Here is a 71,857-nt window from a genome sequence, read left to right on the forward strand (position 1 = left end):
ATTTTGCTGTTGATTTTTTTTTTAAGATTTTATTTTTCCTTTTTTTCTCCAAAGCCCCCCAGTACAGAGTTGTGTATTTTAGTTGTGGGTCCTTCTGGTTGTTGCATGTGGGACCCCACCTCAGCATGGCTTGATGAGCAGTGCCACGTCTGTGCCCAGGATCCGAACTGGCGAAGCCCTGGGCTGCCGAAGCAGAGCGCACAAACTTAACCACTCGGCCACGGGGCCGGCCCCTGCTGTTGATTTTTAATTGTTTGTCTCACTGCGGGGTTATTGGTGGCACCTTGCCAAGGTCATCTACCCACATGCCACAAGCAGCTCTCCTGTGTACTTTCCCTAGCTGGCCAATAGACAGTCCAAAGCCAATTGGTCATCAGGACCACAGCTGCCAGGAAGTTTTCCTTCCTAGAAACATTATGAAATACCAGCTGTCAAGTACATGGGTTTTGAGTGTTTTAAACATTTCTTGATTGGCATTAATGATGTGAGTTTGTTGAATTACATCATATGTGCCCAGGTCAGTGCATGTGACCAACCACAATGAGAATGTGAGTACAACTGATAGGAAAATAGCACATGTGTGTTGAGATGGGCCAGAAGGGGTTTTGAAGGTGGATGCCCCAAAATGAAATATTGACATCTGGGGTACAGAGCACAGGTGATGTTAGGAGGAAGACCCAGGAGTTGGATATAATAGTGGTGGGCAGTGGGCACGATTACAATAAACGAATGACCTGTGAGAGTGACCATTTTGACAGGAATGTCTGGTATAGAAAGGCCTCTACTTATAAGGTGCCAGCAAACCTCATGATCAGAACAAAGAAATGGGCCCTAAATGCTGGGGATTGAATCAAACTATGTCTTGAACAGCAGGAAGACCCATCGAGAAGGTGGCAAGTTTTGTCTAAGTAGGCCATTCTGGCTTCTATGAGGGCTGTAGCCTGGGGCTCTGAAAGTGGTAAAAGTTCCACTGAATGCCTTTTTTTTTTAAATTTTTTTAAAATTTTTTTTCCTTTTTCTCCCCAAAGCCCCCCAGTACATAGTTGTATATTCTTCGTTGTGGGTCCTTCTAGTTGTGGCATGCGGGACGCTGCCTCAGCGTGGTTTGATGAGCAGTGCCATGTCCGCGCCCAGGATTCGAACTAACGAAACACTGGGTTGCCTGCAGCAGAGCGCGCGAACTTAACCACTCGGCCACGGGGCCAGCCCCCCACTGAATGCCTTTTTGAAGAGCCCAGTGTTGTATATTTGGAGAAATGAGTTGATCACATCATAATATCGTGGGAAGTCCTGCATTTTGGCTTCAGCAGAGACATGACTGATAGGATAAGTAAGTAATTTGTCTATATGAGTATCTAACATGGTCCAATCATAGCTAGAAACCCAGCAGAGAGGGTGAGGGGCCTTATAAATTCTATTTGCCATCAGCTGTAGGGACCCCTTCCCCATCCTGGAAATGAATTGCATTGCCTGTATTACCAGAGGCATGTGTTTTCATATCAGGTGCATTGGTCAGTCACTAAATTAGCCATGACAGAGGAGGAAGGAATTCTTTTGCATTCTGCCTTGACATTTGGGACAGAGGCCCCTCAGTGAGTTCATATTACACGGGCTCACAGGGCCACGGTTAATACCATAAGATTTGAGGTGTCAGTATGAGTCTCAGAAATTTGACTCAATTTATCGCCCTCAACATTGAAATGAGCCTTTGCAGATTGAGGTTTAATATGCAAAAAATTAAGAGTAACAATGATTTATACTTGGGTAATCGTGAGGCAAGATATTCCTAAAAGTGTTTACCCCAAAGGGGGCCACCTTGGATAAGGAGTTCTTGTAGCTATTGGGGCGACCAGATTGTAAGATCATTGGCAATGGCCACAGGATCTATATAGATGTGACTGTTGGCCAGGGCATCCTGTAGCTCTGGCATGATGGCAGAATCTGACTCACTGAGCTGATGCGTGGGTGCTGTCTTCTTTCATGGGTGGCCTGTTGGATCTGGAGACAGAACACAGCATCTCTCCAGTGGACTCCGTTGGTGGCACACGGTCCATAAAGTATATGAACTCTCCTGGTCACTCATGTGATCCCAAGGAACTCCCCAAGTGTCCAATGTGTCTAGAAAAGGGGTGATTCCTCCAAGACGATCGCATCACTCAGAGGACAGGGGAACACACTTCCTCCTGCAGGTGGGGGACACCGGAGGTCCCATTTTTTGCCTCTATCCTGTGGGTACAAATATCTTTGCAATGAGGAGGCCTGTGTGGTGAAGCAAGACCGATGGGTGCTCCTTTCACAACCCAAGGGAAAGCGGAAAGCTGTCTGCACTGGGTCATCAGCTCGGGGTCCGTGAGAGCTTCCATTTCCAGAAAGTCTGCGTCTGTCGCCAGCAGTGGCTGCTCTAAATGTGTTTAGCACCAGACTGAGAAAACTTTCATGCACCAGAATGTCCCGGGAAATTTATGGCCATCAGGGGTGACTGAGAGCCTCTGGGAGGCAAGAGAGGAGGCTGCTGAAGCCTCTGTGCTGTCGGAGTCTGGGGAGGGAGACACCATGGAGTGCCTGTGATTTGGTCAGATGCTAGAGCCATTGTTTCCCCAAAATTGGTCAATTTCTAGGTCTTTTGTAAGTAAGCAAGTAGAGAAAATAATTAAGGGATTGTTGGAGCTCAGGGGCACGTGCTCGTGACATGATTTCTGCCACTGCTTCTTCCACCCTCTCACCTCACAGCCCCCTGCTGTGCTGCAGAGAAATTTTCAGAAGGGACAGTCGTGGATTTCCAAAGATGTTGCCGGGAGGCAGGCACAGGGTTGCCTTGAGCTGGGAAACATACGGCTGGAAGTGGACTCAGGACTGCAATGGAAAGACATGATGCTGATGCCTATGGATTACATCCCACTTGGGGAGAAGTGTGGGAGATGCCTGCATGTTTCAGAACCACAGTATTTCCAAAGATCTGTCCACGAACCTGATTTAAACTCAAAGACAGATTCCGGGAGCCCTCACTTCACTCCTAGTTATGAGTCTGAGCTGAGGGCAGGTGCAGCCATAGGGGGAGTTTGCTCAATTAAGATGAGGTTGCAACAAAGGCCTGTTGGGGACTGAATCCTCCTTCCCAGTCCTTCATTCTTCCCAAGAGGGATCCCAAGGTGGAGGAAAGAGGTGTTGCACATGTAAAATTCAAGGTTCAGGAGAAGTTAACATTTTCCCAGCAGGGGGAAGCATTTTTGTTTTCTATTAATTGTTTTGAATATATATATATGTATATATATATATATACATATATATATATACTATGTTAAATGTAGTTGTGAATTTTCACAAATGTATAGTAACACCACCACTAAAAGATGGAGAACACTCCATCACCCCAAAGGAACACTCTTGGGGTACCCTTTCTACTAAACCTCTCCAATACACAACTCAGCACTAAAAAATGGAAAAGACTGCATTTCTTTTGCTCTTTAATAAACTCACAGCTGTTACTTTCCTTGCTCCTCTTCCACAACATGTGCTGGAAGTCCAGGCATATGGAAATGAGATCTGTGAACAGGAAATGGGCTCCTGGGCTTTGCAGGTTGTTGAACAAAAAGCTTCCAGCTCCTCCTGCTATAAAAAGACATTAAAATTTCCCATATCTCCTTTCATACTAAAATAGGAAATTACTCCAAATGATACAATCTGTCAACTCAATTATTCCTTGCATGACTACCTTCTAAACATCCACAGTTCTCTTTGGGGTTTCCACTGAGAGATCACATTGAACATGCAGAGTTATCACTGTACTTACAGAATAAACTCAAGGTGGTTACCACAGTGCAGATGAACAGACCTCTTGCTTTAATTGGGAGGATCTCCATGGTTTAATGGTGGTATATATTGTCTCAGTTTGAATAGCAGCAAAAAGAAAATGCCAAATACTGTACTTTGATTTTTAGTGAGGGTGACTAAGGCAAGACATTCCTGGAATTCTTTTACCACAAAGGGCAACCCTTTGAGAATCACCCAAGAGTGGTGAACATGTGCAGATGGGGACGAGTGTTGGTCGGTGCTAAGATGACTGCTTGATGTATGGTCAGTGTGATGACCCTTGGGTCCAGTCCTTCATCAGAGATGTCCCAGGGGCCGGCCCGGTGGCGCAGCGGTTAAGTTCGCACATTCCGCTTCTCTGTGGCCCGGGGTTTGCCAGTTCAGATCCTGGGTGTGGACATGGAACCGTTTGGCAAATGCCATGCTGTGGTAGGTGTCCCATGTATAAAGTAGAGGAAGATGGGCATGGATTTTAGCTCAGGGCCAGTCTTCCTCAGCAAAAAGAGGAGGACTGGCGGTAGTTAGCTCAGGGCTAATCTTCCTCAAAAACAAACAAACAAACAAACAAAACAGAGATGTTCCAATTAAGACATGAAAGGCAGCAACTCTGCCTGAGCTCCATCATTTATGAGTGCGGTGATGTCATCCCCAAAGTCTATGGACTCCCATTGCTTTTCACTGAGGGAGTCCTAAGGAGCTCTCCAGGGAGCCTGGGGGTCTGGGAAAGGGGTGACCTCCTCCAACACCATGGCACCTGGCAGGAGACCGAGGACAGGGAAGACCACCCCCTCCTGCAGGTAGGATATCCCAGAGGGCCCACGTTTGGCTCCATCATGTCTCAAGGGGGTCTCTGTAGCCATGCTGAGCTCTTGGAGTGCTGCTTCCAGGTCCCAAGGCAAAATGGACTGCTGGATAGATGGTCCCATGCTCAGGGCCATCTACTTTCAGGATGGCCTCATAAGTAGAGGTCATTGCAGCTCTAATGGCATGCAGCATGGGGCTTAGGGCAGATTCTTGCATCAGAAGCCCATGGACAACTTAAGGCCATCATGGGTACCCCAGGAGGCATGCCAGATGGTCACTGAGGCCTCTGTAGTGAAGGAGTCTCTGAGGGCAATAACTGGAGTGTTGGTTGTATGACAATTTGAAGAATCTCCAGCATTTTGTGCTGGGGGCACCCTTTCAAGTGGGCAGATTTGCACGTAACAGCACAAAAGGGCTCAATTAAAATTTGTATACAAGAAATATGTTACCTCTGGAACAACAAAAGAACCTAGCAGGTGTTGTGGCTATGAGGGGAACAACAGCTATTTCTTCATAGTGTCAGGAGGGAGCAGGTCTCAGATTATCAAATAATCTCCAGAAATTTAACAGTTGTCAGAACCTCACATCATATGAGCAGCAATGTCCCATCCAGTTTTTGTGAGCTCCTTTTTTCAATATTTGTAATTCCTGAATGTCCTCAGAGGACATGCCATTAATGTAACATTGTACCTGTGTTCTTGGAGACACCAGGATGCAGTTCAGACCCCGCCTGCAATGACTGTGGGAGGGCACAGCTGTGGAAGATCCACGAGGATAACCCAGTAAAGGGGCATCATGTCCCTTCAGAGGGGAAGGCCAAGTGCAGCTGAGAGGCTGAAAGGCTGAGAGACCTAGCCAAATCTGTGACAGCAGAATGTTTACCAGTCGCTGACTGGATGGAGTTAGTGATTTCTATTATGTTGGGGACAGGGTATAAATGTCTGTTTGTTGCAACCACAGCCTGAAGTTTGCAGTAAACCAATGTGAAGTGTCATTCATCCTTTCCAGGTTAAGAAGAAACCAAATTCAACCATTCAAAGGAGAAGCACTGGGAATAATGAACCCTTTACTAAACAGGTTTTGCATATGGTAATTTTTCAAGGCTTTGTGTATTTACATTGGGCCATATTAGCTACTTTATTTGTGGGGTAAGGTCATGGGGTTCCATTTTATCAAGCCAATTTGTAAGTGGCAAAGACTTGATTTAATTTCAATTCTTTTTGTGCGTGTGAGGAAGATTGGCAGGCTCTGAGCTAACATCCGTGGCCAATCGTCTTCTATTTTATGTGGGATGCCACCACAGCATGGCTGGATGAGCAGTGCTAGGTCTGTGCCTGGGATCCAAACCAGCAAATTCTGGGCCGCTGAAGTGGAGTCTGTGAACCTAACCACTGCCACCGAGCTGGCCCATTAATTTTAATTCTTGATCATTGGTTTGAGCTTTCTAGCTCATCATTGGATACTTTAGGACCACAGATGCTATGACTATGGAGAATTTAGGTTAAGACCATAGTTCTGAAGGTTAAGGAGAAACATTTGTCCTATTTGTCTCCTATATTATATTCATTAATGCCCTGAAGATCATCAGGGACACCTTGCTTAAATTTAGTGGGACCCCAGGTATAACTGTAATTTCAGACCTAGTGTTGATTAACTGCCTGAAGATTTCTGAATTCGTGCATTACATCAGAGAGCAAAATTAATTCAGACCCTGTGTTGTAGAGGCCCAGAAGCCAAGCAGTGTACCTCTATCTGTTCTGCTACATAAATTTTTAGTATATTTGGATTTCTAATTGGGTCAAACTGTGGACCTTTCTTTCAGTATTTTTTTCTTTTGTTCCCTCTATCTTGTCCTTCCCTGTTTTGTTTTTTTGGTCAGTGGATATACTTCAGGGGAAAGGGTGTCCTTTCTACCCTGGTATTTATATGTTTTTCTTCCCAAGAGCCTCAAAACAGTGCCACCAGGGTTAGGAGCCTCCCTGATGACAACTAGGTGCTTTAGTGAGTTTAAGGTCCCTGGACTCAAGTCAGGTTTGAACTAATCCCTTTGCTGTGCCACAGGGGTGCCATGGGTGTTGTCCCCTAAAACCCCAGGGTCAGGATCTTTGTGGCAGTAGAGGCAGAAGCAGCAGCCGAGGTACTTAAGGGTCCTGGGAAGTCCTCTGGTATTAGGGCATGGACTCCACCGGCCATCTACTGGCTGCCCTTTCCCTCTCGTCTCTTTGTCTTTTTAAATGACAGCTGTTTCAGGAGTGACCAGTGATGGACTCACCTCTTACACAGGGTATAGTCCTCTTGTGTCATCCCAATCCCTGGGGTATGTCAGGGCCAATCCAGCCTCTGTCACAGCTTCACTCTAACACACAGATAAATCCTGACAAAGACATTGACCCAGGACTCATGTAAGGAGGCCCCAGTCCTGTAGCCCTGCTCTGAAATGCCTATAAAGTCTCAAGATTGCCAGCTCTGCTCAGCTGAACCTAGAACTGAGGTTGGTGGGTCAACAATGCAACACGGGGCAGCACAGCTCCCAGCACGAGCTCCCCAGCAAACAGGAGCCCACAGCACATGCCGCCACCAGGCAGCAGAGCAGGGGAGCAAGTCAGAGCAAGAGAAGACAGACCCACGGGTGGGGTTACGTCTGGACATGCTGCTCAGGGCGCCAACTGTTATGGTCCCTGCAGAGGGGTGGTTCCCTTGTTGAGACTGATGCCAGGGTGGCACGCGCGCACACACACACACAGAGGGGAGGAAAAGGCTTAGGACTCACATCATAGAGGTCTGAGGGGAGGGCAGGGCCAGCCTCTCAAGCAGCTCTGACTGGGCTCAGAAAGCAAGGAATGGAGCCTGGCCTGGGGCTTCACTGGGCCTGGGGGTGGGGCCGGGGCAAGAGCTCTGCACACAGGCAGGGGCTGGGGTGGCGGGAATCTCCTGCCTGCTCTAGAGGAGAGAGCACCCAGGCTTCTCCTCAGCTTGTCCAGGTGGGGGCACAAGGGGAAGAGGATGAGTGAGGCTTAAGCTGTGAGCCGTCACCCAAAAATGTGGAGTCTGACTGCTCCTTACAAGGACAGATGTGGGTAGGAAAATATGCCCTTGCGATTACTTGTTTTTATACAAAGAAACACTAACAGCAGGCTCAGAACATAATCAAAACTGCATTTGGCGGTGGCTGGAGTAACAGTGCTGGAGGGGACCAGGATATGTTGGCCGTGAGTCTTCTTAGGTTAGACTTGACTACCTTACAGATTTATTTTAAAAAATAGAAATTTACATAAACTATATTTTACTATTTAATAGTCTTTCACTTAATTTTAAATTTTGTACATAGGAAACCATTCTAAGATTTAATTCCCTTAAATACTGTTACAAAAGTGCAAACCACAAAGTGAAAATTTTGAAATCTCTTTCTAACTACAAGGACATGGGACATCCTAGTTTGTCCTTCCCCTGTATCTCACACTGGGGTGTTCTCAGGAATAAGCAGCATGTTATAATGCAAGAGGGACTTGACTTTAGCCCCTTAAATGTATTGGATTTTCAAAGATTTACATAAGCTTTCAGTATTCTCCCTCACATTAATTAAAACAGGAATTCAACTGCTTTAGCCTTTTAAATTTCTATGTTCTCAAGGGACAAGCACACACAAAAACAGGTCTAAAAATGAAAAATGTGCTCAAAAACTTAATACATTTATCTCATATCTTGAGTTTCTCTTGCCTAAAAGGAACAAAAATTCTATTTGATTTCACAATTTTCTTGCTTTGCTCACCTCCTATCTCTCCATCAACTTACAGTCTCAGGGCCCAAGTGCTAAGGGAAACTAGAGCCAAAGGGCCGCACTAGTCCATCGATAAAGGAATCCAAAGGAAAGAAACACAAATACTGGAATCAGCTCAGAGGAGCAGCCTGCTTCCCACAGGACAGAAAGAAAGCCACGGTCAGAAGGTCCCGTGTTCTTGACTCTCCTGGTGGAGATAAAGCCCTGGAGGGGGTCAGTCCCTGGAGAAGGAGGGGAGGGCACCTGAGCAGCCACAGGAAGGAGCTCTGGGAGCCCCACACACCCTCCTCTTCCCAGGGAACAGTGCACATGCTCCCTCTCTCAGGCTCCCTTCTCACAGTGAGGAAACTCAGCTGGATCCAGTTTAAGGTTCTGACCCAAATGGACCCCAGATGAATGGGCCCTAATCCAGGACACAGAGCTCCTGACTCTCACAGACTTTCTCAGTGTAAACGAGTTACTCTCTGAGTGCACCTACACTGTGGATGCAAAACTCCAATTATGTCTAGAAACAGGCCCAAGGGAACCACAGGGATAACCTCAGAAAGGGTGTCACTTCCCACCCCAGGAGCACGTGCACCCCCAGCTTTCCAGGGCTCTGCAGCTCCTCTCAGGAGAGAGGCTCCTTCCATGGGGGTGTGAGCAGTAGGACACCTGCACGGGGAGGCTCCCCAGGAAGGACAACTGGGCCTGCAAGGCCTTCCCTCTGCAGGCCCGGGGGGCCTTAGCTTGGGTCACTGCTCTTAGGTTCTCCTCCCAATAGAGTTTTTTTGGACCACCACTCATATTTTAAATACACAAACCCAGTGTTTGAACAATCCAGCTAAAATAGTCAAACCAGTCTTTATATGAAAATGAGGGAAGAAAACTGTATGGCAATTTGCAGGCTCAACAAGAAACCCCACAAGAATGTATTGCATTCTGGAAAACAAGATGTTAATTAATTATTATTTCTGTGACGAGCAATTTTTTTAATCCTACTTGAACACACATCAGGTCTACATGTCTAAGTGTCCAGATTAGTTACCCCGAGGAACTCAAGAGTGGGTTTGGGTATTTTAACTGTTGTTCCAAATTGTTCTTTTTCCTTTTGTTAAGTTAAGGAGATGCCATCACCAACCACCCTGGACCAGACCAAGCCTCACCATGAGAGCTACACCTATGACCTTTGCCTTATTTTTAATAATAAGATCTCTCCAGGAGGACCTTAGGCCTTATTACCATCGCCTGCAGTGTACAGGGAAGCACTTTTCCAGCTGAGCCTGCGCAATGGAATACCTACCTCTCCCTTTTGAATATTCATTCCCCATCCCAAATAAATGTCCCTGCTTCCCTTTGCTCAGGGAAGCCATGACTTTGGAAGTGATTCCACATGGTCTCCTATTTGCCCCAAACTTACCTTACTTTGTGAAACAAGTACCTCTGGTGGAGAGCCGGAATTAACTTGCCCGGAGGTGAACCCACTCGTTCGGTAACATAAGCTCTGGAAATCCATTTGAACTCACCCAAAATAAAAGAACAGACCTCAGAATGTTACTATGACGCTCAGGGGAGAAAAAAAAGCTTTTAAATCATGCAATGAAAAACTGAAATATTTTATTTTTTCCAAAATTTACCTTTTTCTCCCTCTTTGGAGCTATTTTATATTGTTTTTCAAGCTGTATTGATTAAGTAAATTTTTATTCATTGGAAAACTGAGACGAAATTTAAGTGACCATATATTTTCATTTGACAAACCCCAGGGAGGGGCAGTGCTCACAGGACAGATCGGCCGGAAGTTTCTCAAGAGGAACCTGCAGCAAAGGACTGCCAGCTGCGCGTCCGCGCCCAGGACGCAGCCTGGAGGAGAGGCGGGAAGAGCTCGCACCACGCGCCTCCAGGGGGATGCGCTACTTTCTCTCAAGAAAAACATCCACGAACGAGGAATAAACCCTCTTAAAAGAGCCGCCCACTGACTACGGAAAAGTGATAAACAACTAAAATATCAGGTCTGTTTGTGGTTGATAACGATGCTGGGAATCGGAGACGGGAAGTTGGCGTTCGGGAACGTGAGGAGGGATCTGGAAATTTAGGGATTTATTGTCGGTCCTGGAAGAGCTGGGGGGACAGGGTCGTGGATTGGAGACCCTGCTCCCCAAACCTTTAGGAAACTCAGGAGAAAACGGGTCCCCTCCGAGGAGAAAGGAGGCCCTGGGGACCCACAGACCGCAGCCCCTCCGCGCACGGACCCCGGAGACCGAGGCCCGACTGTCCTGCGGGCCCTCCCGCGGGCCCCGCACCGTCTGGGACACGCGGGGCTGCGGGCGCACAGCGGCCCAGAGACGCTCCGGCCCAAGTCGCCGCGCGCAGGGACCACAGGACGCCCGGGGCCCGGCTGCCGGCCCCGCCCCCACGCTGCGGCCGGAGGGGCCTGAGGGGCCTGAGGGCCGAACGGCGCCACCGCGGACTCGGGGCCGCAGACCCCGGAGGGGACCGCGGGAGGCCGGGCCCGCCCCGCCGCTTCCCACCAGCCCCTCCTCCCGCGTCCTCACCCCGGGGCCGCACACTCACCATTCCTAGGGCTCCTGTGTCCCCTGAGTCTTTCCTACGACCCCCACGGCCAGTGCAGGTCACAGGGTGACAGGGGCTGCGGCAGAGCCCCAGGACCGTTAACGGCAGGAGCGGGAAGGGAAGTCCACGTTGGGCCAGACACGCCTCCCCCAAACCCTGACTCCGCCAGAACTCTGAGCATTTCTAGGTTTCCTGGGTTGTCGGCCACCCCTCTCCCCCTACGACTCCCGTGGTCGCTACCGGTCACAGCGGGACAGAGTGGGCAGCAGAGTAACCTGGGGAACTTAAGGGGAGGCGCCCCTGATCCCAAGGTGGCTTGAACGAGTGGCTGCCTCTGGGGGTTGCGGAGAACTGCCCCACCCACCTGCCCAGCGCTGCCCGATTGCCAGATCCCAGACCTTGCCCCTTCGTCCCTGAGTCACAGCTACCTGAAATTAGTGTCTGAGCCCAGTGCCAGCCAGAACTCCTCCTCTACAGGGACGTTAGCATTGAAAGGTAGTGCTGGGAGGGGACTCCCGGATCCGTCTTTATAAACACACACAACTGAAACTCACCTCACCATATGCATTAATTAGTCTCTCTCCATGTTGATCTTTGCTGACAACTTGGGTCTGACATAGTTTTACCTAATAGTTACACAGGCACAGACGCCAGGAGGGCATTAGGTGAGCATCTACTAGAACTTCAATCAGGTTCAGAAAAAGAGCATAGGAAGCAAAAACAAGCCATCACTTCAGAAGAAAAATGACTTCTGGGTATACAGAATGGTTAGCTTTAGAAAACATTTCTGACATGAAACTATTTGTATCCCATGGAAAATATAAGCAGGGACTCTTTCTCACCCATAGTTAAATCACTCTCTGTGGTCGTGATCCACTCCTTTCTTGTGGCTACACTATTTAATCCATCTATAATGAGACATCAGAAAACTGGGCTGCATCTAATAATCATATCACTTGTTGAGTCTATGATACTAGACGGTCACATTCATTGACAGGCATCCTCTCCGTATAGTCTGCACAGATACCATATCTGAACATTTCCTCTCCCAATTCCCTGAGGACATGCTCACCTTTGATATCATCGCAAAGAGCCCCACCCAAGTCCCCTGGAACTTCAGCAGTAATTCCACCATGCCCAGGGACAGAAGGATCCCTGGAGGCCGTCGGACAGATGGAAACTGAGGGGCAGGGACAAAGAACCGCAAGTGATCTCAATGAAGAGAGAAAGGAAGGCCCAGTTTGCAACTAGTGTTCATCTAGTATGTTCAACTAGTATGAGGGGGACACTGCTGGGCAGTGGAATCATCCCTCAGTCACCCATCCAATGCAGGAAGAAAAGTTCTGTGGGTATTCAGCATCAAGCACTGAGAGATGGAGAAGGTATTTCCATTTCATTATCTGTTTTTCATCTTCCCTTTAAGAACTATTTGGGAAATAATAGTGTAGAAGCTGGTTTCCTGGAAATCACTCTGATTTTGAATTGTGTGTAGGTTACATCATGTTCACTACCCCAAAATTAATTATAATCCATCACCACACATGTGCCTAATCACCCCTTTTACCCTCCCCGCTCCCCACTTCTCCTATGGTAACCACCAATCCAATCTCTGTTCTATGTGTTTGTCGTTTTTATCTTCTACTTATGAGTGAGACCATATGGTATTTAACTTTCTCCCTCTGACTTATTTCATTTAGCATAAGCCCCTCAAGGTCCATCCATGTTGTCACAAATAGCCAGATTTCATCATTTCTTATGGCTGAGTAGTATTCCACTGTGTATATATGCCACAGCTTCTTTATCCATTTGTCCCTTGATGGGCACCTAGGTTGCTTCCAAGTCTTGGCTATTGTGAATGAAGCTACAATGAACATAGGGGTGCATGTATCTTTATGCATTTGTGTTTTCAAGTTCTTTGGATAAATACCCAGCAGTGGGATAGCTGGATCATATGGTAGATCTATTCTTAATTTTTTGAGGATTCTCCATACTCCTTTCCATAGTGGCTGCACCAGTTTGCACTCCCACCAGCAGTGAACAAGGGTTCCCTTCTCTCCACATCCTCTCCAACAGTTGTTGTTTCCTGTCTTGTTAATTACAGCCATTCTGACTGGAGTGAGGTGATACCTCATTGTAGTTTTTTTCTTTCCTGCTTTTTCTCCCCAAGTCCCCCCAGTACATAGTTGTATATTTTAGTTGTGTCCTTCGAATTGTGGCATGTGGGACGCCACCTCAGCATTGTCTGACAAGTGGTGCCATGTCCTTGCCCAGGATTGGAACCAGCGAAACCCCAGGGCGCTGAAGCGGAGCATGGGAATTTAACCACTTGGCCACGGGACCAGCCCCTCACTGTAGTTTTGATTTGCATTTCCCTGATAGCTAATGATGTTGAGCATCTTTTCATATGCCTGTTGGCCATCCGTATATCTTCTTTGGAGAAATCTCTGTTCAGATCTTTTTCCCATTTTTTAATTGGGTTGTTGGTTTTTTGTTGTTGAGATGTACGAGTTCTTTGTATATTTTGGATATTAACCCCTTATCTGATATATGGTTTGCAAATATCTTCTCCCAATTGTTAGGTTGTCTGTTCGTTTTGTTGATGGTTTCCTTTGCTGTGCAGAAGCTTTTTAGTTTGATGTAGTCCCATTTTTTCATTTTTTCTTTTGTTTCCTTTGTCTGGTCAGACATGGTACTTGAAAATATGCTGCTAAGAGCAATGTCAAAGAGTGTACTGCCTATGTTTTCTTCTAGAAGTGTCATGGTTTCAGGTCTTACATTCAAATCTTTAATCCATTTTGAGTTGATTTTTGTGCATGGTGTAAGACAATGGTCTACTTCATACTTTTGCATGTGGCTGTCCAGTTTTCCCAAAACCATTTATTGAAGAGACTCTCCTTTCTCCATTGTATGCTGTTGGCTCCCTTGTTGAATATTAGCTGTCCATAGATGTGTGGGTTTATCTCTGAGCTCTCCATTCTGATCCATTGGTCTGTGTGTCTGTTTTTGTATCAGTACCATGCTGTTTTGGTTACTATGGCTTTGTAGTATGTTTTGAAATCAGGGAGTGTCATACCTCCAGCTTTGTTCCTTTTCTTCAGGATTCCTTTGGTTATTAGGGGTCAGAGCTAATGCTTCTAATAGAGTCCTGTAATGACTATTTTGATTTCTTTTATGGGTGCTTACTTTCCCTTACTTTGAAATCTTCACTGAATAAACACTGTGATAATTAGTTTCCGGCAATTCATGCCTTCCCCACTAGACAGAACAATTTGGTTGATTCTCTCTCCCTCTACCTCAAACACAATGTCAATATTTCAGTCAGACGATGAAAAAAATATTTTTTAAAATACAAACATATATCTTGTCAATGAAAATAATCCATAACCAACCTATAAATCAAAATTGGGATGAGTTTATTATGAGCCAGATCTGAAAGCTAGCCTGGGGCCTGCCTTCCCTAAGGAAGGAAGGGCACCCAAGAAGTGGGTGCACAGAGTGGTTCTATACCATCTTGGAGCAAAGAGGATACATCAGGTATGACAGGAATGCTGACACTGATAATAAAGGCACTTTGGGGAGGCTTACTAAGTGTGAGGCACGGCACTCAGCACCACAGGTGGACTGGCTCATTCCTTTTCACCTGCACAGACTTCTAACAGGGAAGCAGCAGCATGATCCTATTTGATAAGAGAGGAAACTGAGACTTAGGGGAGCTGAGTGACGTGTCTGACTTTACACAGGCAGTCAGGAGGGGGCTCGATTCATTACCAGGCTGCCTGACTCAGACCAAGCTTTGCCACTGAGCACACTTCACCTCCTATTATGAAATTAGGACAAATGGTTCATTGATAAGGATGGACTCCTTTGTGTGAATCATAAACAACTTTGTTCTTCCCCACTAGTCTTATAAAAATCCCCACTGTGGAATAGATTGTCCTTGCCCTTGGTTGAAATCTGGAGATGGTGCCACAGTAATTTAAATCACTTTTTCGTGCCAAAATCCCTTGGTCACTCTCAGGCACAATGACTGTCAGGCCAGCTTGGTACTCAAGGCTTGATAAGTGGTGCATAGGTCCGTACCTGGGATCTGAACCAGAGAACCCCAGGCCTCCCAACATTCAGGCCGCCAAAGCAGAATGTGTGAACTTAACCTCTGTGCCACTGGGCCAGCCCCAGGCTGGATGCTTTCTCCCAAACATGAGGAAAAGACAAGAATATCTGCTCTTGCCACTTCTATCTGACAATGTACTGGAGATTTTAGCTAGAACACGTTTGCAAGGAAAGGAAATACAATGCATTCAGATTGGATAGGAAGATGTAAAACTATCTTCACTTGCGTATGACTTATCTTTTTTTTTTTTAAAGATTTAAATTTTTCCTTTTGCTCCCCAAGGCCTCCCGGTACATAGTTGTGTATTTTCAGTTGTGGGTCCCTCTAGTTGTGGCATGTGGGATGCCACCTCAGCATGGCTTGATGAGCAGGGGGCATGTCCGTGCCCAGCATCTGAACTGGTGAAACTCTGGGCTGCCGAAGCAGAGCCGGCAAACTTAACCACTTGGTCACGGGGCTGGCCCCATATATGACTTATCTTGTATATAAAAATCTCTAAGGAATCCACTTAAAAATCTGTTAAAACTGATAATTGAGTACAGCACATTTGTATGATACAAGATCAGTATATAAAAATAAATTGTATTTTACATACTGTAATAAACAATCTGATAATGAAGTTAACCAAAGAAATCTATTTACAATAGCATCAAAAAGAATAAAATATGAATAAATTTAATAAAAGAAGTAGAAAATAAATACTCTGAAAACAGCAAAACAGCATCAAAAATTAATAAAGATCTATAAGGATGAAATAACTAATGTTGGCAAGGATGTGGAGAAAAGGGAACCCTTGTGTACTGTCAGTGGGAATGTAAATTGGTGCAGCCACTATGGAAAAGAATATGAAGGCTCATCAAAAAATTAAAATAGACCTACCATGTGATTCAGCAATTCTACTTCTGTGTATTTATCCAAAGAAAGCAAAAATGCTAACCCAAAAAGACATATGTTCACTGCATGTACCCCATGTTCACTGCTCCTTTAGTTACAATAGCCAAGATATGGAAACAACCTAAGTGTCCCTTGATGGATAAATGAACAAAGAAATTGTGGTATACATGTACAACGGAATATTATTCAGCCAAAAAAGGAAGGAAATCTTGCCATTTGTGACAACATGAATGCACCTCAATGGCATTACACTAACTGAAATGTCAGCCAGAGAAAGACAAACATTGTATGATCTCTTTTATATGTGGAGTCTAAAATAACCCAAAAACCAAACAAACAAAAAAGCCACCAAACTCAGGGATACAGAGAACAGACTTGTAGTTGCCAGAGGTGGTGAGAGGGTTGGAGAAATAGTTGAAGGGGGTCAAAAGGTAAAATGACAGAAGAAAAAAAAGAAAAGAAGTTGTACCGAAAAAAAAATGCATGCTTATGATAATCGCATAGTGACACAGAAAAATGATTACATACTTTCATATATTTAAAATTTACAAACTATGCCTCACCGCTATTGGATGGTCATTACTGAATGTGGATACATGCAAAGGGATGTCAGTTACAGAACTGCAAACATTCTGAGGTGTGTGGAGAAACATCCTCTTCTAGCTACATTTTCCCTGAAATTAATTTCTAGTAGTAATAACCATTAAACTTTTTTTTATTGCCCAAAATTTGATTTGCATCTTTGGAGATTAAAATTAACGGGGCCAGCCCCGTGGCCGAGAGGTTAAGTTCGCGCGCTCCACTTCGGTGGCCCAGGGTTTCGCCAGTTCAGATCCTGGTCATGAACATGGCACCAGTTCTCGGGCCATGCTGAGGCGGCGTCCCACATAGCACAACCAGAGGCACTCACAACTAGAATATATAACTATGTATTGGAGGACTTTGGGGAGAAAAAGCACAGAAAAAAAAAAATTGGCAACAGTTGTTAGCTCAGGTGCCAATCTTTAGAAAAAAGTAAAGGGATGAGGTTGGGAGGGGATTTGGCTATTTGGACACTGGCGATCTTTAATAAAGATGAGTGAAGGCCTTGGAGTGATGCCATCCCTTTTCTTGCTCTTTATTTCTCCCTAACCAATCGAGGCAAGAAAAAAAAGAGTGAACCCTAAAAAAAACTACTGAAGATCTAAATAATAGGAAGAATATCTCATGTCCATGGATCAGAGAATATAACACTGTTGAGATGGCAATACTTCTCCGAATGATCTAGATTTTCAACACAATCCCTATCAGAATCTTAGTTGACTTCTTTATAGAAATTGGCAATAATTTCTTGATAAAGGCAAAAGAACTTGGATAATATGAACTTCATTGAAATTAATCACTTTTGTGCTTCAAAAGACACCATCAAGAAAGTGAACCCACCCATGGGAACCCCTGTGCACTTCTGGTGGGAATGCAAAATCATGCTGCCATTGTGGAAAACTGTATGACAGTTTTTCAAAAATCACAGAGCGGGTTCATGTGACCCAACAATTCCACTTTTGAGTATATACCCCAAAGATTCAAAACATGGACTCAAACAGATACTTGTACACCTGTATTTATCGGAGCATTAGTCATAGTAGCTAAAAAGTGGAAGCAACCCAAGTGTCCATCACGGATGAATGAGTAAACAGAGGGTGGTATACACATAGAACTGAATCTTATTCAGCTTTAAAAAGAAATGAAATTCTGACACATGCTATAACATGGGTGAACCTTGAGGACGTTATGCTAGATGTAACAAGCCAGTCAAAGAAAGACAAAAACTGTATGATCCTACTAATATGAGATACCTAGAGTAGTTGAATTCATACAGACAGCAGAATGGTGGTTGGGGGCTCCGGGGCAAGAGAGCTGTTCTTTAACATGTACAGAGTTGCAGTTTTGCAGGACGAAGAGTTCTGGAGATTGTTTCCACAATGTCAGTGTACTTCACGCTATGAACTATGTACTTAAATATGGACAAGATGTAACTTATATGGAATAAATATAGTAGGTGGTCAAACGTTACACACTTCCTCTTATAAAATAAATACATCATGGGGATGTAATATACAGGATGGTGACTAGAGTTAACTACTACTAAATTGTATATTAAAATTTGCTGAGAGTAGGTCTTAAAAGTTCTCAAAAAAAACTATAGCAATGTGTGGTGACGGATGCTAACCAGACTTATTGTGGTACGCCTATATTAAACGAATATAATGTTGCATGTCAATTATATCTCAATTTAAAAAAAAATGAATGCAGTATTGATACATGCTACAACATGGAATTTCTTGAAAAAGTTATACCATGAATGAAGTCAAACACAAAGACCACATGTTAGATAATTCCATTCATATGAAAGTCAACAAGTACGGAAATGTATACGGACAGACAATAGATTAGTGGTTGTCCGGGGCTGGCACTTGGAGGAGCTAGATGGGAAGATAGGGCAATAGTAGGTTAAGGGTAGAGGGGTTTCTTTTTAGGTGATCGAAATGTTCTGAAATTCACTGTGATAATTGCACGTATCTGTGAATATACTGAAGACCAGTGAGTTGTAGACGTTAAAGGGCTCCACTGTATGGTATGTGTATTGCATCTTTAAAAAAATTGTTTAAAGTGGATAATTCATTAAGAGTATTGCAATGCAAATGAGTTTTGCAATCCAATCTCTTAAGCATATGACTACCTTCCAGGTACATCCCACATTTACATACCCTTTTCTTGTTTTTTGTTGTATCAGTCCAAATAGGAATTGAATCACCTTAGGGATATTATAGCTTTTACATTTCATAGTTCTTTCAGGATACATTAAAAAAAGGGTCTAAAATAAATTTCCCTCCAGGGTAAAATGTACACCTGAGAATTGAACGAACACACCTCAGATCTTGTGGTTAGACTGAGAAAAGTCCTTGAGCGCAGCTAGGGCTGCGGGCTCCAACTTGCCAGCAGAGCTAAGGGTTTGGGAGGTCGCAGGACTCCTTAAAGTCTGATATGAGGGGGTGGGGAAGCGCTGGGTGGAAGACTCAAGACTGTCAACCGTCAGAGATCAAAGTAGAACCAGACTAATTGTTGATATGGTGAAGTGACTTTTTAGTATCTGTGTTTGCAAAGGGTCACAGGTCCTGGAGTGGTCTCGCAACATTGCATTTCAATGGAAAAGTCCCCAGAGAGAACAAGGTCCAGCTCCCAGTCAGCTCTGACACAGGATCTCCGTCCCGCTGTCACTCAGGAGCGACCGGGCGGTGCCTTTTGAATTGTCCAATCAGGGTCGGTTCCCGGGCAGGTGGGCGGGCCAACGCCCCACATCGCTTCCGACTTCCTGTCGCTCCACAGTCCTTCCGATGGCGGCTCGCCTGTTTTTAAAGGCCCCATCTTGCCCCGCTGCGGACTCCGTCGTGCCGTGACCTGTACCGAGTCGTAGGAAGGACTCGGGGGACTCAGGAAACTCAGCAATGGTGAGAGTTCAGCCACGGGCGGAGGACACGGAGGAGTGGCTGGTGGGAAGCGGCGGGGCGGGCCCGGCCTCCCGCGGTCCCCTCCGGAGTCAGCAGCCCAAGTCCGCGGCGGCGCCGCTCGGCCCTCAGGCCCCTCCAGCCGTAGCGTGGGGGCGGGGCCGGCAGCTGGGCCCCGGGCGTCCTGTGGTCCCTGCGCGCGGCGACTTGGGCCGGAGCGTCTCTGGGCCGCTGTGCGGGGCCCGCGGGAGGGCCCGCAGGACAGTCGGGCCTCGGGCTCCGGGGTCCGTGCGCGGAGGGGCTGTGGTCTGTGGGTCCCCAGGGCCTCCTTTCTCCTCAGGGGGGACCTATTTTCTCCTGAGTTTTCTAAGTGTTTGGGGAGCAGGGTCTCCAATCCGCGACCCTGTCCCCCCAGCTCTTCCAGGACCGACAATAAATCCCTCAATTTCCAGATCCCTCCTCACGTTCCCGAACGCCAGTTTCCGGTCCCCGGTTCACGGCATCGTCATCAAGCACAAACAGACCCAATATTTTAGTTGTTTATCACTTTTCCGTAGTCAGTGGGCGACTCTTTTAAGAGGGTTTATTCCTCGTTGGTGGACGTTTTTGTTGAGAGAAAGTAGCGCATCCCCCTGGAGGCGCGTGGTGCGAGCTCTTCCCGCCTCTCCTCCAGGCTGCGTCCTGGGGGCGGACGCGCAGCTGGCAGTCCTTTGCTGCAGGTTCCTCTTGAGAAACTTTTCCGGGCGATCTGTCCCGTCAGCATCGCCCCTCCCTGGGGTTGTCATCCTGAAAAGATGGGTTCACTTAAATTTGGTCTTAGTTTTTCAATGAATAAAAGTTTACTTAATACAGCTTGAAAAACAATATAAAATAGCTCCAAAGAGGGAGAAAAAGGTAAATTTTGGAAAAAATAAAATATTTCAGTTTTTCATTGCATGATTTAAAAACTTCTTTTCTCCCCTGAGCATGAGAGTAACATTCTGAGGTCTGTTCTTTTATTTTGGGTGAGTTCAAATGGATTTCCACGGTTTAGACTTGCGGACCTGAAGTGTTCAAGTAGAATTGATAGTTGAAAAAAGAATTTTTTGTCATGGACAAAATAGTTATTTAACATCTTTTTTTCTCCAGAATGCAATACATTCTAGTGGGGTTTCCTGTTGAGCCAGCAAAGTGCCATACAATTTTCTTCCCTCATTTCCACATTAAGACTGGTGTGAGTGTTTTAGCTGGACTGTTCAAACACTGGGTTTGTGTATTTAAAATATCAGTGATGGTCCAGAAAAACTCCAGTGGGGGCAGAGCCTGAGGACAGTGAGTCTAAGCTAAGGCCCCCTTGAGCCTGCAGAGGGAAGGCCTTGAAGGCCCAGCTGTTCTTCCTGGGGAGCCTCCCCTGCAGGTGTCCTACTGCTCACACCCCATGGAAGGAGCCTTCATCCTGAGAGGAGCTGCAGAGCCCTGGAAAGCTGGGGGTGCACATGCTCCTGGGGTGGGGAGTGACACCCTTTCTGAGGTTATCCCTGTGGTTCCCTTGGGCCTGTTTCTAGACATAATTGGAGTTTTGCATCCACAGTGTAGGTGCACTCAGAGAGTAACTCGTTTACACTGAGAAAGTCTATGAGAGTCAGGAGCTCTGTGTCCTGGATTAGGGCCCATTCATCTGGGGTCCATTTGGGTCAGAACCTTAAACTGGATCCAGCTGAGTTTCCTCACTGTGAGAATGGAGCCTGAGAGAGGGAGCATGTGCACTGTTCCCTGGGGAGGGGAGGGTGTGTGGGGCTCCCAGAGCTCCTTCCTGTGGCTGCTCAGGTGCCCTCCCCTCCTTCTCCAGGGACTGACCCTCTCCAGGGCTCTGTCTCCACCAGGAGAGTCAGGAACACGGGACCTTCTGACTGTGGCTTTCTGTCCTGTGGGAAGCAGGCTGCTCCTCTGAGCTGATTCCAGTATTTGTGTTTCTTTCCTTTGGATTCCTTTATCGATGGACTAGTGCAGCCCTTTGGCTCTAGTTTCCCTTAGCACTTGGGCCCTGAGACTGTAAGTTGATGGAGAGATAGGAGGTGAGCAAAGCAAGAAAATTTTGGAAACAAATAGAATTTTTGTTCCATTTAGGCAAGAGAAACTCAAGATGTGAGTGAATGTTTTGAAGTTCTCAGGTGCATATTTCATTTTTAGACCAATTTTTGTGTGTGCTTGTCCCTTGAGAAGATAGAAATTTAAAAAGCTAAAGCAGTTGAATTCCTGTTTTAATTAATGTGAGGGAGAATACTGAAAGCTTATGTAAATCTTTGAAAATCCAATACATTTAAGAGGCTAAAGTCAAATCCCTATTGCATTATAATATGCTGCTTATTCTAAAAACACCCCAGTGTGAGATAGAGGGGAAGGACATACTGGGATGCCACATGTCCTTGTAGTTAGAGATTGGAAAATTTTCATTTTGAATGCTTTATACTTTGTCCTTGTAGTGAGCAGTCAGACTCCACATTTTTGGTGACTGCTCACAGCTTAAACCTCACCCACCCTCTTCCCTTGTGCCCCCACCTGGACAAGCTGAGGAGGAAGCCTGGGTTCTCTCTCCTCTAGAGCAGGCAGGAGATTCCCACCACCCCAGCCCCTGCCTGTGTGCAGAGCTCTTGCCCCGGCCCCACCCCCAGGCCCAGTGAAGCCCCAGGCCAGGCTCCATTCCTTGCTTTCTGAGCCCTGTCAGAGCTGCTTGAGAGCCCGGCCCTGCCCTCCCCTCAGACCTCTATGATGTGAGTCCTAAGCCTTTTCCTCTGTGTGTGTGTTAGTGTGTGTGTATGTGCACGCGCGCACACACAGTCTCAGCATCAGTGTCAACAAGGAGCCACCCCTCTGCAGGTGACCACGACAGTTGGTGCCCTGAGCAGCATGTCCAGATGTGACCCCACCCCCGTGGGTCTGTCTTCTCTTGCTCTGACTTGCTCCCCTGCTCTGCCGCCTGGTGGTGACATGCACTGTGGGCTGCTGCTTGCTGGGAGCTCGTGCTGTGAGCTGTGCTGCCCTGTGTTGCATTGTTGACCCACCAACCTCAGTTCTAGGTTCAGCTGAGCAGAGTTGGCAGTTTCGAGAATTTATGTGCCTTTGTGAGCAGGACTATGGGATTGGGGCCTCCTTGAATGAGTCCTGTTCCAGTGTCTTTGCTGGAATTCCTCTGTGTGTTAGGGTGAAGTTGTGACAGAGGCTGGGTTGGCCCCAACATACCCCAGGGATGGAAGTGACACAGGGTGACCATACCCTGTGCAAGAAGAGGGCCCATCACTGGTCACTCCTGAAACAGCTGTCATTTAAAAAGAGAAAGAGAAGAGAGGGGAAGGGAAGCCGGTAGATGGAGGCTGGAGTCCACACTCCTAATGCCAGAGGGCCCACCAGGACTCTCAACTACCTCGGCTGCTGCTCCTGTCCCTGCCTCTACTGTGACAAAGATCCTTCCCCTAGGGTTCTAGGGGACAACACCTATGGCACCCCTGTGGCACAGCAAAGGGATTAGTTCAAACTTGACTTAAGTCCAGGGACCTTAAACTCACTAAAGGACCCAGTTGTCATGAGGGAAGCTCCTAAGCCTGATGGCACTGTTTTGAGGCTCTTGGGTAGAAAAAATATGTAAATACCAGGGTAGACAGGACACTCCTTCCCCCAGTGACCAAGAAAACAAAACAGGGAAGGAACAAAAGAAAAAAGTACTGAAGGAAAGGTCCACAGTTTGCCCCAATTGGAAATCCAGATATACTGCAAGAATTTACATAACAAAACAGATAGAGGTACACTGCTTGAGTTTTGGGCCTCTGCAACATAGTTCTGAATTAATTTTGCGCTCTGATGTAATGCACTAATTCAGAAACCTTCATGCAGATAATCAATACTAGATGTCAAATTGCATTTACACCTGGGATCCGACTAAATTTAAGGAAGGTGCCCCTGATGATCTTAGGGGTGTTAATGAATATACTACAGAGGACAAATGGGACAAATGTTTGATCTTTAGCCATTAGAACTATGGTCTTGCCTAAATTCTCCATGGTCATAACACCCGTTGTCCTAAAATATCCCATAGTGAGCTGGGAAGCCCTGATCCAATGAGCAAGAATTAAAATTAAACGAAGTCTCTGCCACTTACAAATTGACTTGACAAATTGGGACCCAGGGACCTTACCTGCCAAATAAAGTAGTTAACATGGCCGAATGTAAGTTACACAGGGCCTTGAAAGATTGAAAACTGTATAGAAAACCTAGTTAGTGAGGGGTTGATTATTCCCAGTGTTGCTTTTAACAGCCTAATTTGTCCTGTTATTAAACCTGGAAGGAATGACTGACACCTCGGAGTGGTTTACCTCAACTCGAAGCTGTGTTTGCACCACACAGACCTCTATACCCAGTCCCCACAGTGTGGAAATTACTGACCAGAACCAATCAGCAATTGATAAATAGCCTGCTCTCACAGGTTTGGCTAAGTCTGTTCTGTCCAGTCCTGTGTCCACAGCCTCTCAGCTGCACTTGGCCTTCCCCTCTGAAGGGACGTGATGCCCCTTTACTGGGTTGTCCTCATGGATCTTCCACAGCTGTGCCCTCCCACAGTCATTGCAGGCAGGGTCTGAATTGCATCCTGGTGTGTCCAAGAACACAGGTATGATGTTACATTATTGACATCTCCTCTGAGGGCATTCAGGACAAATATTGAAAAAAGGAGTTCACAAAAACTGGATGGGACATTGCCACACATATAATGTGAGGCCCTGACAACTTTGTTAAACTTCTGGAAATTATTTGATAAGCTGAGACCTGCTCCTTCTCTGACACCATGAAGAAATAGTTATTGTTCCTTTCAACACACACAACATCTAGTTGGTTCTTTTGATGTTTGGGAGGGAATATATTCATTGTTTACAAGTTGTACTGGAGCCCATTTGTGTTGTTACTTGTAAATTTGCCACCTTGAATGGGCACCCCCAGTACCAAAGGCTGGAGACTCAAATTGTCTTACAGCCAACACTCCTGTTAGTGCCCTCAGAGACTCCTTCACTATAGAGGCCTCAGTGACCATCTGTCATGCCTCCTGGGGTACCCATGATGGCTTTAAGTTGTCCATGGGCTTCTGATGCAAGAACCAGCCCTAGGCCCCACACTATATGCCGTTAGAGCTGCAATGACCTCTACTTACGGGGCTCTCCTGACAGTAGATGGCTCTGAGCGTGGGACCCTCTATCCAGCAACCCATTCTGACTTGGGACCTGGAAACAGCCCTCCAAGGGCTCAGCATGGCTACTGAGACACCCTGGAGACATGATGGAGCCAAACCTGGGCCCTCTGGGATATCTCCTGCCTGCAGGAGGGGGTAGTCTTCCCTGTCCTCGGTCCTATGCTAGGTGCCATGGTGTTGGAGGAGGTCACCCCTTTCCCACACCCCCAGGCTCCCTGGGGACATCTTTAGGATTCCCTGAGTGAAAAGCAGTGGGAGTTCATCAACTTGAGGATGACATCACCACATTTCTACAGATGGAGCTCAGGCACATTTGCTTCTTTTCATGTCTTAATTGGGGCATCTCTAATGAAGGACTAGACCCAAGGGTCATCACAACTGACCATACATCAAGCAGTCATCTTAGCACTGACCAGCAGTTGGCTACAGCTGCAGACATTACAGACTCTGGACGATTCCCTGAGAGTTGCCCCTTTGTGGTAAAAGGACTCAGGGAATCTCTTGCCTCACAGTTACCTGAAATATAAATCAAAGTTAATCTTGTTTAAACACTAATGAAGGCCACACACAAAGCCTTTCCAGGACATTCTTCCACATGGGAGTTCCACACACTCCTGATAGTAACAAAGGCACGCATTTCGCGTCTCAGAATATACAGTGCTGGGCTCTTAACAAGGTATTCAGTGGAAGTTTCTTCTCTCTTCCAAGTCTCGGGGTGCAGGCATCATAGAGCAACATTATGGCTTATTGAAATAAGTTCAAGTTAGTTGAATGAAAGATGGTCTGTTTCTGTCATCAGTCAGTCATCGGGGTGAATGTTAATGTGTCTGTCTTAGTCTTTTTTTTTTCTAGTAGACTTCACTTTTTTTTAAGAGCAGTTTTAGCTTTACAGAAAACTTGATTGGAAAGTACAGAGATTTCCCCCATAACCCCTCTGCCTCCACACAGTTTGCCCTATATTTTGTATCTTGTGTTCCTGTCATACTTTTGTTGCATTTGAGGAGCCAGTTTGATGCATGAAAGCTCATAGTTTACGTTAGTGTTGACTGTGTTGTACAATCTCTGGGCTTTGGCTAATGTCAAATGATATGTCTCCATCATTTCTGTGTCATATGGAACACTTGCACTGTCCTAAAAATCTCCTGTGCTCCATCTATTCATTCTTCCTCCCTCCCACCCCAAATCCCTGGCAACATATGACCTTTCAGTGTCTTATATTTGATATTTTCCAGAATGTCACATGCTTGGAATCATACAGTGTGTAGCCTTGTCATATTGGCTTCTTTCACTTAGCAATATGGTTTTAAGGTTTCTCCATGTCTTTTTGGCTTGATAACCTCATTTCTGTTCATCAGTGAAGAATGTTTTACCCTATCGATGCACCAGTGATTGTTTATCCACTCGTCTATTGAGGTTATCTTGGTTGCATCTAGGTCTTGACAGTTTTTTATAAAGCTCCTATAAACGTTAGTATGCAGGGTTTTTGTGAACATCAGTTTTCAACTCATTTGGATAAGTTTGAACAACATGGTTGCTTCATCGTAGAGTAAGTGTAGGCTTACTTTGAAGAAACTGCCTTTCTTTCAGAGTAGACATTCCATTCTCCATTCTCACCAGCAATGAATGAGGGTTCCTGGTGCTCCCCATCTTCACTATTGTTCAGTGTTCTTGGTGTTTTTAATTTTAGCCATCGTAATAAGTGTCTGGTGATACCTCATTCTTCTTCTATTTGCAATTTCCTAGTGACACATAATTTTGAGCATGTTTTCATGTGGTCTTTCCCATCTGTATATCATTACTGAAGTGTGTGTTCAGGTCTTTTGCCCATTTTTAACTGGGTTGTTTGTCTTCTTTTTGTTGACTTTTAGGAGTTCTTTGGATATTTAGGTATCAGTGCTTTATCGGATAAGTGATTTCCAGGGATTATCTGTCAGTGTGTGACTTGTGTTCTCTTTCTCTTACACTGTGTTTCACAAGCTTTTCATTTTAATGAGGTCAAACGTATTTTTTTCTATCTTGGATCTTGCTTTTGGTATTGTATCTAAAAATTAGTCCCCAAATCCAAGGTCACCTAGATTTTCTCCTGTGTTATCTTTTAGGAGAATTGTGGTTTTACATTTTATCCTAAGATCTATAATTCATTTTCAGTTAATTTTTGTGAAAAGTGTAAAATCTGTGTCTAGGTTCTTTTTTTTAGCATGTGAATTTGGTCTGTGGTTTTCTGGCATTGTTTGTTGAAAAGACTGTGTTTTCCCATGGACTTGCCTTTGGTCCTTTGTCAAAGATGAGTTCATTATATGTATGTGGATCTGTAGGAGACAATTGACTTTTGTATATTAACATTTTATCTTTCATCCTTCCTCTGCTCTCATCTTAGTTCAAGCCGTCTTTGTTATTGGAGATTCTTTAAGATTTTCTCCATGGACAATCTTGTGCCACAAGGACAGTTTTATCTCTTCCCAATCTGTGTACCTTTTATTTCCTTTTTGTGTCTAATTGCATTAGCTAATTATTCCAGTACAGGTTGACTAGGAGTGGTGAGAGGGCACATCCTTGCCTTCTTCCTGATGTTACTGGAAAGCATCATTCCTTCAGTGTAGTGCACTAACATTAAAGAAGAGCCCAGTTGATGTGGAGGGAGGTGTGGGCTGAGGGGAAGCATTCTCTAGTCCAGTGATTGGGTCTCAGTTTAGTGAGTCTGTGTCACTGGCCTTGACTTCCTGTGATATAATAAGAAAGATATTTGGTCTTTGTCCTCAGTTCTTAGCAAAAACCTCTTGATGCCCTTGGAATTTCTTGAGTGGTAAGGGTGATAGAGTGTCTTTGGTTTTAATGAAGCACTCTTGGCCAGCTCCTAGATGGCTTCAGGATGGGGGTTGCACGCCAAACACCAAGCCTTGATTAGAGGCTTGGGACTCTCAGCCCAAGCTCCCAGCCTCTGGGGAGAGGAGAGGGGCTGGAGACTGAGTTAATTGCCAATTGCTAATGATTTAATAAATTGTGCTCATGTAATGCAACCTCCATCAGAACCCTTACAGACAGAATTCAGAGCGTTTCTGGGCTGGTGAACACATGCAGGTGCCGGGATGGTGGAGCATCAGAGAGGATGTGGAATCTCTGCAGCCGCGTCCCCCTCCACTCCCCTCACCCATGCCACTGCCCTACTTTGCCTTATGCCTCTCTCTCTTTTGTCTGTTCCTGAGTTGTACCTTTTATAGTAAATCAATAATAGTAATTAAAGTGCTTTGCTGAGGTTTCAGAATTGTTTCAGTAAATTTCCAAATGTAATGAGGTGTTGAGAGAGTCTATGAACTTGTAGATGGCTGAGTGGAAGTGCTGGCAGCCTGGGCATTTGTGGTTGGCGTCTAAAGAAGGGGCGGTTTGTGGGACTGAGCTCTTAACCTCTGGAGTCTGATGTGAACTCTGGGTGGTTAGTGTTAGGATTGAACCGAACTGTTGCACACCTCTTTGGTGGTGTAGAGTTAGAGAAGTGGCATTGGAACAGATACCACATATTTGCTGTCAGGAGGGAAAAAACATCCCCATCACCTTCACAATTGCCCCACCTCTGAGAGCAGAAAAGGCTAGAAGAGACTCAAGTTGGCTCTTCCCTCCTCCAGGTCAGTTAGGCTCTGGCAAAATCCCACTCAGTTATGCTCTTGTGAAATAGATTGTTTTTAGGACATGCCTGGCTAAGAACAGAATGTTTTGGGTATATTTTTAAATGGTTACTTTTTGTCTCTCTTTCTAACTGAAGAGGCAGTGGTTTACCCAGTGACCTCAATTCTCTGATGAAAGAGTTGCTGATTTCAAGTTTCTTGGCTTTTTCTTCTGAGGACTGGAACCCAGCTTTAAGCTCCTTACATCACAGACCAGGGACCTGAGGTCTCTGACTCCTTTTTTTCCCCAGTTGTTTTAGAAAAAATTCACATACACTACTGTATAAATTTAGGGTGTACAACATGATGGTTTGATTTACACATATTGTGAAATGATTACCACAGTAGTTCAGCTAACATCCTTCTTCTCATATAGATGCAATAAAAAGAAAAGAAAGAAGAAAAGAATAAAGAAAAAATTTTTTCTTTGTGATGAGAACTCTTAGGATTTGCTCTCTTAACAGCTTTCCTATGTATCATGCATCAGTGTTAGCTATAGCTGTCACATTGTACTTTACATGCCTAGTCCTTAATTATCTTATAACAGGAAGTTTGTGTCCTGACCACCTTTCCCCGACTACCGCCCCCCATCCCTTACCTCTGGTAATCACAAGTCTGATTTCTGTTTCTATGAGGTGTTGCTTTTTTTTAAGATTCCACATATGAATGAGATCATCAAGTATTTGCCTTTCTGTGTCTGACATATTTCATTTAGCATAATGCTTCGAGTTTCATTCATGTTTTTGCAAATGGTAGGATTTCCTTACTTTTTATGGCTAATACTCCATTGTGTGTATATATATGTACCACAACTTCTGTATCCATTCATCATTGATGGATGTGTATCTTCTCTATGGCAGGCAGAGGCCTCAGTGAGTGAGAATGCCTTCATCAATCATTGTCTTCCCACCATCCACTACATCTTAAACACTGTGTTGGGGGCACTGCTTGGGTGTGGATGCAAACAATAGACAGCTATACTGAAAGTCCTGCATTCTTGGGATTACCAGCAGTGGTTCCCCATAGAGATAAAGGCATAGACAGATTTCATCTTCATTTTAGCCATGGTTAAAGGTTTTACTGCATGTGCTATTTAATAACGATCCAGATACATGGGTATCTGGAACTCATGACTTCCATTGCTTTGGGCCATGGGTATTGGTGGTATTTCTGTTTCTGTTTAACATCACTTGAAAGGATTTGAATTTGCCTTTGATTCAGCATATTATTTTGCTGCTGTTCAGACTGAGTGACACAACTTGAACCCCACAAGACCTTCGAGTTTCTCCCAGTGTGAGGAAGGGTTCTGGTCATCTACACGGTTGTAGCCCATCACGTATTTTCCTAGGAGTAGAATGATATTTGTGCAAGATCAATATGATTTCCTGGTTAAAATACCAAAAAGACTATGAATGTTTAGAGGGTAATGATGCAAGCAATAATTCTGAGCTGTAGACAGACACACAGAATCATTTTGAGTAATATCCTGTGTTGTGGCAAAGGAGGTAAATTTGACATCCTTAATCTGGGGGATTTTCTATGCCTTTTTATAAGAGGAGTAGCTGGGAGGTTTTTGTTTCAATGATGAACAAAGCCCCAAAGCCCATTTTTGCTGTTTTCATGGATCATTTCCATATGTTTACATTTCCAGGAGATGTTATAGAAGACATGGTAAAATGTGCCAGCTTTTGTTTCATTGAATAACAATGGAAATCCAAACTTTTTATTTATTTATTTATTTATTTATTTATTTTGCTGAAGAAGATTTGCTCTGCAAATCTAACATCTGCTGTCAATCTTCCTCTCTTTCCTATGTGGATTGCTGCCACAGCATGGCTGCTGATGAGTGGTGTAGGCTAGCACCTGGGATCGGAGCCTGTGAACCTGGTCTACCAAAGTGGAGCATGCTGAGCTTAATCACTAGACCACAGGGTGTGCCCCATTCCTTTTTTCCTTTTTCAGTGCTAGCTTATGTTATTTTAGCAGTATAGAGATTATGTGATTTTATAATTGTTAGTATCTCATTTGATCTCCTGCTCCCATGAGGCAGATGAAGAAAGTTAAGCTTGGGGTCTTTCACACATTCACATAACTCATAACAGGAGAATGACTTAGTTTTGAAGGCATAATGTGTACCCGCTCCTGGGCACTGTCAAAAATTTCAAACTCACAAGAACACTGTAAGGTTTGCGTAATTATGCCCTTTTACAAATGTGGCATCAGGGTTTCCAAATGGGACCTGTAACCTGTTCCACTTCTATGACGTTCTGGAAAAGAGAAAAGTACAGGAACCTAAACACATCAGTTCTTAAGGGTGGCAGGGTTCAGTACAAATGGGCACCATGAGAGTGTTCCTTTGGGGTGATGGAGTGTTCTCCATCCTGATGGTGGTGTAACTATACGTTTGTGAAAACTCCCAACTACTCTTAAAATAGTATGTGTACAGGCCTAAAACAATTAATAGAAAGCAACACAAATGTTTTCACATGCTAGGATAATTTTAAACTCTCCTGAACTTTGGTTGCTACATGTGCAACACCTCCTTCCACCACCTTGGGTTCCTTCTTAGGAAGAAGTGGCAGGACTGGGGAAGAAGGACATAGGTCACTATAGACTGTTCCTGGTACCCAGTCTGAAGTTAGAAAGCTCCCTGTAGGGCTACACCTGCCCTCGTGTCATTCACATAACTGGTGAGAAAGTGACAGGGCTCCCGGCCTCCGTCCTTGAGTTGACACCAGGTTTCCTGGGTCATGTCCTGGGAATGCGGTGGTCTGAAACATAAAGAGGCATCTGACACATCTCCACGTGGGATCTGCCTGGGCGCATCCTAATCTAACCCTTGGGCATCAACATCCTGTCTTCCCAGAGCAGCTCTTGAGGCCGTTTCCACCTCTTGAGTTTCCCATCTCAAGCCTACTCTGTGCCTCCTTGCTGGGAAACATGTTTAAATGCAACACCTGTCCCACTCTGGAAGTGTTCTCTGTTACACCCCAGGTGACTGTGAGGTGAGGCAGTTGCAGAACCCAGAACCCATGTCATGAGGCACAGGCCCCTGGAGCACAGTACTCCCCACTGTCACGTAAACATCATCTCTGCACCAACAAGCACAGTTTCACAATAGTCTCAATACCACCAATAATGTCAAAGAGATGCCCTCCCTTGTCCAAGCTCTGGGAGTCCCTCAGGTGCCCAGCTGTACCTAAATCACTCTACCTGAGATCTCTGGAACATTCCGCCCTGCAGTTTCAGTGCCTGATGGGCCCACCACGGCTGGCTTTTTCACCTCAGGACCCACCTGCAGAGTGAATTGAGTCATACCCACCAAGCAGAGTTCCAGCCCCGAGCCTGTGGGAAATGGTCATCTCAGCCAGACCCTCTGTAGTCATGGGGTCCCCTCCCTTCACATGGCTCCCAGATTGCAAAGGGTAACACACCAAAGTAAGTGGTGGGAAAAGACAGGTTTCCCACCTCTTCTGGAGTTGCCTGGCACAGGAAGTAGTATCCCCTGGTCCTTTGTCAGAGCCTGCGTCCACTGTTTCCTGAACAGAAGAGGCAGAAATGAGCCAGGCCACATCCCTACATGCTCTTGCAACAACTTCTGGTGCTTTCCTGGGTCCCCAGGGTGATGTCTCTGTGGTGGGAGACCTGGGGTCTGAGGTCCTGAGGCCTCCATGCCCATCAGCAAACATTCCAGGGTGGGGCAGTGATCACAGCCTCAGGGAGGATGGCCACAGGTGGACACATGCGAGCTTTGTGTGCAGGTGAGTAGGTGATGGATGGACCTCAGTGGGTGATAGCTCCCAGAGTGGAGACCACAGTGGAGGACATGGCAGCCGGGTGAGGATGCACAGATGTTTGTTGTCTGCACTGAGCTTCCACTGGGAAAGCAGAGTGAGGAAGGGGCACGTGGTGAGGGGCATGTTTCTGGAAGTGATCGTAGCAGCGTGAGGGGCTGGAACATGGTGATCACTGCAGCCATCGCGGGCCCTGACTCTCCCTCCTCAGGGCCTGGGCTGTGTGTCTCTGGGCCATTATCTCTGAGGATCTGTGACTTTGTGTGTCTGTGTGTGGGTGTGTGCACATGTGTGTCCAGTGAGAAAGCCTGTATGATTTTGTCTGTCTAGGGGGCTGTGTGTGTATGTCCTTAAAATCTGGGATGCTGTTATGTCATTTGGTGCCTAAGTGTCATTTGGTGCCCTGGTAGCCCCTCCCTCACCGTGTTGAATTGAGCTGACATAAGCAGACAAATCCTTGTCTTCTTTCTGATTGTATTAATCGTGTGATTTATTTTCTGACTCTTAAGATGTTCTCACATCTTGGGTGGCCTCTCAGACATAGGGAGACCCTGCCCCTCCCAGGGGCACCTCATTCCACGTTGGCGGTGGACAACTTGTCTGGAGCAGGCCTCTCATGTGCATACGGCCCGATCCAGTGCCCTGTCCCTACACACCTCCTTATCTGCCTCTCACACGCCAGACAGTATTCCCCACCCAAAACCCACCCAGGGCCAGGAACCAGATGACTGAGGACCGTCTCTAGGCCCCAGAGGCTGCTGGGATTGTTCAAAGCAGCCAGTCCTGAGCTGCTTACTCTGCCCTGACTCACATTTCCTGTGGTCCCAAATGAAGGCTGTGGCCTAGGTTTGTGTCCCCCTCCTGATTCTGCCTCCTGAGCAACCCTCAAGCAGCCCCTGGGAGCTTCCTGGAGTGATGTGCCCCTTATCTTGGGAAATGTAAGTAATAAACTTATTTCAATGACATTGGCCTGTCCGTGTTAGCACTTAGTCACCTCCATAAATTAAAATCTCAGAGGTACAAATTGGACACTGATCCTGAGGAGAATGTGTTCAGTGAAGATGGTGGAGCCACCGTGGGAGGACGGAGTGAGGTCTGTGGGAATGTGAGTCCACAGCAGAGCTGATGTTTCCCAGGGAGCCTGCAGCAGGGGACATGGGGGCTGAGCGAGGAGATGCTCACCTTTGGTCCCCTCACTGAGCTCACAATAGAAAAGCAAAGTGACAAAGGGACAGTTCATGATGAGGGAGTTTCTGGATGCATCTATAGCAGTGAGAGGGTCTGGAACGTCATGATGTCAGCTGTTTTGGACCCTGACTGCCATCCAGTCTCCCATGTTGTGTTTTTTGTAGAGATGTCCTGTTTGTACTGTGTGGTGTCAGGAAGGGTGAAATCCCTTCCCCATCTGGAGGGGCTGAGACCCCTTCTTTGGGGATTGGTTTGGGAGCTGGGAGGCAGCCCTCTATCAGGTGGTATGGGAGTGAGAACAATGCACTTTGTGAAGATCTGGGCGTGTCATGAGGTTTGGGTAAATCTTCTGTATGTATTTGTGGGTGTGTCTCTCTCTCTCTGAGCCCCAATATGCAAGAAGTGCTAGTGTGACAGGCCTTCTGGTAAGTGTTTTGGTGAACGGAGCAGAGCAAATATGCTTGTTTGCTCTAAAGCTGACATTTTAGGAGAGAAGAAGGAAGATATATAAGTAAAATTATACCATATGTCTAATGATTGGCCCTAAAGAGTAAAGAATAGTGGGGAGGAGTGCAGAGGGCCTGGGCCTGTGTGTCTATGGGAACATCTGTGTGTCTCTGAGCCATTAACTCTGAGGGTTTGTGAGTTTGTGTGTCTCTTGTCTGTGTGTGTCCTCCTATATGTGCCATGACAAAGCATGTGTGATTTTGTAAGTCTGTCTGTGGAGCTATGTGTGTCTGTCCTTTGAAATCTGGAGTGGTTGGTTTTCCCATGTTCTTGCCTAACTGCCCTGGTAGCGCCTTTCTCACCACGGTGGGTGGAGCTGGTGAGAGCAGACATCTGTGTCTTCTCTCTGATCTGAGAGAGAAAGCCTGCAGTCCTTCATCATCAAGAGTGACGTCAGCTGTGGGTTCCTCACTGATGCTTTATTTCAGGGTGAGGGAGTTTACTGAGGGAGTTTCTCCTAGTTTATTGGGTGTTTTCCTTGTGAAGGGGCATTGAACTTAGTCTAATGCTTGTTTGTATCTATTGAGATGGTCCTGTAGTTTTTGACCTTTATTCTATTAATGATTTATGTTAATTCGTTTTCGGATGCAAAGCCAACATTTCTTTCGTGAGTTAAATCCCATGTGGTCATGTTGTTTAGGGCATTTTATATATTGCTGGATTCAGTGTATTAGTATTTTGTTTAGGCTTTTTTCATGTATATTAAAAAGAGGTATTGTGTACTATATTATAATGTGGTATATAGTATAAAATTGTCTAATGCTGTATATAGTGTGTTTCTTTGTGTATATATAAAGAGAATGTAGAATGTAGTATATACATATGGATATATATAAAGTTTACGTGGTATATTGTCTGTATATAGTATGCGTAGTGTATGGTATAGTATTATACATAATTAGTATGTATTATGTATGTAGAATATGTTATATAATTAACATATAATTAGTTTTGTAGTCTATAGTATAGTTACACTTTTATAGATAGTATTACAGTCTTTATAAGTCTGAAGCATAGTGGGCATCATTACCATGTCTGTCCACAGAATTATTTAAATAAGCCATTCACATCCTTTCCTGGGAACATGGGGGCCCCTCACTGTCCTGATACCCTGTTTGTTTTCTCTTCTGAGTGCCACTGAGGTGTGGGTGTGAGTTTCAGAAATTGTAACTAATTATCAGCCTGAGGGTTGAAGTGAGGCTCTGCGGTTTGATGTTCAGTAAGTCCAGAGACATGTGTGATCTTCTTATGTATTTGAATAATTATGAGCAAGATTCTCCCAGAGAATCTTCTCCCAAAAGGGTGACCTTGGATAAGGAGCTGATGTTCTTGTTGCCAGGCAGCTGGACCATTGGCAGTGAGCTAAAAGTCTGTAAAAATGTGAAGATGAGGTGGACTCTCGGCCAGGGCATGTTCTAGCATGATTGCCTGGAGTTTGGCTACTCCTGCCGACCCTTAGGGCCGTCTTTGATCAGGGACGGCATGGTTAGGGACAGCAGCAGCAAGTCTTCAGTCTTCTCCATCACACATGCTGGTGGGACACCACCATTGCTATGAAAATAGGTGCAGGATTTATTTTTACATAAACAAGAAAGCAAAGAACCTTCACAATGTAAGCCACGTGGCCTTTGCATATCAAAGGGAAGAAAGAAAAATATGTATGTTAAATTGCTTCCTTGTACATAAATGCTGAAAGACAGGAAATGAATTACATTGTGTCTCCATGGGCATGTGGAGTCTCGATGCCAATGCTAGAAGACGTGCTAGGAGCAGCCTTTGGGCATAGCTCCAAATCTCAGTCCAAGTTTTTGAAACCTGATATTCACAATAAACAATTCATGATAAACAAAAAAATTTGTATTAACCGTATTTTATTCTTAATAGTTTAAAAAAGCAAAAATTCAGCCGAGTAAGTTTTAAAGATCTAATTTGCTTTGTCAAGCAATTCATCAGTTGGGCAGCATCCCAGCTAGCAAGTAGAGACGAGCTCCAAAGTGCTGCAGAAAGGGAAGGGTTTTAAAGGTAGGACAAGGAAGTCATAAACGGAAGAAAAGATTATTCTGGGCAACGTTACCTCCCTTTGGGGACAAAAGGGTCTTATTAGGTGGATGACCTCATCTTCCTTTGGAGGATTGAGGGATCATGTGGCAGATTGCCTCATTGGTGCTGACCAGAAAATCCTACACTGATTACATTCCCGGGGAAGGTTGAAATTGCAGTTAGGGTAGGTGTTAAGCCCTGGTTTGGTGCCCTGGGACTAGCAAAAGTTGTTCCATTTTAGGCCTGTGGTTTTCTTTTTGACAATAGATTGTAATCAAATGACCAATGTATTTTTAATGGGAAGCCACATCCTTATGTATTAATCCTCTAAGCAATTTTATGTGTGTGTGTGTGAGGAAGATTGGCCCTGTGCTAACATCTCTTGCCAATCCTCCCCTTTTTGCTTGAGGAAGATTGTTGCTGAGCTGACATCTTGCCAGTCTTCCTCCACTTTGCATGTGGGATGCTGCCACAGCATGGCTTGATGAGCAGTGTGTAGGTCTGTGCCCGGGATCCAAACCCATGAACCCCGGGCTGCTGAAGCACGGAACATGTGAACTTAACCACTATGCCACCAAGTCAGCCCCTGTAAACAATTTTTTGAACTGTGCAATATGTTTTTACAACCATAAAAAATTAATTTTCTCAATTCTGTTTGTCTATAAAATGACAAGTGATATTACAGCCTGTAGTGCCATTGTATGTCAATCTGGAGAGGGTTGCTGATACAGTCAGTGTATTAAGTGCACTAGGCTGACATAATAATATGAGGAGCTCCACAGACACATTCCCCAGTGAAACTGGAGGAAATTATTTTAAAACAACCATGCGAAGCCTCTGGAAATTGTCCTAAAGGCAAACAGCAAATGAAGTAATCTATTTAAGAAAATACATAGAAATTCAGTGAGAAAGGAGAGTGTGTGGGATTTGAACCATGTCCACTCCCTCCCTGCTCTCAGCTCAGCAAGTGAGCCCTCCTCTCCACAGCGCTGTCCCCCGAACCAGAAGACAAGGTTCTCCCTCCCTAAGCTTCCAGAAGTGGGGCTTTTCCCCAGGAGGAGCAGGACTTCAACATTACCCATCCTGCCTGCAGCTACCTGTTGCTGAATTTCAGTCCCTCATTGGTTCATGTGAATTGTGGGGACCCCTTCTTGCACCAGCCCCTCCTCCTGGTGCAGAGGCTCTGCTGTGCTCATGCTGTGCTGAGAATGCTGGGTCCTGATCCCTCTTTCCCCAGCTCATGAGGTGACTGTAACATGAGACAATCAAGAGGACTCCGGCTGCTGTCTTTCCACTGCACTGATCACTCAGCCCCTAGATTGGGATTGTCACCCAGAGAGAGGCTTCCTCATGTCCCCACCACAGCTCCAGAATCCTGGCACACAGATTTTACCTGAACACAGGGCAGACTTGAGCCGTAAAACACGGAGCTCTTAATTCCTCCCCAAAGAATTAAGTTGACCAGCAAAACATCATGAAATGTTCAAGTCTAAGGGCACTTTCAAGAAAGTAGAGAATGAGGTGAAAGGCAATTAGTTGATTTCCAATTTTTTTTTATATAAGATTGGCACCTGGGCTAACAACTGTTGCCAACCTTTTTTCTTTTTTTTTTCTTTTTCTGCTTTATTCCGCGCCCCCCCCCCCGTACATAGTTGTATATCTTAGTTGCAGGTCCTTCTAGTTGTGGGATGTGGGACGCCGCCTCAATGTGGCCTGATGAGCGGTGCCATGTCCGCGCCCAGGATCCGAACCCTGGGCCGCTGCAGCGGAGCGCACGAACTCAACCACTCGGCCACGGAGCCGGCCCCTGATTTCCACATTTAATGAAGATACAGCTTAGACTGTAGGCTGACTAGTTTTCTGGAAAGAACCAGGGAATTAGACTGATGAGAGGACACTTACAAGCAACAGAACGAATCAAACAATGACTTCACAAAGTGTCTCCACAAAGGAGCCAGAATTTCACTGGAGTATTTGATAGAGCAAGTTAAGGCAGGACCTTGATGAAAATAGTAGAGCAATCAGCCAGCAGTTAATCCACTGTAACCATGGAGTGTATCCGTGAAGGAGCAAGAGAGCCCTCCAATGCCACTGCCTCATGACAGTAGACACACCCAAAGCCATGCCGGTGCTAGGAGCTACATCAGAGGTTTCGTTCTGTGTGGAGGACATAGATTTAGCTAAGCTAATCCTCCCAGTCACTGAACAAGAAAATAAGCTAATAACAATAAAAAATCCTAGAAGGAAGAAGACCAGTACCCACAGTTGCTATAATATATTACCTAAGATGTCTGGTTTGCATCAAAAATATGAGACCTGCAAAGATACTGGAATGTAGGAACCATACACTGGGGAGAAAAACAGCAATTGAAAAATTTACCCAGCTTTTACAGGAGAACCCAGTAACATTAACAGGTGACATCTCAGCAGCAAAAAGGAAGATCAGGAGGCAGGGGGATAACATATTCAAAGTGCACGAAGAAAAAACCTGTTAACCAAGAATCCTATATGCACCAAAACTACCTTGTAAAATGTAAAGATGAAATAAAGACTTTCTCGGATAAAGAAAAACTGAGAAAATCTATTAATAGCCAACTGTCTTACGAGATTACTGAAGGAGTTCTTCACTTTCAAAGCAAGTGACCCAGGATGGTAATTGATATCAACATAAAGAAACAAAAACACCAGTAAAGGTAATTATGTAAATATGGAAGACAGAATAAATACCAATTTTCTCCTTTCTTCTCTTAGCTGATATCAAAGGAATTGTATAAAATACTATATATTTAATGTGCTGTTGTGCTTATTAAATGTAGAAATGTAGTATCTGTGTAATTTGTTTCTCATTAAAAGCACAAAGGGTTGGTGCAAAGGTGTGTTGGGCTAAACAAGTGAGTACAGATGGAAAAGAAATGAGTGTAACAATGTATTATTGAGTTGTCATTCATAGATATAATCTGCGTAACGATAATACCACAAAAATGGCAAAAGGGAATATAGTTATCTGTGATTAAAATTCTGTGTATCACTGGAATTAAGCTACTATAAAACTGAAGTTCAGGGGCCAGCCCTGTGGCGCAGCAGTTAAGGTGCACGTTCCTCTGGGGTTCGCCAGTTTGGATCCTGGGTGCGGACATGGCACCACTTGGCACGCCATGCTGTGGTAGGTGTCCTACATATAAAGTAGAGGAAGATGGGCACGGATGTGAGCTAAGGGCTAGTCTTCCTGATCAAAAAGAGGAGGATTGGCAGCAGATGTTAGCTCAGGGCTAATCTTCCTCCAAAGGAAGAAACAGAACAAAAAACCCCCCCAAAAACCCTGAAGTTCATTCTTATATATTAAGGTGTGTATATTAAATAGAGCAAACTCTAAAAAAAAATTCAAAAATATAGTGAAGTCACTTAAAAATTAAGATGCTAAAATTGCACTTACTGCAATAGAAGGCCATAAAGCAGGAGAGGAGAAACTAAAAGGAGCATGAGAACTGTAGAAAACAAAAAGTAAAATTGCAGGTGTAATTGCGACTATGTCAGTAACACTAAATGTGAGTGGATTACATTATCACAACTGGAGGAAGACATTGTCACATCAGATTAAAAAATAAAACTGTGATCTAAATATATGCAGTGTACAGGAAACACACTTTAGATTCAAAGATACAAAGAGATTCAAAGTAAATGATGGGAAAATAGACATCTGGAAATAGCACCCACAACAAAGCTGGAGACATGATACAAATATCTAGCAAAATAAACTTTAAAACAAAACATATCACTAGAGATAATGAGGAACATTATCTCATACCTAAAGGGTCAAAGTTTATGGCCTGAATCTAAAACAGTACAAAGAAAGAAATTTATGGCCATTAATGCCTATACTAAGCAAAAAGAGAGATCTCTAATCAATAACCTAAAAGTTGAGGTACCAAATCCAGTGCAAAGAGAAAGAAGATAATAAAAATTAGAGGAGAAATTAATGAATGAGGAAGAGAAGAAGCGCAGAGAAAATCAATGAAACCAAAAATAGTTTTTATGGAAAGATTAACAAATATGACAGTTCTTTAGCTAGATTGATTTAGAGAAAAAGGGGGAAGATTGAAATTCATACAATCAGAAAGAGGGATATAACAGGTGACGTTACAGAAATAAAAAGGATTATAGAAGAATTCAGTGAACAGTTGTGTGGCAATAAATTAGATAACCGAGATGAAACGGACAAATTCCTCGAAAGACGCAAACTACTGAACCTAAATCAAGAGTAAGTAGAAAATCTGAATAGAAATATAACAAGTGAGGGGGTTGAATTAGTAAACAAACAGCTACCCACAATGAAAGGCTCAGCCTAAATGGCTTTAACTCAGAATTCTCTGAAACATTCAAAGATTCTTTATTACCGATTTTTCGCAAACTCTTTAAGAAATTAAAATGGAGAGAACACTGATTCATTTTGTGCGGCCAGTATAATAAATAGCAGCAGAGCAGATCCAGGAATATGTTAGAGACTCACACACCATGACCGAGTGGGATTTGTTCCAGGGATGAACGGTTGGGTTAACATCTCAAAATCCGGTTATGTAATAAAGGATATCGATAGAATAAAAAGCAAAAATGGCAAGATTTGTATTTTGACCTTGTATTCCATCACTTTGCTAACTCAATTTTCAGTTCTAATAGTTTTTTAGTGGACATTACAGTTTTCTTAAAAGATTTGTGGAATTAGAGATACATTTACATCTTTCTAACCAATGTTTATGTATTTTAGTTTCTTTTTTGCATAATGGTTTTGGTTAAAATCTGCAGTACATTCTCGAATGGAACTAGCTAGAGCAGATACAGTCTTGCATCACTTAACCACGAGGATATGTTTGGGAAATGCATCATTAGGCTATTTCGTCACTGTGTGAACATCCTAGAGTGCACTTACACAAGCCTACACACGTCGGCTCTATGGTGTGGCCTGTTGCTTCTAGGCTACACACCTGTACAGCATGTTACTGTACTGAATGCTGCAGGCAGTTATAACAATGGTAAGTATTTGTGTATCTAAACATAGAAAGTTATGGTAAAACTTTTGCTGTATAAAAGGTAAAAAATGGTACACTTGTATAGGTCTTTGTTATATGATCTCTGGGTTTTGGCAAATGTACAATAACATATTTATTATTTCTGTATCATAGAGTATAGTTTTGCTCCCTTCAAAGCCCTCTGTGCTCACCTGTCGATTCATCCCTCCCTCCAACCCCCAAATCCTTCACATCTGGAGATCTTTCAACTGGCTCATGCTTTTGTCTTTTCTAGAACATCGTATACTTGGGATCATACAGTATATAACTGTGTCACATTGGCTGCTTTCCCTTAGCAATGTACTTTTAAGGTTCCTGCATGTGTTTTCGTGGCTTGATTCCTCATTTCTGTTTATCACGGAACAGTATTTCATTGTATGGATGCACCACTTGTCTGATCGACTTACTGAAGGACATCTTGCTTAGCTCTGTTGATAATTATAACTAAAGCACCTACAAATATTCATGTACAGGTTTTTATGTGAACATAGGGTTTCAACTCATTTGGAAAAATACCAAAGAGGGTGATTGCTGGATCTTACTATACATAGTAAGAGTATATTTTGCTTTGAAAGAAAGTTCCTGTCTTCCATTGTAGGCCTGCCAAATTCCATTCCCACCAGCAATGAATGATGATTACCTGTAGCTTCACGTCTTCACCAATATTTGATGTTCTGAGTGTTTTGAATTTTAGCCATTAATAAGCAGTGATACTTCATTGTTGTTTTATTTGCAGTTTCCCAGTGACATTTGATGTGGAGCATGTTGTCATTTTGCTTTTCCCACCTGTCTGTCTTCTTTGGTGAGCTGTCTGTTCAGATCTTTTGCCCATTTGTAATTGGGTTGTTTTTCTTCTTACTGTTGTCTTAAGAGTTCTTTAGATATTTTGGATACCAGTCATTTATCAGGCACATGTTTTGCAAAAATTTTCTCCTCCTCTGTGACTTATCTTTTCATTCTTTTAACAGTATCTTTCTCAGAGCAGTTTTTCATTTTAATGAAATGAAATTACCATTTTTTTCTTTTATGGACCTTACTTTTGGTGTTGTATTTAAAAATTCATCACCAAACCCGAAATAACCTAGATTTTCTCCTCTGGTATCTTCTACGAGTTTATTACTTTTGCATTTTAAATTTAGATCTATAATAATCTGTTTTGAGTTAAAATTTGTGAAAGGTGTCAAGCCTGAGTCTGCATGTTTTGTGTGCATGTGTGTTTGCGGGTGGATTTCCATTATGTCCAACACTGTTTGTTTAAAAGACTTTCCTTTTGAATTGCCTTTTCTCCTTTGTCAAAGACCAGTTAATTATATTTGTGTGGGTCTGTAAGGATTATGCTTCAGTCTTACTATTCTGTCTTATTAATTCCAAGAGTTATCTGTATTTTTGTAGATTCTTTCAGATGTTTCACAGAGACAGTCATGTCCTACAGAACAAATGTTATGAATTTAGCTACAGGATTTGTGAAGATCTTTCTCAAGAAGCAAAAGTTCCCCTCTATTACTAGTTTGTTATCATAAGTGGATTTTGGATTTCATAAATTAAAAAATTTTCATTTCCCCCTCCTTTCCTTTCTGATATTAGTAATTTCTGTGTTCCGTCTTTTCTTAGTTATTGTCACTAGAGGTTTATCCATTTTATTGGTCTTGTCAAGAAATCAGCTTTTTAAAAACTTTTTCTCCATTGATTTCCCACAATTATGTTAATTTTTTCTTAATTTTTATTATTTCGTATATTGTGCTTGCTTTGGGTTTAATTTGGTCTTCTTTTTATTGTTTTCTAAGGTAGATGCTTACATTGTTGATTGTAAATCCTTGTTTTTTCCGGTGTATTCGTTTGGTTGCATAAATTTCCCTCCGGGCACTGTTTTTGCTGCGTGCAAGACCCTTTGGTGTGTTGTGTTTTTATTTCATTTAGTCTAGAATAATTTTTTATTTCCCTTGAGACTTCTTGTTTAATCCCATTTATTATTTAGAAGTGTGTTTTTGAATCTCCATATATTTGGGGCTTTTCCAACTATTTTGCTGTTATTGATTTCTAGATTAATGCCTGTGCAGTCTAAGAGCATATTTTGTATGCTTTCTGTCAAATTTGTTAAGATGTGTTTTAGGTCCCAGAATATGTTCTGTCTTGGTGAATGTTTCATGTGAACTTGAGAAGAATGTGTACTCTGTTTTTGTTACATTAAGTATTCCATAGATTACAATGAAATCCACTTGTAGAGTGCTGTTCAGTTAAACTCTGTCCTTCCTCATTTTCTGCCTGCTGGAATTTATAGTTTGTGATAAAGGAGTGTTGAAGTGTACAGCTATAGTAGTGGATTTATCTATTTTTCCTTGTGTTGTATCAGCTCTTGTCTTCCGTGTTTTGCTCCTCTGTTGTCATGCACATACACATCAAGGATGGCTGTGCCCTCTTGAGAATGGACCCCTTGATCATTATGTAATGCCTCTCTTTATCTCTGGGCTTTCTTTGGTTTGAAATCTGTATTGTCTGAAATTCTTATACCTATGCCAGCTTCCTTTAGTGTTAAACTCTTATGTTAATTATAATAAATATAAAAAGTTTTACATTTATTTATTCCTTTTTTAAATCTCCACCTTTACCATTTACATTTTTCCTGATAAATTTTTGAGTGTTTCATTCAAAGTAGGAATACTAATGAAAAATTTCCTCACTTTTTGTCTGTTTTTATTTTTCCTTATTTTTGAAGGATAAATTTGCTTGACAGAGAATTCTAGGAGGTGGTTTTTAAGTTACAAAACATTAAACATTTCTCTCCACTCTGTTCTTGCTTGCATGGTTTCTGAAAACAAGTCCAGTTGAATGCCAGTCTTTGTTTCTCTATACCTAAGGTGTGTTTTCCCCTCTGGCTTCCTTTGATATATTTCTTTGTCTTTGATTTTTGTCCACTGTGAAGATGCTATTATTGGGCGTGCATTTTTGGTGTTTTCATGTTTAATGTTCAACATGAAATCATTGTGGACTTCGGTGAACTCACTTGCAATCTGCGGCTCTTCACCTGTTCCTCAGGCACAGCAAGGCCCAGGGTCCACTGTTAGGGTTGGCCTGGAAAGAGCTCTTCCGGCACGTTATTATCTCACTCTATGTTCTAAAGATTGGCTGGAGCCTCGAGGCACATGAGTGTACAGATTGTATGGTCTAAGTTGTCATGCCTTCTTCCTATGTCTGAACTCTAAGTTCCAAATGACTTTCTAGCCCCATCAAGTCATAGAGAGAGAGAGAGGAAGAGCAGAGTCTGTGATAAATATTACACAAGTTAAAAGCTATGCTTCCCCGCAAGAATATTTACATTCAGGCAGCTGCCTCTCATTACTTATAAGGGCCTGAAGTACGTCTTGACAGTATAGCCAGCTGGACCTTGATAAAAGTTTAATTTTTCCGGGCCACCTGGACTCTCATGTTTGTGATGGGAATAGAAGAGTAACCTTCCCGTTCTTCACTGTGTTTTTATTCACTGAAATGTCATGCAGATTTGGCCCTCTGCCTCATGGAGTGCTGTAAATGGTGGGTAATCAGGAAGAAGATATAAGAATATTCCTCACGAGGAATCAGTCTTAAAATGATAATATTTGGTTCATATGTATAGCATTTCCCAATTTGCTCTGGACCCTGCCATCAGAGAGAAATAAGATGAAATGTGACCACAGCAAAAATGTGTAAATAATTTCCATGTATTCATAATGCTGTTAAGTTGAGGATGAAGTGTGTACAGGAAAACAATGAGTTTTTTATGATCATGACATAGAATAAATGTTTGCAGAAGAATCATATGTAACCTCCCTACTAACGGAGTGTAGATCCCCAGTGCCGTCAGTCTTATGCATCCTCCTCTACACATGTATGTGGTCTTTTAGGACTCAGTGACCATTGAGGATGTGGCTGTGATCTTCACCCCAGAGGAGTGGGCTTTACTGGAACCTTCACAGAAGAAACTCTACAGAGATGAAATGTGGGAAACCTTGAGGAACCTGGCGTCAGTAGGTAAGATTGAGGACATTCCTTCCCTTAGTCAATTAGAGAACAAGTCTTTCCTGCCCATCAGTGTTGTTCCAAATGTGGAATGTGGAAAGGGAGGATGTTGGTAAATAGACTAGACGTGGTCACAGCTCTTCATGGACCTAGAATCTAATAATTTTTCTATAATTTCTAATATTTTGGAATTATTTTTTTCTGGGTTTGCCTTTTAGGAGAACAATGGGAAGATCGTGACATTGAAGATTGGTACAAAACCCAGGGGAGAAAACTAAGGTGAGTCACACTCACAGTAGAAAGCAGTGTCTCAGGTGAGAATCCTGGCATGTTATGAAATTTTTAAAAGTAGCAAACAGAACAAATAATCCCTGCTTCAAGTTTAATTATTATTAGAAAATTTTCAGGAAATATACTTTCTTAAATGTGACATAGTTCAAGGTTTGCAAAACAGTTCACTTGGAAACAATAAACTCTATATGAATATCACTTTTTTTTATTTTATTGAGATCATAATAGTTTATAACATTGTGAAATTTCAATTATACATTATTATTTGTCAGTCACCATATAAATGTTCCCCTTCACCCTTCACCCCTTACTCTCACCTCCCAACCGCCTGCCTTTCTGGTAACCACTAAACTATTCTCTCTGTCCGTGTGTGTGTTTATCTTCAACATATGAGTGGAGTCATACAGTGTTTGTCTTTCTCTGTCTGGCTTATTTCACTTAACATAATACCCTCAAGGTCCCCCCATGTTGTTGTGAATGGGACGATTTTGTCTTTTTTATGGCTGAGTAGTTTTCCATTCTGTATATATATATATACCACATCTTTTTTATCCAAACATCAGTCGGTGGGCACTTGGGTTGCTTCCACATCTTGGCTATTGTGAATAGTGCTGCAGTGAACATAGAGGTGCTTATGTTACTTTGGATTGTTGATTTCAAATTGTTTGGGTAGATACCCAGTAGTGGGATAGCTGGGTCATATGGTAGTTCTATTTTTCATTTTTTGAGAAATCTGCATGCTGTTTTCCATAGTGGCTGCACAGTTTGCATTCCCACCAGCAGTGTGTGAGGGTTCCCTTCTCTCCACACCCTCTCCAATATTTGTTATTTTTAGTCTTATTGATTATAGCCATTTTAACAGGCGTAAGGTGGTATCTTAGTGTAGTTTCGATTTGCGTTTCCATGATGATTAGTGATGCTGAGCATCTTTCATGTGTTTATTGGCCATCTGTATATCTTCCTTGGAGAAATGTCTGTTCATATCCTCTGCCCATTTTTTGATTGGGCTATTTGTTTTTTTATTGTTCAGTTCTGTGAGTTCCTTACATATTATGGAGATTAACTCCTTGTCAGATATGTGATTTGCAAATATTTTCTCCCAATTGGTGCGTTGTCTCTTTGTTTTGATTCTAGTTTCTTTTCACACCTGCCCATTTTTTGATCAGGTTGTTTGTTTTTTTGTTGAGTTCTGTCAGTTCTTTCTTTATTTTAGCTATTAATCCCCTGTTGGGTATATGATTTGCAAATATTTTCTCCCAGTTCGTGGGTTGTCTTTTCATTTTGTTCCTGGTTTCCTTTGCCTTGCAGAAGCTCCTTAGTCTGATGAAGTCCCACTTGTTAAATTTTTTCTTTTGTTTCCCTCACCTGAGTAGACATGGTATTTGAAAAGATCCTTCTAAGACTGATGTCAAAGAGTGTAGTGCCTGTATTTTCTTCTAGGAGTTTTATGGTTTTAGAGTCTTACCTTCGAGTCTTTGATCCATCTTGAGTTAATTTTTGTATGTGGTGAAAGATAATGGTCTACTTTCATTCCTTTGCATGTGGCTGACCAGTTTTCCCAACACCATTTATTGAAGAGACTTTCCTTTCTCCATTGTATGTTCTTAGTTTCTTTGTCAAAGATTAGCTGTCCATAGATGTGTGGTTTTATTTCTGGGCTTTCAATTCTGTTCCCCATTGATCTCTGTGCCTGTTTTTTTTGTACCAGTACCATGCTGTTTTGATCACTTTAGCTTTGTAATATGTTTGGAAGTCAGGGATTGTGATGCCGCTAGCTTTGTTCTTTTATCTCAGGATTGCTGTAGCTATTTGGGGGTCTTTTGTTCCCCATATGAATTTTAGGATTCTTTGTACTATTTCCATGAAGATTGTCATTGGGATTCTGAGTGGGATTGCACTGAATCTGTAGATTACTTTAGGTAGTATGGACATTTTAACTATATTTATTCTTCCAATCCATGTTGCGTGGAATATCTTTCCATTTCTTTATGTCATCATGGAGTTCTTTCAATAACATCTTATAGTTTTCATTGTTTAGGTCTTTCACCTCAATAGTTAAATTTATTCCTAGGTATTTTATTATTTTTGTTGCGATTGTAAATGGGATTGTATTTTGAGTTCTTTTTCTGTTAGTTCATTGCTAGAATGTAGAAATGCAGCTGATTTTTGTGGGTTGATTTTGTACCCTGCAAGTTTGCTGTAGTTCTTGATTATTTCTAATAGTTTTCCAATGGATTTTTTACGGTTTTCTATGTATAAAATCATGTCATCTGCAAACAACGAGAGTTTCACTTCTTCCTTGCCAATTTGAATTCCTTTTATTTCTTTTTCTTATCTTATTGCTCTGGCCAAAACCTCCAGTACTATGTTGAGTAAGAGTGGTGACAGTTTTTCCCTGTTGAGTATGATGTTGGCTGTGGGTTTGTCATTTATAGCCTTGATTATGTTGAGGTACTTTCCTTCTATACCCATTTTATTGAGAGTTTTTATCATAAATGGATGTTGGATCTTGGCAAATGCTTTTCCCACACCTATTGAGATGGTCCTGTGGTTTTTATTCCTCATTTTGTTAATGTTGTGTACCACATTGATTGATTTGTGGATGTTGAACCATCCCTGCGTACCTAGTATAAATCCCATTTGATCATGATGTGTGATCTTTTTAATGTATTGCTGTATTTGATTTGCCAATATTTTGTTGATGATTTTTGCATCTATGTGCATCAGCAGTATTTGCCTATAATTTTCCTTCTTTGTTTTGTCCTTGTCTGGCTTTGGGATGAGGGTGATGTTGGCTTTGTAAAATGTGTTAGGAAATATTCCATTTTCTTCATTGTTTTGGAATAGTTTGAGAAGGACAGGTATTAAATCTTCTTTGAATGTTTGGTAGAATTCTCCAGAGAAGCAAACTGATCCTGGGTTTGTATTTTTTGGGAGGTTTTGGATTACTGTTTCAATCTCTTTACTTGTGATTGGTCTATTCCGATTCTCTCTTTCTGTGTGCTTTAGTTTTGGGAGGTTGTATGAGTCTAAGAATTTATCAGTTTCTTCTAGGTTGTCCAATTTGTTGGCATATAGTTTTTCATAGTATTCTCTTATAATCCTTTGTCTTTCTATGGTATCTCTTGTAGTTTCTCCTCTTTGATTTCTAGTTTTATTTATTTGAGCCTTCTCTCTTTTTTTCTTAGTGAGTCTAGCTAAGGGTTTGTCAATTTTGTTTGTCTTCTCAAAGAACCAACTCCTTGTTTCATTGATCCTTTCTGCTGTTTTTGTTGTTGTTCAATTTCATTTATTTCTGCTCTAGTTTTTATTATATCCTCCTTCTGCTGACTTTGGGCTTTCTTCTTTTTCTAATTGTGTTAGGTGTTGTTTAATGTTGCTTATTTGAGACTTTTCTTGTTTGTTAAGGTGGGCCTGTATTGCTGTGAATTTCCCTCTTAGGACTGCTTTTGCTGCATCCCATATGAGTTGGTATGGTGTATTTTCATTTTCATTTGTCTCCAGAAATTTTTTGATTTCTCCTTTAATTTCTCCAGTGATGCATTGGTTGTTCAGTAGCATGTTGTTTAGTCTCCACATATTTGTCACTATCCCAGCTTTTTCTTGTGGTTGATTTCTAGTTTCATAGCATTACAGTTGGAAAAAATGCTTGATATGATTTCAATCTTCTTAAATTTATTGAGGCTTGCCTTGTTTCCCAACGTATGATCTATCCTTGAGAATGTTCCATGTGCGCTTGAGATGAATGTGTATTCTGTTTTTGGATGGGGTGTTCTCTATATGTTAAGTTGATCTGGTCTACTTTTTCATTTAAATCCACTATTTTTTTGTTGACTTTCTGTTTGGATGATCTATCCATTGACATAAGTGTGGTGTTAAGGTCCTCTACTATTATTGTGTTATTGTTAATATCTCCTTTTAGGTCTGTTAATAGTTGCTTTGTGTACTTTAGTGCTCCTCTGTTGGGTGCATATATGTTTATGTGTTCTGTCTTCTTGGTGGAGTGTCCCTTTTATCATTATATACTGCCCCTCTTTGGCTCTCATTGCCTGTTTTGTCTAGAAGTCTAGTTTGTCTGATATAAGCATGGCAACACCTTTCTTTTATTTGCCATTAGCTTGGAGTATCATCTTCCATCCCTTCACTCTGAGCCTGTATTTGTCATTGGAGCTGAGATGTGTTTCCTGGAGGCAGCATATTGTTGGGTCTTGATTTTTAATCCATCCCGGCACTCTGTGTCTTTTCATTGGAGAATTCAATCCATTTGCATTTAGACTGATTATTGATATATGAGGGTTTGATGCTGCTACTTTATCTCTCATTTTCTGGTTGTTCTGTATTTCTCTTGTTTCTCGTCTCAGGTATTTCAGACTATCAGTTCAGTTTGGTAGTTCTCTATGATGTTTTTCTCAGTTTACTCTTTATTTATTGTTTATGTCTCTGTTCTAATTATTTGTTTAGTGGTTACCATGTGATTTCTATAAAAACACTTGTAGATGAGAAGTCTTTTTTCTGATAGCCTATTTCCTTAGACCAAGCTGACTATGTCCCTTTCCTCTTCCCCTTCTAAATTATTGTTGTCACAACTTATTCCATCTTGTCTTGTGAGTTTGTGGTTAAAATGATGAGATTATATTTATTTTTTGTTTTCCTTCCCTTTATCTTTAATGTTGTAATTAAGTGTTTGCTAACTTGTTCTGATACAGAGCTGCAATTTTCTGATTTTGTCTGCCTATTTATCTCCTTTCTCAAGGCTTTGTAAACTCTTTCTTTTTTTCAGGGTGAGCGCCTTCTTCAGCATTTTGTGTGTGTGGGGTGGGGGGAGGGGGGCGGTCTTATGGCAATGAATTCCCTTAGCTTTTGTTTGTCTGGGAGAGATTTTGTTTCTCCATCATATCTGAAGGAAATTTTCACTGGATAGAATATTCTTGGCTGAAAGTTTTTGTCTTTCATTATTTTGAATATATCATTCCACTCTCTCCTAGCCTGTAATGTTTCTGCTGAGAAACCTGCTGAAAGCCTGATAGGAGTTCCTTTGTAAGTTATTTTCTTCTGCCTTGCTGCCCTTAATATTCTTTCTTCGTCATTGACCTTGACCAGCTTTACTACTATATGCCTTGGAGAAGGTCTTTTTACATTGATGTAATTTTGTGTTCCATTAGCTTCTTTTGCTTGTATTTCCAGCTCCTTCCCCAGGTTTTGGACGTTCTCAGCTATTATTTGTTTGAACAAGCTTGCTGCTCTCTTTTTCCTCTGGAATTCGTATTATCATTGTGTTGCATTCCCAATTGAGACAGATATTTCTCAGAGAATTTCTTTGTTTCTTTTTAGTCTTATTTCTCTCTCCTCCATTTGAAGCATTTCTATTTCTATCCTCTGGACTGCTCCTTCTGTCCTCCAAAATATCAGCTCTGTTATTCAGGGAGTTCAGGTTTTTCTTTATCTGGTTCACTGTATTTTTCATTTCCAACACTTCTGATTTGTTTTTCTTTATAGGTTCAATCTCTTTTTTGAAGAATTCCCTTTCTTCTTTAATTTATCTCCTGATTTCATTGAACTATCTGTATTGTCTTGTAACTCATTTTCTTTTTAATGGTAGCTATTTTGAATTCTCTGTCAGTTAGATAATAAATTTCTGTGACTTCAGGATTGATTTCTGAGTGCTTGTCATTTTCCTTCTGGCCTATTAATTTATTTATTCATATTATTTGATGGCGTGGATTTGTGCCTTAGCATAGTGACAGTATCTGGTCACAGCTTCCACCTGTTGCCATTGGGGTGGGAGTCAAGAGCTCTGTATTTTGAGCCCCCTGTGACAGTTGGTGTCTGTGCCTGTCTTCGGAATCTGTGCTGAGGTCCTGTCTGTGATTGCCAGCTAGGTTGCTGACGCTGCTGCTTTTCTAACCTGTGCATGAGTGCTCTGGTTGACCACCTGAGCCAGAGCACTGGGTGGGGGGAGGGCCGCTTGCTTTTTCCTGTGTGATCCCAGGGTCATTCTTGCTGTGCCCTTGCTATCTGCTCCTAGGGTTTTGGCTTGATGAAGATGCTGCCACAATAGCTTAGCCACCTCTGTGTGGGGCCTTCCCAGAGGCTTTGAGGGAACTTGGAAAGTGAAGGTGTTCCTGCGGAGAGCTACCTCTCCCCCCTCTTTTTCCAGAGCCTCATGTGGTCCCATGCCCCAGTCGCTGTTGTTTAGGAGGGAAAGGATATCCCCTTACCCACTTCCACTTGCCCTGGGGGTGTCCAACACTTTCGCCTTCAGACATATGGCTGTGTGGGTCTCTCAGACGTCTTTTGTGTTGTGTGAATGTCTTCTGTTGGTTTATGAATGTCCTTTTCTTTGTATGTGAGGAGGGAGCGTCTAAGGGAAGAGCTCACTCCAGCATAATGCTGCCATCACTCTTGAATATCACTGTTTTGACAGTAGCAAAGGTGAAGTCTTCTTGCAGAGCATTCAGTATGTTCAATTTCAGGCAATTCAGACAAGGCAGAAAACCTACGTTTTTTCTATAAATCATAATAATAAATATAAAATCATTAATAAAGAAGTCAGCAGTAATGTTCTTCTTGTCTTTTACAGAAGTCATACGATAGAGAGACTCTGTGAAAGTGAAGAGGGTAGTCAACGTGGAGAAAACTTGAGCCTTATTCCAAATCTCAATCTGAACAAGAAAACTACTGGAGTGAAACCACATGAATGCAGTGCATGTGGAAAAGTCTTCATGCGTCATTCATCCTTTCATAGGCACATCAAATGTCACACTGGACGCAAACCATGTGAGTATAAAAAATGTGGAAAGAAGCCATATAAATGTAAGTACTGTGGAAAAACCTTCTGTTATCTCCAATTTTTTGAAACACATGAAAGAATTCACAATGGAGTGAAAACCTGTAAATGTAAGGAATGTGGGAAAACCCTTAGTTGTTCCCGTTTACTTCAGATACATGAAAGAAGTCACACTGTAGAGAAACCCTATAAATGTAAGGAATGTGGGAAAGTATTCATTTATCCCAGTGCATTTCGAATACATGAAAGGAGTCACACTGGAGAGAAACCCTATGAATGTAAAATATGTGGTAAAGCCTTCAAATTTTCCAGTAATGTTCACGTACACGAAAGAACTCATACTGGAGAGAAACCCTATAAATGTAAAAAGTGTAGTAAAGCCTTCACTTGTCCCAGTTCTCTTCAAAGACATGAAAGAACTCACACTGGAGAGAAACCCTATGAATGTAAAAAATGTAGTAAAGCATTCACTTCTTCCGGTTCTCTTCGAAGACATGAAAGAATTCATACTAAAGGGAAATCCTATGAATGTAAGGAATGTGGGAAAGATTGTTTAACTCTCACAAAGCTTGAAGCACACATGGTCACTCACGGTGGAGATGGACCTTATAAATGTAAGGAATGTGAGAAAGCATTCTTTTCTCCCAGTGCCTTTCAACTGCATGGAAGGAGTCACAATAGAGAGAAAGTGTATGAATGTAAAACATGTGGTAAAGCCTTCAGTCGTTCCAGTTCTGTTCAACGACATGAAAGGACTCACACTGGAGAGAAACCCTATGAATGTAAAACATGTGGTAAAGCCTTCAGTTGTTCTAGTTCTGTTCAACGACATGAAATAACTCATACTGGAGAGAAACCTTATGCATGTCAGGAATGTGGGAAAGCCTTCATTTGTCACACAGACTTTCGAAGACACATGAGAGTGCACACTGGAGAGAAACCGTATAAATGTGAAGAATGTGGGAAAGCTTTCAGTGATTACAGTTCCTTAAAAATGCACAAAAGAATTCACACAGGAGAGACACCCTATGTATGTAAGGAATGTGGTAAGGCTTTTGTTTCTCTTCGAGGTTTCCAAATACATGAAAGAAATCACACTGGGGAGAAACCCTATGAGTGTAAGGAATGTGGGGAAGCCTTCAGTTATACCAGTTCTCTTCGAAAACATGAAAGCGCTCATACTGGCAAAAACCCCTATGAGTGTAAAAAATGCAGTAAAGCATTCACTTCTTCCAGTTCTCTTCGAATACATGAAAGAACTCATACAGGAGAAAAACCCTATGATTGTAAGGAATGTGGAAAAGCCTTCATTTCTCTCAGATATCTTCGAAGACATGAAAGAATTCATACTGGAGAGAAACCCTATAAATGTCAGGAAAGTGGCAAAGCCTTTATTTCTCATGAAAAGTTTTGAGGATATGTGAGATGGCACACTAGAATAAAAATCATATAAATGTAAAGAATGTAGGAAAGCTTTTGTCATCCCAGTTCTTTCTGAAGGCATGAAAGGACTCACTTAATAAAAACCTCTTGAATGTAAAGTGTGGGAAAGACTTCAATTGGCCCACATTCTTCTATGTGAAACTCCCACCAGAAAGAAATAATAAATTTAAGTCTTATGAGAAAGGTTGATGGAAATTAACTTGTCGATAATGTTCTAGAAAACTTTCAGCTTGAAAAAGTTGTCATAAAAGTCGTAAATATATTGTTTACCAAGGCTCCTTCTCAAATTCCAGATTGGATTTTGGATTTCTATTAATTACTTTCAGAAATGAATATTGAGGTGAGAGAATTCTGCATGTCATCCTTCATCAATAGTACATAAAAATTAATAGGTGGTGGTTTTTCCTTTATCAGTTAATATTTTCTGTTTAATTTTTTCATAAGGTTTTAATTGTTCTATTAAGGCATCATTGAAAAATGACAGTTTGTATTTGTTGAGATTTTCTTACTGGCCTTGTATTGCGGTTCCTGGATATGCCTCATCCACTGTATGTATCAGACCTTTCTTAGAGAAAGCTCTATTTTCAGGCTGATGGGTATAGGAGCCTGTTTTTATTTTCCATACTATTAAACAGTTGAAACAAATTTTTATGTGTGGCAAGTTTATCAAAGAGTATAGTTTCCTGGGAATTCTTGTTTTCATATTTGGGCCTTTGCTCTTTGTCCTTCCTTCTGACTGGTATTTGGTGAAGAGGCTTTGAATTAAGTAGAGGCCTGTGAGAGGGCAAGAAAATCTAGAGCTGGGCATATCACTCTATTGTGTTATGTCAGTGAGGGTAATATGAAGAACTAGATCTTTAAGAATGCATCCCCTGGCGCTGGCCCAGTGGCGCAGCGGTTAAGTTTGCATGTTCCGCTTCAGTGGCCTGGGGTTTGCAGGTTCACATTCCGGGTGCCGACATGGCACCACTTGTCAAGCCAGGCTGTGGCAGGCGTCCCACATATAGAGCAGAGGAAGATGGGCACGGATGTTATCTCAGGGCCAGTCTTCCTCAGCAAAAAGAGGAGGATTGGCGGCAGATGTTAGCTCAGGGCTAATCTTCCTCAAAAAAAAAAAAAACCAATGCATGAGGTTTCAAAGGCAGAAGCAAACAAGGTGTTAGTCAGATTTTGGAGCCACCACACAGGGAGAGAGACAGTTACGTAGGAGCCTCAAGGAAACCACTTTCCAGCCCATTTTCTTGCCCTTCTAGTCAAGAGTATCTTGAAAACCACCACCAACTGTTTGATTTCCGTTTTCTTACAGATGTATTTTCCACTGATGTTTTCACAAGTTTCACATCAAAGATCCATTAGAGTTAGGATTTTTCTGTAAGGCCTCTTGTGTCCACCAGGAGACTAATCCAGACCTTTGTGGTTGGGAGTGTTCTCTGGTTCCCCTCTTCTCTGGGTGATGTCTAGTTGTATAGGAAACACCTTATGCTGTTAATAGTGCCAGTCAGCATGTTTTCCTGATTCACTGCAATATCTACAATGGGGCATAAAAGGAAAGACCTGCGAGTTTGTTTCTCTGCTGCCTTGTGCTGCCTTGACCCAGTTCTTCTGCGTGAGAACAGTCACCTCTCTCATGTCAGGAAGATGCTGTGTGTGTTTCCTGTTACTTGTAGCTGAATGTATTCTCTCAATATGTTTTCAGTAATGTTTGAATGTATGTCATTAAACATATGTCCATTTCTTGGTGAAATGAAGACTTCTGTAGTTGTTTCATTGATTATTTTGTCAACTATTCTAATCCATTGTGTGCTAATAAATATTGTGGTTTTCATTTCTTCAGAGAAAATATTAAAATCCATTTTAATTATGGATTTTCAGATACATTTTGCAGTTTTCTTCATTTAAACATACGTTATGAGTCAATTCTATCATGTGCTTACAAATTCAGATCGTTTTTCCTGAGGCAAACTGTATTTTTTATTCTTTACAGCTACAAATTTTGTCATGAAACTAATTTTCATTCTTCACTTAAAACTCATGGTTTTTTCAGTGTCCTCTTGCCAGAGACCTGCAGGATTGCACCTGTAGGCAAAGAGCACTGTGTAATGAAGTCTGTAAAGAATGACACAGACCATAGGGGACTATGAGGTCTGACAGCAGCAGGGTGCTCAGAAGGACTGCTTACAAGATTGTGGCCTGTGTTTGTGGGTGTGATTGCTGTTCAAGGAGGCAGGCCACTTTCCGTGTTGAATGATGTGAGGAGGTCAACTTAATTCTCTGTCCGGTAATCCTAATTATTGTCTTCTAGAAGGCAGAATCAATGTAGTGGAGCTAAAAATAATTTGTCAGAAGTTCCAGTCAGTCATTTTTGTAAAAAGAAGGGACTATCAGTCATCTTTATGGCTTAGAATTTTATCTTTTACAATTTTTACTGATATGGCTACAAAATGCTTTGAGTTTCGTCTTAGTAACTGTGTACCTTTGATGAAGGATGTGACATTTTTCTCTTCAGCAGGGTAAGACTTGGCCTTGCAGTGGATGCAGCCAGCTCCTGGTCCTCTGGAACAGCTTTGCCTTTCCTACTTACAGTCAAAACATGATGTATTTTCTCTGGTGTATTAGACACTGTTTACCATAAAGTATGTCAGTTAGCATAGATAAATTAACTTCTTAGTAGATTACATAATATTTTTAATATCTTCCTTATGACTTAACTGAGGCCTATGAGTTTAGGTAAATTGTGAGAGGAGACAAGGGAGAGAGACAGGACCACTGTGCCAATCCTTCCTTTCTTTCTCAGCGACTGTGCTCTTGATGCTAGTGTTTCAGCATCCCTCACCTGCCGTGCACTGTAGAGTCTGTACCCAACTTAGCACAAATAAGGCACAGTAGGATTTGGATATAGTGGCATAAAACAAACAAGTTCTTGCAGTCCTGGTGCTTATGTGTTTGTGGATAAAGAGATGATTTATAAATGATAAGCCCTTGTCTTATAAGGTGGAAATAAGAGCTTTGAAGGAAAGTAAAAAATAGCATTGAGCTAATAGGGAGGCTCAGGTGTGTATGTATCTTTTCTATGAGGGTAGGAGTGAGGGAGGATGCCATCATCATTGTTATCTGGGACTGGAGACTTCCTACTGATTTCAGCCACAGATATTTGTGGTATCTTTTTGTGTTTAATGTCATTTGAGAGGATTTTTATTTTTCCTTTAAATATTTAAAATGTTGTAATCTTTGGCATTTTCATGTTGCTGCTGTACAGACTGTGTGCAACACACACCCCATCAAACCATGGAGTTCCTCCCACTTAGAGAGACAGTTGCCTTCATCTACACTGTTCTGGCTCATCCTGAGTGAATTCTATGAGTAGAGTGACATCTATGCAAGTCCACTGTGTTTAGAGGCAGTCAGCCAAGGAATAATTGAGTGAGCTGCAGAGAGAGGATTTCATTTTGAGTAACATCCTAATTTAGTATACAGGGAGAAATGGGAAATTTTCAACATCTTTTCATCACAGGAGTGGCTGGAAGTCTTTAATTTCAATGATCCACAAAGCCCCCGAGCCCAGGTAGCTGATCACAGGTTTCCTTTCCATGTGCTTAGATGTCCAGCACATGGTGTGGGAAAGTGAGAAACAGCAGTCACAGCGTCAAGATTTAATAAAGGAGCAAAACAAATTATTAATTTTTCCCAATTTTTTTAGTGTTAACTTACCTGTTTCAGGGGTGTCGTTTCAATGGGCACCACAGGACTGTTCTTTTCAGTGATGGCCTTTTTTCCATCTTTTGATGGCAAGATTAATATACATTTGTGAAAATCTACAACTATACTTAAAATATTATATATTTATATAATTAATAGGAAATGAGTAACAGAATCACTTTCATATGTTAGGAGAATGTTGAACTCTCCTGATCCTTGGTTTTTATGCATTCAACACTTCTTTCTAGTACTGGGATCCTTCTTAGGAGAATTGAAGGGCTGAGAAGAAGGACTCAGTCCTCAACAGGCGTTTCTGGCAACCCTGTCTTAATTGAGGAAACACCCCCTAGGGTTGCACCTGCCCTCAGCTCATACTCATAACAGGAGTGAAGTGACAGGGCTCCCAGAATCTTTGAGTTTAAATCAGGTTCTGTGGACGTGTCTTGGGAAATTCTGTGGTTCTGAAACAAAAGCTGTCTCCTAAGTGGGACCTATCTGGGAACATCCTCACTCATGTGCTTTAGCATCATTTCTTTCCATTATTACCCATAGATCATTTCCAGCCCTTCATTTCCCAACTCACGCCTACTCTGTGCCTGCTTACTTGCAGACATGTTTAGAAATTAACACGTCCCACTCTGCAAAATTTCTCTGAGGCAACACAAGGGGCCTGTGAGCTGAGAAGGTGACAGAAGCAGTGGTAGGACCCATGTCATGGGCACATTCTGTCAGTCACAGCCATCCAGCTGTCACATATTTATCAGATCTGCTTGCTTCCTTATTCACACAGCACTTACAAGTGACTGACTTTGAACGGGGAAACAAATGGCTCTAGAATTTGTCAAAATAACAGTCACTCCAGGAGTGTCTCCCCACATCCACTTACCATAGAGGCTTCAGCAGCCTCCATGATGCATCCGAGAGTCGCCAAACCTACCCTGCTGGACATGAATCGCCCAAGGCATTCTTGTACCCAAACTATTCTCCTCCAGTACTGCACTCAGTTAGAGAAGCCACCGATGGCAACTGACAGAGTCTTTGTAAATGGAGGCCCTCCCAGGGCCTGAGTTGATGATCCTCCACAGCCAGCTTCCCATTTGCCTTGGGTCTTAAATGCAGGACCCCTCTGGCCTGCTAACCAGAGGCCGCCTCATTGAAGAGATATGGGTACTTACAGCATAGAGCCAAAAATGACCCTGCTGGCATATCACATCTACAGAGGGGAGTGTGTTCCCCTCTTCTGTGATTGATGTAATGCATTCTGGAGGAGGTCACCTCCTTTTTAGAAAGATTGGCCACTTCAGGTGTGACGTGGGGGCACATGAATGACCAGGGAGTTCTTATACGTTATGCACAGTGTGCACCACCACGCCTGATACCTGATGGGTCCACTGCAGAGTTGCTGTGTTCTTCCCCAGATCAAACAGGCCAGCTCTGATCATGGATTGGATCAGACTGATGAGTCAAATTCCAGGTAATCATGCTGGCTATAGACAATTTCCTGGGCAAGAATCACACTCATTTGCACATTTTTACTGATCCTTTGGCCATTGCCAATGATTTAGCTGTCTCATCCTACCAACAGCAACACCTCCTTACCCAAGGTCACCCCCTTTGCCATAAAGAACTCTGAGATACCTTGCCTCACATACCCAAGTACAAATCAAAGTCACTCCTTTCTCTGCACATGTTACACCTCAGTCTGCAGAGGCTCATTTCCTTGTTCAGGGCTATAAGTCCACTTGAATGTCTGAGACACATACTGATAACTCAGACCTGATGGCATTTATCTCTGCCCATGGGCCCCTGTGATATGGAACCAGTAAGAGGTCTCTAGCCCAAAGGTCTAGGCAGAATTCTAGAGACTTCCCTCCTCTACCCTGGACAACTTAGTGACTGACCAATGCACCTGATACGAAAAAAACGTGTCACAGGTAATAGAATCCATGCACATTAAGTCTTTGGGAAGGAGGGGTCCCTACAGCTGATGGCAGATAGACTTTGTTGGGCTGCTCACCCCCTCTGCTGGGCTGCTTGCTATGCTCAGACCACGGTAGAACCTTTTATACACAAATTACTCCTGTCATATGTGATGCTCCTGAAGCCAGAATCAAGAACTCACAAAGATGCTCTAGAAATTATTGATTTTATCAACAAATGTCACAAAATATAAAACACTGGAGTCTTGAAAAAGGTATTCAGTAGATCGTGTACCTTTCTTATGACTCAGGCTGCAGTCCTCTTGGGATGGCTAATGTCTTACTTAGACACACCTTACTTTCTTCTAATAGCCGTTCCTACTCTTTGCATTACATTCAATCCTCAGTCTTTGGGGCTTATTTGTTCTGATCGTCAGGCTCACTGGCTTCTTATAAGTAGAGCCTTTCTATGTTAGACATTTCTGTCAGAACGGTCACTCCTACAGGTCTTAGGTTTACTGTAATCATGCCCCCTGGCCACCACTCATATCCCACTCCCAGATCCTCCTCCTAACATCGCCTGTAGCCTGTGCCCTGGGTGTCAGTATTTCATTCTGGGTGTTCTCTCTCAAACTCAGGTCCATTCCACACAAATGTGCTGTTTTCCTATCATTTGCTCCTACGTGCTCATTGTCCTGGGAGTCACTGGTTCTGACCTGGGCACACATGATGTCATTCAACAAACACATCCTCAATGCCAATTAAGAAATGTCCCAAACACTCAAAATGCATGCAGCAGACAGCTAATGTTTGAGATGTTTTACCCAAAGGAAAACCCCCTGGCAGCCATGGTAGCTGCTGACTACTTGGGGTTTGGACTATTTATTAACTAGCCAGGCAGAGCTTTGTTCCCTAAAAGGGCTGCTTGCTGCATGTGGGCAGGCTATACCAGCAAGGTGCCACCAAGAACACGACAAATGAGACAACAAATTAATATAAACAGTAGCATTACTAAAATATTTGAACAGATTTCTGGAACCACACTGACACACTTTCCTGGATCTCTCCAACATACCGGGATGACTGGAGTCAAAGATTTTTTGAGGCTTTGTGATCCTAACTATAATTTCTTGTGCTTTTCTCATGGCTTTTCAATTAATATTCGGATTCATGTAATGAGACATGTCATCCTTCAGTCAATGAGCCTCAGGAGTGAACTTTAATGAAGACACTGACCTCTCTGTTAATATCTGAGTCTTCATCAGCTTTAGATACCTGCTCACCCTGTGTGGCCCACACTGTGACAATGGATAAAGAAGTCAGGAAGGCTGACACATGCCCGTTTTCTTTTTGTGCCATCAGGTAGGAGGGTCAAACCTTGAAAACCTGCTCCTCTCCCCCTATACACCTTAAAGGCTCAAGCCATTCTCCCTTGCATGAGCCACCCCAACCCACTTACCCTTGCCCTGCTTTCTGCAGAAAGTACATGTAAGTAATATATTGCTATTCCTTTGGTGTGTGTGGTGAGACAGACTTGACATCCAATCCTATTTTATGATAAAACAGAAGGTAGCCAATGGAAAGCATCTTTTGGGTGAAAAACAGGTATTCAGCTTCAGGAATTTCTATAAGATGAGGAAAAGAAATCTGAATACAGAGATTCTGGTATGATAATGTTTTTATTTTTATTTTTCTTATTGCAGTAACATTGGTTTATAACTATATAAATTTCAGGTATACATCATTATATTCAATTTCTGTGTAGATTACATCATGTTCATCATCCAAAGACTGATTAGAATCCATCACCACACACATGTGCCTAATCACCCCTTGTACCATCCTTCCTCCCCCCTTCCCCTCTGGTAACCACCAATCCAATTTCTGTTTCTCTGTGTTTGCTTGTCATTATTTTTATCTTCTACTTATGAGTGAGATCATATGGTATTTGGCCTTCTCCCTCTGACTTATTTCACTTAGCATAATACCCTCAAGGTCCATCCATGTTGTCACAAATGGCCAGATTTTATCCTTTTTTATGGCTGAGTAGTATTCCATCATGTATATACCACATCCTTTTTATCCATTCGTCCCTTGATGGGCACCTAGGTTGCTTCCAAGTCTTGGCTATTGTGAATAATGCTGTGATGAACATAAAGGTGCATGTATCTTTATACATTTGTGTTTTCATGTTGTTTAGATAAATACCCAGCAGTGGAATAGCTGGATCATATGGTAGATCTACTCTTAATTTTTTGAGGAATCTCCACACTGTTTTCCATAGTGGCTGCATCAGTTTGCACTCCCACCAGCAGTGTACGAGGGTTCCCCTCTCTCTACATTCTCTCCAACACTTGTTGTTTTCTGTCCTGTTAGTTATAGCCATTCTGACACAAGTGAGGTGACATCTCATTGTAGTTTTGATTTGCATTTCCCTGATAGTTAATGATGTTGAACATCTTTTCATGTGCCTGTTGGCCATCTGTATATCTTCTTTGGAGAAATGTCTTATCAGGTCTTTTGCCCATTTTTTAATTGGGTTGTTAGGTTTTTGTTGTTGTTGTTGAGATGTAATGTTTTTAGATGTGTTAGTCACAAAAGAGAAACTTTGAAACCACCCACATGGCTCTAATAGTAAAATTAACAATTGAAAAAGGAATAGTCTCACAAGGGAAAACTGAGCAACAGAAGTGAATGGATGGTTTCTGTTCCGATATGTAAAGAGCCCTGAGTGATCATCTCATCTTCCCAATAAGAAAAACCTGAACCTCCTGAAAAGCAACACCTCTTCTTAGATCCAAGAGAGGTTTGAGATGACATGGCAAACAAATGCTCCCAAAATGAGAATTTTGGAGCAAGTATAGAGAGTTACCACTTACCTGGAGAAGAAACACCTGGAGCCAGCAACCTCGAGGAACACATATCCTCTTGATGGTGAATTTTCTGGAGACACAGATTGGACTAGCTTGAGAGTCAAAAGCTTTAGGGAGTCTCAGAGAACCCCCCAAAAGTATGTACTTTTCCACCAGCAACCCAAGGAAGTTCTTGTAATGAAGACTGGAAAAAGTTGTCTCATGCCTCATGCAGCAAATGGTGGGAAAACTTTTTGGTATACACACAAAGCACTCTGTGCTCTGTTACTTGGCCATCCCTCAAAGGAAACTAATTTGCCAAAAGCTCATCTGATTAGGGAAAGGGCAGTCAGACAACTCCTAGACCCTTTAGAATTTCTTTGTGACAAAAGGGGAGGAATAAATGCTAAGATGGTATTGTCAAATTCATGGTCCAGGGATTCTGTCCCATGAAAACTTTACAGGTTTAATCATAGCATGAGAACATTTTCTCACCCTGATACCTTCCCACATATCAACAGGGCTCCAGTATAAAAACAGTGGGTTAAAACAGAGAATTGCAAGACACAGACTATGCAAGACTGAGTTTCGAGGGATGCCTAAGCACACCAGGGGCAGAATATTCCAGGACACTTGTATGCAGCATGAGGTGTCATAAGAGAGAAGTTTATAGCAATAAACACATATTTAAAAAGATATCAAGTTAACAAGGGAACTGGAAAAAGAACAACAAACTAAACCCAAAGTACAAAATGAATACTCTGAAAACTACAAAACGTGGTCCAAAAGAAATTAGGAAATGCATAAATAAATGGGAAAATATCCCAGTTTCATGGTTTTCAAAACTTGTTGAAATGGTACTGCTCCACAAAATGATCTAGAGATTCAATGCAATACCTATCATAACCCCAGCTGTACTCTTTAGTGAAATGGGCAAATTGTTTAATAAATTATATGGAATTGCAAGGGAACCAGAATAGCCCAACCAATCTGGGAAAAGAAAAACAAAGTAGTAGGACTAACTGTTCTGGATTTCAAAACTTTCTACTAAGCAAAGGCAGTGTACTAAGCAAGACAGTGTGGTACTGACTCAAGGATAGACATAGAGACATGTGGAAGATTGAGATTAAAGAAATAGACTCCCACATTAATGATCAACTGATCTTTGACAAAGGTACCAAAAGAGAGGAAAGAATATTCTTTTCATAAATTGATGTTGGGCCAACTGGATAGCCATATGCAAAAGGAAGAGATTGTACCCTTAAAACCCACAAAATACAATGATTTACCAAAAAGATCAAAGACCTAAAGATGAGAATAAAAGCATAATGAAAGTATATAAAACATAGGAAAAAATTCCTGACCTTGGATTTGGCAAAAACATGTTAGATATGACACCACGAGCAATAATGGGGAAACAAAAGGAAATTTGGACTTATGCACTATGGATCAGTACTACAGTACTAGTCTTATGGGGCCACCGTGGTATATGTAGTCAGTCATTGAGCCAAACTTTGGTATGTGAGGCATGACTGTGTATGGATTATATCTCAATAAAGCTGTTCATTTATGTAAATAAATGCATTTAGAGCTTCGAGATGCAAAAGAGTTTTACAATCCCCTCTCTTAGGCTTATTAGAATTTCCAGGTTGATTGACACATCCGTCACCTGATGTGTGTGTGTGATGAGAATGCTTAGTTCACTGTCAACAGTATACATATATCAAACTGTCAGGTTGTAATCTTTACATATAGACAATATTATTAGTCACTTTTCCCTCAATAAAGCTGGGGAAAAAAGTTTCCAGGTGCATCCCACATTTACATAACGATTGATTGGTTTCTTAGATTGGTGAAATTAGGAATCACTGGCCTTAGGGATATCACAACCATTTACCTTTCAAACTTCTGTAGGGACAAAGGCAAAAATTGACCTAAAGGAAATTTCCCTCCAGTGTAAAATGTAAACTTGGGAATTTAATGAGGATGTGTCCTAGCTTGTGGTTGGTCTGAGAAGAGACCTTGCACCCAGCTAGGGCCGCCGGGTTCTTACTTCCCCCAGAGCCAAGGGCCCCAGGATTCTTCATCTTAAGAAGCAAATGAGTGGGGGTGGGGTGGGGATGGGTGGAAGGCTGAACACTGGCAAGGAGGAAAGATCAAAATGGAGCCAGACTCTTGTACTACAGATGGTGAGGTCATGTTACTGCACTAAGGGCATGATCTGCTCACCTGAAGACAAAAGCCAATCGTCAAGAGGCAAGACGGTGGCAGAGAAAGGGCATTTTATCACAGCTTGCTAGCAAGAGGGAAGATGGCCGACTAACGTCCAAAAGAACCATCTTAAGGGGGACACAGAATCTTGAAGCATTTATATACGCCAGTGGGTTCTACGGGAGGCGGTTAGGAATGGTGCCCCTCTGGTGTTACAGACTGGGAGTTGCCACACCAGATCTTTCAGTTTCCATTGAGGATGGTTGTCAGCATAGACTCTTCTGTTTAGGGGGGGTCATCACGTTCCTAAGGAACACAGAAGAACGAAGTTATCGTCTTACCGCAGCTGGGAGGTATATGTACTAGCAGGGGTCATAAAATCTACAGAGCAGGTGGATCTCCTGGAGGGTGCAAATCGAGCTGCGTTGGTTAGTCAGAGGTCATTCAAAGTTACAACATGGTCTCTTTTCTACAATATGGCTTCCCTTATGTCAACCTTGTGTTGAGCCGGTTTCAGTCACGTTTAGCTGTCTGCATTTCTAAACAAGGGTCAGGGTTCCATGAGTGGCGATGCAGCCTTACCCCAAGCCCTTGACCCGGGGAGGACATGACCCTTTTGTTCCATCGTGGCCCAGTCCAGGAACTTGTCTGTACTTGCTCTTGCTCCTTCCTGAAACTGACTCAGGAATTCCCTGTGCACGCCTGTTACTACGCGTTCATAAAGCGGTGGCGAAAACAATTGTCAGTCCCAGGCCATGAAAATTTCTGCTTAAACGTGAATGCACAGGCGGCACAGGTTACAGCCCACCTGCAGAAGCTGGTCGGCAGAACCTGGCGTCTTCCTGCTCCGCTGCCACTCAGGCTTCAGGGGGCGCGGCCTTCGGGAACTGTCCAATCAGGGGATCCGCTGGGACAAGTGGGTGGGGCGACGCACCGCCCCTGCGTGGAAGCCCCTGGCTCAGGCCGCGATGGGGGTCAACGGTCGCCTGCCCTAAACGGCCCTTGGTGGCTCTGCTGCAGCCTCTGTCGCGCTGTGTGACCTGCCCTGGCCGTGGGGGTCGTAGGAAAGACTCAGGGGACCCAGGAGCCCTAGAAATGGTGAGTGTGCGGCCTCGGGGTGAGGACGCGGGAGGAGGGGCTGGTGGGAAGCGGCGGGGCGGGCCCGGCCTCCCGCGGTCCCCTCCGGGGTCTGCGGCCCCGAGTCCGCGGTGGCGCCGCTCGGCCCTCAGGCCCCTCCGGCCTCAGCGTGGGGGCGGGGCCGGCAGCCGGGCCCCCGGGCGTCCTGTGGTCCCTGCGCGCGGCGACTTGGGCCAGAGCGTCTTGGGCGGCTCTGCCCAGATTATATTTAAGGATCATATTTGTCTGGGTATTTTACATTAGAAGACAGCAGAAAATAACCACCTGGAACTACTTGCCGTGAAATCCTGTGCCTCTCCTCCCAGGAGCTTTCTGGGCACAGACATCCTGTAGGAAGTCCTTTGGGTGCAGGTTCCTCTTGAGAAACAGTCTTGGGTGATCCGTCCTGTCAGCACTGTTCCTCTCTGGGTTTGTGGTCTTGAAAAGATTTACTCGCTTATTTAAATCTGTTTTTCAATAGAGGTAAAATGTATTTAATCAATAGAGTTTGAAAGAGTATAAAATACTTGCAAACTAGCAAGAAAGAGGTGAATTTCAAAAAACCTCCACAATTCCTGTATTAATTCCATTTGTTAAGAATTCTGATTTCACTCTTTCTTCCCCCTGAGTGTGTGTATGAGTTTCTGAGGTCTGTATTTACTTTTGGATGTTTTTCAAATGAAATTCCAGGGCTCAGACATGCAGACCATGAGTGTTCAAGTGTGATTTGTTATTTACAAACCAATTTCTTGCCATGGGAATAATAATTAACGACATCGTTTTTTCTGAAAGGAATAGATACTTGGTTTTTCCTGGTTGAACTAGTGAATGTGCCTTACAATTTCCTTCCCTCCTTTTCACGTAAAGGATGAGTTTAAGTGATTTTGCTGGAGTGTTCTAACACTGGGTTTGTGTCATTTAAAATCACTCGTGTTCCAAAGCAACTCCAGTGGGGAGCAGACCCTGTAGTCATTGACCCAAGTTAAGGCCCCCTTGAGCATGCAGAGGGAAGGCCTTGAAGGCCCAGCTATCCTTCCTGGGGAGCCTCCCCCTGCAGCTGTCCTGCTGCTCACACCCCATGGAAGGAGCCTTTATCCTGAGAGGAGCTGCGAAGCCCTGGAAAGCTGGGGGTGCACGTGCTCATGGGGTGGGGAGTGATGCCCTTTCTGAGGTTGTGGTTGTGGTTCCTTAGGGTTGGACATTTTAGACATCGTTTGAGTTTTGCACCCACACCGTAGGTGCACTGAGAGTGTAATCTGTGCACAGTAAGAAAGTCTGTGAAGATCAGGTGTTCCGTCCTGTGGACAAAGGGTTCATGAATTTGGAGTTCATGTGGGTCAGAAGCTTAAACTGAATCCGGCTGAGAGTTTCCTCACTTGTGAGAGTGGGAGCCTGGGGGAGGCAGTGCTTCCATGCTCACAGGAGAGGGAGGGTGTGTGGGACTCGAGTTCACTCCTGTTCTTGCTCAGGGGTCTCCACCCTCTTTCACCAGGGACTGACCCAGTGTAGGGGTTCTATCTCAGCCAAGAGTGTCTGGACCCCAAGTCTGGGAATATAGTCACTTTCTGAGTATTGGTTTCCTTCTGAACTGCAGGCAAGCAGGCTGCTTCTATGAGCTGATTGGAATATTCGTGTTTCTATCCGTGGATTCCTTTATCACTTGAAGATTGCTGCCCTTTGATTCTAGTCTCCATTAGCACTTGAGGTTTTAAAATATAAGTTAATTAACAGATACCATGTAAGGCAGGAAAATTATAGAACCAAATAGAATTTTTGATCCATTTATGCAAGAGAACCTCAAGATGTGAGATGGGTGTATTCAAGTTCTCAGGTGCTTATTCCATTTTTAGGTCAGTTTTTGTGTGTTCATGTCCCTAGAGAACTTTGACATTTAAATGGCTATAGTAGTCCAGATGCAAATGAATTCTTATTTTAATGGATGTGAGGAAAAGCAATTGAATTTCTATTTTCATTGATATGAACAAAACAACTCAAAGCTTATGGAAATCTTTCCAATTCCTAGTCCAGTTCAGGGTTAAATTTCAGACTGCACTATAGTATGCTACTTATTCCTGAAAACATCCCCAGTGTGAAGTATAGTGGAGGGACAAACTGTCACGCCCCTTGTCCTTTTAGTTAGATAGAGGTGGGTAAATATTTTATTGTCTGCAGTTTTATATCCATTAGTGTTTAAAGGATTAAATCTTGGAATGGTTTCCTATGTAGAAAAGTAAAAATTAAATTAATTTTAAAAAGCAAAAGTTAATTTACAATAATGATTAAGCATAGAAAAATGTGTATATAAATTTCTCTCCTTATTTTAAATAAATAACGCATGGGAAGGTTAAAAATATTCCTGAGAGGAAACGCCCTTAAGGAGACTCCCCGCCTGCATGTCCTGCCCCGCTCCTCTGCTCTGACTCCAGCACCCCGTCACATGACCAGTTTTGATTAGTGCTTCACTGTCCCATTAGGGTTTCTTTATATGAAAATAAGCCAGTGCACAGCCGGCCCTGGTGGCCTACTGGTCAAATTCAGTGCGCTCCGCTTCAGTGGCCTGGGTTCAGTTTCCGGGTATGGACCTACACCACTGGTCAGAGGCCAGGCTGTGGTGGTAGCTCACAAAATAGAGGAGGATTGGCAACAGATATTAGCTCAGGGTAAATCTTCCTCAGCAAAAAAACCAAAATGAAAACCAAGCCAGTACAAATGCCTGTTTTTCTCACCCATGTCTGTTCTTGTAATGAGTGGCCAGGGTCCACATATTTGCTGTTTGACTTCTGAACACTAAGCCTCGCCCTCCCTTTTCCCCTGGGCCTTCTTCCCTGGACGGGCTGATGAGAAAGCCTGGAGGCTCCTGCACTGTGGGCTGCTGCTTGCTGGGCAGCTCCTCCTGGGCGCCGTGCTGCCCTGTGTTGCACTGTTGACCCCACCAAGCCTGGGTTCTGTGTACAGAGGACTCTGAGTTGGCAGTTTCTGTAACTCCTTGTCCTTTGGGAGCAGGAGGATGAGAATGGACTCATCACAGTGGTCCTGGGTCGATGTCTTGGCTGGAGTCTGTGTCTAGAATGAAACTGTGCTTGAGGCTGTTTGTCCCTACATTAGGGGCATGTCTTAGGGGAGTAGGAGCATGATCGTATCCTGTGAATGAGGCAAGCCCATCAGATGGTCAGTCCTCAAAGAGCGGTTATTGCAGAGGAAAGAGAAGAGACAGGGAAAGGAGCCAGCAGATGGAGGGAGGCATCCACACTCCTAACACCAGAGGGCTCCCCACGCCCCTTCAGTGCCTCTGCTGCTGCTGCTGCCCCTGCCTCTACTGCCACAAAGACCCTGACTTTCAGGGTTTAGGGGACAACAGCCATGGCACCCCTGTGGCACAGCCAAGGGAACAGTCAAACCTGATTTAAGACTGCAGTCTTTAAACTCTATAAAGCAACTGGTTGTTATGCTGGAGGCTCCTAACCGATGGCACTGATGTGAGGACCTCTGGAAGAACAATGTATAAATACCAGGGTACAGAGGACACCCCATCCCCCAAAGCATATCCAGCGACCTGAAATACAGGACAGGGAAGGACAGCAGAGAGGGAGTAAGAGGAAAAAGCTACTGAAAGAAGGTCCACAATGTGACCCAATTGGAAATCCAAAATACGCTAAAAGAATTTACACAACAACGAAGATAAAAGGGTGCTCTTTGCCTTCTGAGCCTCTAAAACATAGGTTTTGAGTTCGTTGTACCATCTCCTGTGATGCAATAATTCACGGCCCTTCACGCAATTTCTCAAAGCTGGGTCTCAAGTTACAGTCACACCTGGCTGGGGTCTCAGTAAATTTAAGCAAGGGACCCCCGATCTCAGGGAAGTTACTGAGTATAACGCAGAGGCCAGATTGCGATACTTCACCTTAACCAGCAGAACTCTTTGCCAGGCCTCCCAGCCAGGACCCATTGTCCCAAAATATCCCACAGTGAGCAGGAAAGCTCTGAATCAATAATTCACAAATTAAAATTCAGTTAAATAAGCTCTTCACCCCTTCCAAATTGTCTTCCCCAAATGGGGCTCCATGGTCCCTACCCCCTTAGTTCAATTAGCTAACATGGCCCAGTGCGAACTGAACAGAACCTTCAAGGACTGAACACTGTTGTAAGAAACCTATTTAGGAAGGAGTGATTGTCCCCAGGATTTCTACCTTGAACAGCTGAATTTGGCCTGTTCTTAAGACTAGAAAGAATGAACGACACCTCACAGTGGGTTACTGCAACCTGGAGGCTGTGGTCACACCAAACACAGCCCTGTACCCAGTGCCCAACATCATGGAAATCACTGACTCCATCCAGTCAGCAACTGGTAAACATTCTGCTCGCACAGATGTGGCTGAGTCTGTTCTGTCCAGTCCTGTGTCCACAGCCTCTCAGCTGCACTTGACCTTCCCCTCTGAGGGGACGGGACTCACCTTCACAGGCGTGCCCTGTCTTACTGCACTTCGCTTTATGTGCTTTGCAGACATTTCATTTTTACAAAGACCCTCCACCAGCAAAAAGATTGAGACTCACTGAAGTCTCAGATGATGGCTAGCCTTTTTTAGCAATAAAGTATTTTTTAATTAAGGAATTACATTGTTTTTTTGGAGATAGTGTTATTGCACACATAATAGACTGCAGGATAGTATAAACACAATTTTTTTTGGACTTTTTTTATTGAGTTAATGATAGGTTACAATCTTGTGAAATTTCAGTTGTACATATTCTCTGTCATTCGTGTTGCACCCCTTCACCCTTTGTGCCCTCCCCCCACCCCACCTTTCCCCTGGTAGCCACTAATCTGTTCTCTTTGTCTACGTTTTTAAATTCCTCATATGAGTGGAGTCATGCAGAGATTGTCCTTCTCTATCTGGCTTATTTCACGTAACATAATTCCCTCAAGGTCCATCCATGTTGTTGCAAATGGGGCGATTTTGTTCTTTTTTATACTGAGTAGTATTCCATTGTGTATATATACCACATCTTTATCCATTCATCTGTTGATGGGCACTTAGGTTGCTTCCACGTCTTGGCTATGGTAAATAATGCTGCTGTGAACATTGGGGTGCCTAGGACTTTTGGAATTGCTGACTTCAAGCTCTTTGGATAGATACCCAGTAGTGGGACAACTGGATCGTATGGTAGTTCTATTTTAAATTTTTTGAGGAATCTCCATACTGTTTTCCATAGTGGCTGCACCAGTTTGCATTCCCACCAGCAGTGTATGAGGGTTCTTTTTTCTCCACAACCTCTCCAACATTTGTTACTGTTTGTTTTAGTTATTTTTGTCATTCTAACGGGTGTAAGGTGATATCTTAGTGTAGTTCTGATTTGCATTTCCCTGATGATCAGCGATGATGAACATCTTTTCATGTGCCTATTGCGCATCCGTATATCTTCTTTGGAGAAATGTCTGTTCATGTCTCCTGCCCATTTTTTGATCAGGTTGTTTGATTTTTTGTTGTTGAATTGTGTGAGTTCTTTATATATTATGGAGATTAAGCCTTTGTCAGATGTATGACTTGCAAATATTTTTTCCCAGTTAGTGGGTTGGTTTTTTGTTTCAATCCTGTTTTCCTTTGCCTTGAAGAAGCTCTTTAGTCTGATGTAGTCCCATTTGTTTATTCTTTCTGTTGTTTCCCTGGTCTGAGAAGACATGGTGTCCAAAAAGATCCTTTTAATACTGATGTCAAAGAGTGCACTGCCTACATTTTCTTCTAGAAGCCTTATGGTTTCAGGTCTCAGCTTTAGGTCTTTGATCCATTTTGAGTTTACTTTGGTGAATGGTGAAAAAAGAATGGTCAATTTTCATTCTTTTACCTGTGGCTTTCCAGTTTTCCCAGCACCATTTGCTGAAAAGATTTTCTTTTCTCCATTGTATGCCCTCAGCTCCTTTGTCGAAGATGAGCTGTCCATAGAGGTGTGGTTTTATTTCTGGGCTTTCAGTTCTGTTCCATTGATCTGTGCACCTGTTTTTGTACCAGTACAATGCTATTTTGATTACTGTAGCTTTGTAGTATGTTTTGAAGTCAGGGATTGTGATACCTCCAGGTGTGTTCTTTTGTCTCAGGATTGCTTTAGAAATTCGGGGTCTTTTGTTGCCCCATATGAATTTTAGGATTCTTTGTTCTAATTCTGTAAAGAATGTCATTGGGAGTCTGATTGGGATGGCATTGAATCTGTAGATTGCTTTAGGTAGAACGGACATTTTAACTAGGTTTATTCTTCCAGTCCACGTGCATGGAATGTCTTTCCATCTCTTTCTGTTGTCATCCATTTCTTTCAGAAAAGCCTTGTAATTTTCATTGTATAGGTCTTTCACTTCCTTAGTTAAATTCACCCCGAGGTATTTTATTCTTTTTGTTGCGATTGTGAATGGTATTGTGTTCTTGAGTTCTTTTTCTGTTAGTTCATTATTAGAGTATAGAAATGCTACTGATTTTATACCCTGCAACTCTGCTGTAGTTGTTGATTACTTCTAAAAGTTTTCCAATGGATTCTTTGGGGTTTTCTATATATAAGATCACGTCGTCTGCAAATAGTGAGAGTTTCACTTCTTCCCTCCCTATTTGGATTCCTTTTATTCCTTTTTCTTGCCTGATTGTTCTGGCCAGGACCTCCAGTACTGTGTTAAAT

At 43.0% G+C, this 71,857-nt stretch overlaps 1 protein-coding gene across 1 annotated transcript; it reads left to right on the top strand.

Annotated features, from left to right (window-relative positions):
• The first annotated feature begins 19,304 nt into the window (after window positions 1–19,304).
• LOC124252364 (zinc finger protein 709-like) lies at window positions 19,305–54,404 on the top strand. The gene is made up of 4 exons (XM_046685754.1): window positions 19,305–19,435; window positions 44,774–44,900; window positions 45,107–45,167; window positions 51,760–54,404. Exons 1-4 carry the CDS (start codon window positions 19,433–19,435, stop codon window positions 53,378–53,380), a joined length of 1,812 nt encoding a protein of 603 aa, XP_046541710.1. The 5' UTR covers window positions 19,305–19,432; the 3' UTR covers window positions 53,381–54,404.
• Window positions 54,405–71,857: the final 17,453 nt, after the last annotated feature.

This window comes from Equus quagga, chromosome 14 (assembly GCF_021613505.1).
Source record: "Equus quagga isolate Etosha38 chromosome 14, UCLA_HA_Equagga_1.0, whole genome shotgun sequence".
NCBI lineage: Eukaryota > Metazoa > Chordata > Mammalia > Perissodactyla > Equidae > Equus > Equus quagga.

Coding starts and splice junctions, on each gene's coding strand:
- LOC124252364 (XM_046685754.1), top strand. Junction 44,901..45,106: donor GAGGAACCTGGCGTCAGTAG/GTAAGATTGAGG, acceptor TTTGCCTTTTAG/GAGAACAATGGGAAGATCGT. Junction 45,168..51,759: donor ACCCAGGGGAGAAAACTAAG/GTGAGTCACACT, acceptor TGTCTTTTACAG/AAGTCATACGATAGAGAGAC.